We start from the raw sequence: 67,093 nt of genomic DNA, 5'->3' as shown, positions 1-67,093 counted from the left end.
TTAATACACGGGTCCAAAATGACCCGCTAACACTTCAGATGGCAGCAGAAAGCTAACACCAGAGGAAGGTTAAAAATGACAGCTTAACTGAAAGGCAGAGAAGAAAGGCCTTTTGCTTTTGTCTTTTCATGGCTCTGTGCTGGCGATTGATGTGGCCAGAGGCATTACGTTTTAGAGTTGTCCATTTATCTGTCCCATTTTCATGAATGTGATATCTCAGGAACGCCTAAAGATAATTCCTTCTAATTTGACACAAACTTCCACTTGGACTCGTGGATGAACTGCTTCGATTTTGAAGGTCAAAGGTCAAGGTCACTGGGACATTTCACACAAGTGTCTAATAAGACATTGACATCATAATGTTCTTCAAAAATGCTTTTCTGTCCATAATTCAGAAACAGAAGAGGAGATTGTCAGATTCTGAATTGTTAAATGATCGAAATGAAGATGTGTGGGATGCATCCATGTTTTAGAATGCGTTGCTTCTGTAACCGGTAGGTTAAGTACACTGTAACGTGAGACTTCATGTGAGGTACACGGAAATAAATGACTGTCTGGTAAGCTCCGACTTTCCCTTTTTCTACTGTTGTTGCTGCCTGGTGTGCCTCGTGTGCTGTTATCTGTTCCGTGGTTTGACATTAACGCACGGTGGTTTGCGGGTTCACTGGAGGGGACAGCCAAGATACTTTTGCTTTGTTTGATTGTCACTTTTGTTGTATGTTTTAGACATATATTGACCCTTGTTTTTTTTCTGTCTGTGCAGTGCATAGCAGCGCTGCTGTTTTGCATAGCCTGAGTTTTACAATTACTCACTTAGCCTACCTGTTTTGTTATTTTTTAACTTTCTTGCACTGGAACCTTTGCCTGTTTGTTTATTGTTATGATTTGGTTTTATGTTTTTATAGAGGAGAGTTCATTTCTTTTGGATATTATGCATTTGTTTTGGTGACTTTAAATTCGGCCTGATTTTTTAGAAACCCAGTTGTTGCTTGAGTTATTTTCAGAGGTGGTCATATTTATATAACAAAAGTCTCTTCTCCTACTGTGTTTTGTATTTTTGGTTGTTTTGTGTTTATTGCATTGGTTCTATTTTTAACTTATTTTTTACAGTTTTGTTCAAATGAACATTGTTTTCGGGTTTAAAATAAATTATGTTGAGTTGCTCAAACAAACCTTGTCTCTAATCATTTATGTGGACTTGCTTGTGTAGTGGGAGTCCCGGGGACTGGTACTAAGTGATATCAAATACAATTTTAAACTCTATGGGTGAAAGTCCCAAGGTGGCGTTTTCAACTGTGTTGACTTGCTAACTTTTGGCTAAGCCCTGGTTACACTTTGCAGGAACATCTATATTCAATGCATACTTTTTTTGGCCAAGCATCTGACCACATACAAAGAATTTTACTTTGCTTTTGTTTCTCTTAATGACCTTTCGCTAGCCTCACAAGCCAGACCTACATCAAGAGGTTGTGTCTGGGAACTCATCATCGGCAGGGCATAATCCGAGAGACAGGATAAACGGTTGTCTTTCAAATTCCCTGTGCACGCAATAGGATATTGCTACAACCAACCAGAGCAACGCTAATTGATAGGTTTAACCTTTTGCCATATCCGGTCGGCAAAACTCCCAACACATTTTCCTTAATTAAGTCCTTTGTTCTTTTCTCAAAGAAAAGCTCAACTCCAAGTCTTTCAGAGTTACAGCTGAAGCCAATTCGAAAGACTGCTGTTTGCCAGCAGCAGCAGCCATCATCTTTGTTTTCAAGTAGCTGAGAGTTCACGGGAATTCAACAATCGCAACTCCGCCGTCATTATGTGAAGGTGCTGGTCTCCGTAGCAGGCGAAGCTTGCATAGTGTGTTGAGAGTTTTTTTCTGTATTAAAGATTCCTGCATATTCTCCAATCTGTAGTTATGTATCCTGGTGGTACATGTAAGAGCCTGGAAGTGTGAGATAGAAATGAATCCTCAGACAACGATGTTTTCTCTCCGGTAGCTCCACCGAGAATGAGGCTTGGCGCTGAGAGCTCCTCCTCAATACACATACGCGGTAGTTTGATTGAATTGTTGAAAAAGTTGCTGCAAAGAGAGAGCTGTAGCTTATTCCCAAGATGGCTGACACTCAACTTGCTTTGAGTAAAGAGTCTATATAGGTGGGTTGAAAACATGTGGAACTTGTAGTCCACAGCCGCTGGGCAAAAAATGACTCCAATGACGCTGAATGACGTCAACGGAGGCTTTTTTCCAGACACACAACAGGGAGGAATCTAATCCCAGGGGGAAATGAGTAATACTACTGGGATTCCAAGCTTAACGCTAATTGGTGAAGTATCTCTTCAAGGATCCCAGTTAACATTCACTTGTTCTGAATGTGTGCGTTTTGGAGTGTTGGTTAAATCAACATCTAAATGAGAGCAGAGGCAATGGATATCTCTTTCATCATAAAATAATTATAATCTCTGCATATAAAATGCACAAAAACAGCTTTGTTGCAAAAAGAGATTGAGTGTTTTTGGATTTGATTATGACAGTGCAGGAGTGAAACATCAGAACTCTTGTCTCTGAGAGCTAGCGGACAATTACGGCCTGGTTGAAAGCTTGGGGGCAGAGGTTGCAGAGGCTTTGTCATGGTGTTGTGATCCTTATGTTTTAGTGCGTGTGAATGCTTATCAGTTTGTATGATAAGCATGCACACGCAGCTTTTAGCTGCCGTTCTAATCTCTCCTGTTTTCACTGAAACTCACAGCAGAAACACTGAAAGCCAACCTGCACAGACTCCAGCCTCGGGCGAGTATGAAAAATGAAAGATCAATGTTTTTCTGCTCCTCCTCCAACACTGCTGCAGATACACATCCATTTTAAGAACTCCATTAATGTTATGTCATTTCTGGAAAGTCTATGATATTTGATTGCCTTATTGTAAAACATTAAACAACATTATAAATATCAAATTTCTGTAATCCTCTTGAGCTTTAAATGAACAGTCAACAATATATTTTTTTATATAATGTTTACTTGGAACAAAATCCTCCCACAACAGTAAGTGCTGCCATTTGAATTGCCTACTCACACACATGTGTGACTGTACAGACCTGGACACATTCAAATCACTTCTCAAAACCCATCTCTTTAGAATTGCTCTCACCCTATATCTCATTTCATCCACTGTTAGTTGCTGGACTCGCTTGGTTTGTGTTTTAGTTTAGTTTTACTTGTTTTTTATTGTACTTTAAGTACTATGAAAAGCACCATACATACCAGTTTAACCATTATTGGTTGGTAATTGTTCAATTATTTACAATTTAAACTTAAAAATCCTTTTAACTATCACTGCTTGCCAATGTTCATAATGCAGTAAGTGAGCCCAAGGCACATTTGATTATTAAATTAAAGCTCATGTTTTAGAAGCTACTGCTTCACAAATGTATTAGATATTTTCCAGGCTGTCATGCACCTAGGAACCGTTCGTTATTTATAGCATGGACCACCGACATGGACCTTGTTGAGGGAAGGGTCATCAAACTTTTTTTAAGTCTAGTCGGGGGGGTTACCCAACTTTTGTATTCATGAAATCAGCAAAATTTCAAAGTGGCTTGATTGGTGCACATTTCTCAGTCTTGTCCCCCCATTGCTAGCACATGAGTCCCTCCCTGTTTAGTCAGCCAGACAATTTGACCTGTAGCTTTGTAAATTGTAAAAATCCCACCAGCACGTATAAATACTAAACAACTTTGCTAGTTGCATCGTGCGGTAACTAAGACATCTGCTGAAAAAAGAATTGTATTCATTGGCACGATTGCCATTCTGTTTAGATAAAAAACACTCAAGGCAGTTGAGAAGGAAGGAGTGGTAGCATGCAAGCTCCCAAATTAACGCTCGTCTGAGAAATGGAGTTTTGGAAAATGTTCAGCCATTCACTGAAGGTCTCGCAATTGAAAGCTTCAGAAAAAGCACAGGGGCCTTGAGTTGTAAAGTAGTTGGTCAAACTGCCATCTCCAAGGTTAACATGACCCATCAAGCTCAAGTCTTTATTCATGCTTCAATAACGTTTTGAAAAAATCATGTTATATATGTTTATAAGTAATTCTGATATAAGTACAATATGTGTAAAGTGTGTATTTTAGCTATTTAAGGGGGCTCACATTGTCACTTGGGTCGTGGGCCAGTCTGGGGCAAAATGCCAGGGCAGATTTTTGGTCCCAGTCCATCCCTAGCGCAAACCCATTTTAACGGCGTCAATTTTTTTATCGCGAGATTAACGTTCTTTTTGGCCTTTTCACATGCTGAGGCAACAACTAGTAACGTTGGAAAAACTACAACACTACACCGGATCTAGCAAGACTGGAACCAAAACAGCAGGCAAATAATGGGACCAAAAGAAATGAAGGGGCATTTAGAAAATATAAAAACGTGTGATTAATTGCGAGGTAATTATGACATTAATGCGATTAATCACGATTATATTTCGTAATCTTTGACAGCACTAGTTCAAATGGATACCAGCTTCGTCTTTTACACACCTACTGTATTTTCATTATTCGGTCAAGTAATACATTATAGCATAGTATATTATAGTTAGTCAATTAATCAACAGAGCATCCTTTTTTGTCCATCTAATATTAATATAATGAATGTTATATGTACTATGAATAATACATACCTTGATTATAATGCACGACTGAGTGACAAGATTATCACCTTGTCAAATCAAGTCAATTTCCTTCTGTGATATTACAGCCTAACCGGATGCTGGTTTTTTTAACGTGTTTTCAAATGAAGGGGACAGTCAGTCACGAGGGCCTAGCATTGAAAAATGGTGTACTGATTGAGAAGGGAAGGACGCTGGTTTTCCGAGCTAAATAAATAATCTCCGGGCTGCAGAATTGTAGAAGTGTGGGCGGAGGTCTGCAGGGAGCATGGAAACAGTGATTAGTAAAAGCAGATCCACTTATTGAAAATCCACCTTCATTATTTTTCCAACGTTCGGTGATAACTGATCCACATGTTATTGTGCTCCCTTCTTACCACACCTTTCTAATAATATTATGTAAAAGTGACCTTTGCACGTGACAGTTCACCATTATGATGATGGATTAGTATATTTAAAGAGGTGGATACTGACTTAACAGAGATGAACACTTTAAATACAAAACACAACATAAAGTATACATGTTTTATGAGGCTGTTCTTATTCTCCCCATGTACATTTCTATCTCACATAGGGAAATAAACTACAAGTATGATTGCAGAGCATGAAAACTGATACTTTCTCATTCGGAATTCACAATTTAAACTGGTTACATTAATCTGAAAAAGATGTTTTTATGGGTCAATTTTGTTGAGATAATTGGATACTTAAAGCATGCACAGCCATGTACAAATAGTGTACACATTTAATGTGATGTGGTTGTTTTGCCTACCTGCCCTGAGACAACAGATTACTAGAGTTAGCCACTAGCTAACTCTAGTAATCTAGTAGGTAGGCTAATTAAAATTTACTTTTAATTGTGCGCTCCTCGTGCAGAAACAGACAATTCAAGAAATAAATGCAACCACTTTACAGACAATGTGCATTGTTGTTCAAAATAAGATGAAAAACAAAAGAAATTGTGTTGCACTTAGCCCACATGTTCATGTATAACAACACACAGAGATCTGTTAATCAGAGAATCTGCTTCCTAAATGAGCCACTGGATGGAAGAAGCTCAAGGAGCAATTTTATTCAAGCAAAGGCAATGAACACTGAGATGTCATTTTGGCTGAATAAACAAGAGCAACAGCATATGACCTTTTTCATTGAACCTCACTCTCTACTCACACATGCACATCACTTTTATATCAGTCTACAGCAGCCCTGTAACCCATTCATGTATCACAGTAAGGGAAGCACGGGAGCTGTATTCCTTTAATAAGCAGTCTATGTAAGAGGAAGGCTTTCTGCAGCGTTCTTTCTAACAACCTGCTGTTCACATCCAAAATGACCAATTATAGTCCACTGGAACTGTTCTTACATTCTTTGACACAAGGAGGGTCATGCCTTTTTTTTTTCAAAGAGAACTGCAGGCTGAAAAGTATATTGTAGAATTGAGCTTGTACGTATTCTACTGTAAGAGAAGCATTCATTCAAAAAGGTCAAAGGGCTAGTCCACGTCGGGATATTATGTGAACCTATTTTTAATTCCAATAAGCCAGCAATCAGTAAAATTCCCATCAACTCTGAGGGTTATGGGAGGAATTCTCCAAGGTGCTGAAAAGTGTCCCCGAGCGCATCCGGGAGAGAAAACAACGGGACACACCCGCCGGAGCCCATTGGTACAACGTCACGCGCAGAAACTACCCGAGCGAGTAAGGTAGGGTAAATGAATTACAGATGAGAGGAGGAGGAAGAGGAGAGATAGAAAGCTGATGATGCAGGTTTGGTCCACAACACACAACCTCACCACTCGCATCACGCAGCGGCTACACCTCGGTCAAATAAATCCAACTTCCAGTGGTCTCATAAGCTGACGACGTGGATATGCGTCCTCAAAAGCTTTGATTCGACCCCTTTACATCCTCGTCCTCTTCCTTCTCCTCCTCCCATCTTTAGCGAGGAGCATCCCACACACTGATTTCACTTCGACGGGCAGGCAGTCAAACGGAGTGACAAAAGCCAGACACGATGCGTGGATCTGCCCCGCATGGGACAGCCGTGGGATTTATAGTGTTGCTGAACGCGCTGCTGCTTGCCACGCAGGCTGCTGAAGGAGTCTTAACGGACCATCTTCTGGTTCAGTTGCACGAGGACGCAAACGATGAGGCGCACCAACTTGCAACACAACATGGGTTCCAGAGTGCCCGAAAGGTAGGGGTGCTCCGATAAAATTGTCACGTATAGCAGGTACTAAATGTTCATTTATTTGGTCTCTCTCTTCAAGAAAAAAACTTTAATAGCCTAAATGTTTTTGTTTTATTGCAAATCAAAACAACCAGATTAACTGCTACAACACTTCTATCCATTCTCTCTATCAGACAGAGTCAAACACTGTAGTCTATTTAGCAACACGCATTCCGGCGCAGAACCTACCGAGAGGCTTCTCAGGGTTTTAATTTTGGTTTGACTTCATTACACTTTTGCTTATTTGATGACGTAATTCCTACTCAAATGCAGGCACTGGTTTGTAGGTGGCCCAGTGGCCTATGGCCCTGGAGACTCAAATAAACCCAGGCCTAATGCATTTATATTTCCAAACACATCCAATATCAGTGTCCTAAAAGAGGCAACTGTTTTGTTACATTAAATCTCTCACAACATGAAGTTGAGGTGTGATCTAATCCTTAAAAATGTGATAGGCTACATTCCAATCTTTGTATGTTTATACAATCAGTTCAGGATGAGAAAATTGTTCATTTATGCTATGTATGTTATGTATGCAGGGCTACCATTTTAACATGAAAATAATAATCATTTATTAAAAGAAATTTCACATACACATACGTATTTATATTGCATATTTTGACACACATGGCCTTTTGTCCAGACATAGCATTTAACACCTGAGAAACATGTCTTCTTAAACAGTTTGACAAATGCAGCTCGCATAACCAATGGGAATAATTCCCTGACAGTATGCGGGGCTTATCAGATGTCAAAATAAATGTGTGGGTGAAATTGGCCGGAGCCTTATCCAGTGAGGCGTAGCAGTGAACAGAGTGATGTCTGCGCTGCTCTGAATGGGGATTTTCTTTTCTTTTCTTTTTTTTTGTTACCTTAACAATAACAAAAAACCTTGGTTCAATCTGTAACTCATTATGATGTGACACCTGTGTGGTGGTTGTGCAGCATCTCCAGTCCTGTTTGCTAGTTCCTTTCCATTTACTAGATCCCCCCCCCCCCAACAGACACTAACACACACACACACACACACACACACACACACACACACACACATCATCTACTGCCTCCATGCCTCCCAGGTTATGTAATCTGCAGCTATATTTGGGACATGCATCATTAAACAATGTCTATGTCATTTGAATTATCTTCTATTGTCGCTTAATTAACTAGACAGGAACACAGAACGAGACACATATGTGAGCAGAAAGAGAGGAAAGGAGAGGAAGAGATCTGCCAGCAGCCAGATTAAAAAACAACAACAACTGAATTACTATAAGAGCATTCAATGGATGTGCAACGTTTGTAATGGCTGTTTGCTTCACATGCATGAGCTTAATGATCCATTTTGTAGGCAACAACAGTAGAATTAAAGAGAGGTGGGAGACAAGAATAACCCCTGCCCTTCTATGAGTATTTCATTTTCACGTTAGATCTGAAAGGCGCATCGGAAAGCAATTATTTTGAGGATTGACCCGTACTCTGGCTGTTACAAAACCATAAGGGGGTCTTTAATCTGTACACAGTGCCGGAGGGAAAGCTCTGGATGATGCATCTCTTTTCCCTGCCTTTTAATTTATTATGGTTCATTCCAGCACTGTTCTCCAGTGTCTTAAAATAGATAATCGATGGAAGTAAGGGAGTCAGTGCTCTTGTTCCCACCTGGAAGATAACCTGTTTTCCTTCACCTCCATTTATAATTTATTGTATATTTTGTATTTGCAATTCACACACTCTGTGATTGCTGCTTCTGCTCCCGATCCATCGAATGCTCTTTTTTTTTTTTTTTTTTTTACCCAGCTTCCATTTGGAGAAGGGCTCTTTCACTTCTACCCTCAGGACACAACAAAGAGGCGGAGCAAACGCAATGCCCGGAGCAGACAACGTCTGGAGAAAGACCGCAGGGTAAGCATACGCACACGGAGAAAAGCACACTGAGTGTTTAATGCACGTATGTGCCTAGAAGATCATAGCTCCCCGTTCACTTAGCATGACCAGGGTTATTTTGATGCTGTTGTGTCCATGTGCAAAATTTGTGCTTCAACAATACAGACAGAAAGTTTCATGTTCAGCTTGCAAAACTCAAACTATTTATTTCCGCTTCTGATATGCAGAAAACAACAATGGTACACAGAGCAAACAGAGCGCCCCGGGGACAGACCATGACATCAAAAGCCACTAGATGACAGACATATTATTCAATACAGCCAGTGAGATGAAATAAGAACACAGTATGACGGTGATATAATTAACATTCAAAAGCAGGGAGATTCTGTAATGAAGAGATTATGTATTCATCATGCTGATGTTGATGCACATTAATGAAATTTCGAGGATAGAGTGTGAACTGTGTGAGTATTTTCTGTGTTTTGGAAATGTTTTGGTGTACAGATGATGATGATGATGAGGTCATAAAGGACTGTTTTCATTCACCAACCAAACAATTCAAAATAAATATTTGGAGCTAATATGGAATACATTGTGATTGATGTGTTGAAATCATGGAGAGAAGAACGCAATTTGTCATTGCAGATAAATAGATACTCATGGTCTGGTACCTGTAACTACGCTGTGGACATATTGTAATACTATCATAGCTGCAAGATCTTTGGTGCTTTATGACTTTCTTTCTGTCTAGTCTCAAGAAAACAAAGCGACTGTGTTTTTGCCATCAGGGCAACTCAAAACCCTCATGATCCTAAACCAATGCTCAATTTAGAATCAGAATCATCAGAATCAATTTTATTTGCCAGGTAAGAGGACACATACGAGGAATTTTGCTTTGGTGGAATAAAGAGTGCAAAGTCCAACTCTACATCACCTACATCAACACCCTTTGACGTACCTTTTGGTGATAGTTTTGGATTTTCTATTATTGCTTTGAATGTGTGTTCTAGTTCTGCTCCATTTTTGTGTTTTACAATGTGTTGATATGCCGTCCTGTGAAGTGTTTTGAAAACTGTCTTAAATCAATTATCCAAATACTGTACATTTTTAACTTCCTGCTGATGGACTCATTAAAAAATTGACAAATCTACAAAATATAAAACACAGATACATGCTGTGTCTCTCTTAAAACCGTTCGGCTGCGTGCTGAACTCTGTGTGTTTGCTCTGTCCACCGTCGGCGGCGTGAAAGTGAAGGGCCTGCTGCAGACAATCAACTAACCTCTCTAATTGCGGTTGTGAGAGGTGCTAATGAAAATAAATGTGAGCCACTCCAAAAAGCTAATAAGCTAATATAGTTTATATAAGTTAGACAGCATGAACATGGGCAGTTCGACGTTCCAGATGCTGGGTTTTAATCAGATGCTTGACATGCTCATATGCGTATAACACTGCAGTTATTGATTTCTGTTCATCTCTGCAATGAATGATGTCAGCTAGTTTGATTTAATGTTTCCTGTTTATTATTCTGAAGTGTCTTCCTCCCATCTATCAAGGAGAATGGAAGACATATCCCAGTTTAACCCTGGAGCTTTGTCAAAAATAAAAGACCTAGTTTGTTGCATCTGAACATAAATGCACATTTATGCATTAAACACTCATTTAATATACTTGAAACAGGTCTAATTGAGCAGTAGCCCTGGATGTATTGTGGAGTGTATTGGATGGATTTCATAGGGTCTCAAGAGCCCTGTTCTTTGTTGGACTCTGATAATGAAGCATGTTGACCCACTTCTGACTCTCCCTCTAGCTTTACCTTGTATTCCTTTGAATGTGTCTCTATGCTTCCTTGTCCTCTATTGTCCTTTTATGTCTCATTTCTCACATGGATTGTGTGGATCATCCACACATCTGGGCCTTCACCCTGCACATCCATCCATCCATGGTTCCTTCCGCTCACCTTTTTTTTTTTTTCTTGAGACAAATACATTCAGAATCTATTTAAGGCATACTGGGTCAAACAAAGATGCGCATAGAAAACATCTTTATGAATGAGCAGACTCATCTGACTCTAAAAGACCCATTCCTGGTAAAGCTTGGAGCAAAAGGAGGACGATGAGAAAGGGGAGCGGTGGAGCGTTGTGAGTTGTGAACAGGCAGTGGGCAAAGTGGCGCTGGGGCATGGGCTTTATTTTATGTTGTGAGTGGGCAGTATGACATGCTGTCTCAAGGGAAATACCAGCTCTCCTGCCAAGTCATGGAATAAATGGATGATGGATAGAGAAAGAATGTGAATCATATTATGTGACGACAATTGTTACATGAGGCCATTTTCCGAAAAGAAAAACATTGGTGAAGTTATTTGCACCATTCAAAAATCTTCCATAACGGAAAATAAATGTGCAAACATAGTGATTTTTTTTAAAGGACTGACTGACGTGTTTACAGATTTAAAGTGTGTGTGCGTCCTGATTGCTTAGAGTATGCCATAAAAGGATCTGAATAAATAGGCATATGGCATTTTAAAAAGCCATCTTAAGTGCTGCTGTGCTCTCTTATCTGTGTCGGTAAATACACCGGACAATGCCTGTATCTCTCACTCACACTAGAGTGTATTTGCTAAGGGTAAGCACAAGAGAAACGTTTAACCACAGTTTTCAAAATGTAGCATTGACACTGTTGAAAATACATTTTGATTTTTTACTGTTAGCATCACTATTTCAGGTATGAAAATAGGATTAAAGGAATATCTGTCAATGGCATGTTTAAGACATATATTTATTTGTAGTGTGTTATTTTCTGAAAAGAATGTCCACTTTTTGAGTCTTTCCAGTTGACATGCACACAAAAAAGAGACAAAAAAGACCTAAACCTTCAAATGAAATCACTGTCCTTCAGACCTTGGTGAAAAACAGATATTAGTAATGCATTTCAAAGTGAGAGCTTCACTTCCGGCGTGGTTTAGGTATGGCCAGATTCACAGATGAAATGACTCATGCTTCCTTAACCTCTTCAGATTTTCCAAATGTGTGAAGGTGCCTTTTTAATGAAACCTCACAGGAAATAAGAATATAAGAATATATAAGAATAACCCTTTTGATTTACATGATGTTCTGCCTTCATGGTACAGTAGAGCACAGCTGGGTCTGATGATTTCCTGTGAGGAGCACACGCCGACATCTCACCCATCACAACTAATCCTATTTCTAGTTTTACTTATGTGTTCCAGGACAGGCACTGTTGCACACCTGGATTTTATTTAGCTCCTTCTATAAATATGGTTTTGTGAGATATTTTTACCCAGACCCTGATTGCATTTATTTTCCTTTCTTCCCCAGGTAAAGAATGTCTTTGAGCAAGAGGGTTTTAGTCGCCAGAAGCGAGGCTACAGAGATATCAATGATATTGAAGTCAACATGAGTGACCCTTTATTCACCAAACAGTGGTATCTGGTGAGTAATCAGTCAAGCAACTGTCTGCATGCCGCCTAACCTTCAACACCAACCCACATTCTTGAACTTTAATTACTCAAAGGCCAGGCATATTCCCCACTACTTTCTGAATCAACATTGTTATTCATTCTTTAATTAGCCTTGCCAATACTGTTTATGGCATCTGATCTCTGCCGTCATGCAACCTAGTTTCCTCCCCTCTTGTTTGGCAAGCGTGACTTTTAAGCTTGCCGTCACTCGCCTGGCGTGTTGTATCGCTGACATTTACTTCCCCTTCTTCTCACCTTCACTCTCCCGCCCTCAAGCAGTTCTTATCCATAGCCTCCCCTTCCCACACACACACACACATCCTCCACATTGATAAATTTTCTAACGGCGGCTCACCAGGGTGCCATGAGTCATGGTTGTTCTCCATATTGTCTGAGTAATTAGATAAACACAGGCCAGGCAGACGGGACCCCTGGGCTGGATCTTAATGTGGCTGAAGCTTGGCAACTGGGCTACACAGGCAAAGGAGTTACCATCGCAATCATGGACGACGGTGAGTGTAAAGTTCTGTTATTTATTATCCTAGAGCAGTGTCTGATAACAATCAATTATATTCATTTCTCTGATTTAATTAATTACTTTGTTCACACCTGTTCAATTAACACTACAATTAATATTAAGAAAAGGTTGCTCTGCGTGGGTTTTACACACCATTGGAGTCATATTAACGTTTGTTGTATGGTTTTTGCATCATGTGTTTTTGGGTTAAGTGCCCATGACATATTTCCAACCTTGTGAGACAATAAAGTTAATCTTGAACTTGTTCTTTCCAGAAAATGTAGGGTGACCACTGATCATTTGTTTTCAAAACTATGTATTCGTTCAGCTTGACTTGTCATTCCCCGTTAAGGGTGATTCACAGCTTCATGCCACAGTGCAATGAAAACTTTGTATCTACAGAATGCCAAAACCTTCCAACATTTCCTTATGTGTTAAAGTGGAATATTCTTGACACCTAACAAAGCATATTGTCCTTTTTCACCTTATTGACTACATCCTGTCTGCTCTCTTGAGGTCACACTATCCTCTGTAAAGCACTCCCTTTCATGCTTAATCCTATCACTGATTACTGTCGAAATCACGTTCACAGGCATCGACTATCTGCATCCAGACCTGGCATCAAATTATGTGAGTACCCCAGTGTTATTGAAATTAATACTTTTCTTCATTACTTTGAAGTGTTGTTAATAAGTGAAGCAGGATTCAGGTGGTGGATTTCATGGGCTTTGTGTGGTGTGCCATTGGCAGTGACAGGTGATTTCCACGTTGCCTTCATGGCTGCCGAGTCTCCTTGTATTCCTGGAGGACGCAGAGACAGGCAGACGGCCAACCAAGCTGTTTAATGTTAATGCACACTACACTGTGGCAGGCACAATGGCAGGCCGATCTGTCACAAGCACAGATAATGCCAGGGTAGTTGGCACTGCATAATGCGATGCTCTATCTCCAGAATACTGATCATACCTTAAAGGATAGGATGAATTGCTAAATGGAACAAGGAAATGCAGAATGCTTAGGTTGATTGGACAATAACATTTGCAGAGCCATCAGTGTGAGTGCATTGTGCTGTCGTCTTGAATCTGGGATGTTCAAATACAAACCTTCAACAGAAACTACGATGTTGTTAAAGAGTGAGTGCTGTCATGGTCATGGTGTCAGACACATATGACACCAGTGTTCCTTGGGTCCTCTGTTTGGCTTGTCCACCATGTCTCCCATGAAGACTGTGTGATCCTTTTAAACCTTTGTGTAAGGGTTTTTATCCGGTGTGCATGTGTCTGTACACTTGCCGCTATGTTTGCCTGCCTCTTTCTTGCCTGTGAACACTGATGAGCCTTGGCCCAAAAATAACACTTTTAGCCTTAGCTGGCGTGATGCAGGAGCACGCTCCACTGGAGTGATGGATCACGCTGTGCATAGATCTACAGTGTGTGTATGTGTGAGCATGTGCAAGGGAGAGACAGGCAATGTTTTTGGAATACTGTTTTGTTAACCCACCCACAAAGACCTCCTACTATCAGCTGATAAGCTATTTTTTTGATCATGTGGTTGTGGATAGTTGTGTGCGTATATGCGTATGTACTTTGGACGGGCAAATGCTAGTTCAGGCTAGGGCGTTTTTATTTTTCTTGATTTCCCATTTGGTGTGATGATCATACTCTAATAGCTCATAAGATTTATTTTAAAATGGATAGTTAATTCTGAGATTGTGTGTGTCCTGGGATGAGACATTTTTTACGTGGTAGTTCAATTTCATGGCACATTTACCTGCAAATGTCAATAGTTATCGTACTTTAATGACTTTTGCATAAATACATACAGATTCTAGTATTATGCTGCTAAGTATTTAATATTTGATAGGAGTAGCGCTGAACATCACTAATGTAAATAAATAGGACAGAAATAGTTTGTTTATGATAGAAATATGATGTTAAGTTTGACTTAATTCCTGCACCAAAGCTTATCCAGCCACTCTTTTACCTTCAAGCTTGCCAGCACCTGATTAATACTGGTATTGTGTTTGGCTACGACAATGTTTGGAGGAATTCTTAGTAATGGCAGCACCGATGAGTAGATGACAGGGTTTTTTTCTTTCTCAAGGAGAAATGTGCTGAAAGAGCAGATGTATTCTATTGGGCTTTATGTCCTTTCCTTGGAAGTAGTTGTTGCAAGTGTTTCTACACCCTGCTGGGAAGTTACCATGACAACATGTTATGATGTCACATTACCAGGAAATTGATCTCATATGTTGCTTCTGTTTGAATGTGTATGAGAGATGGAGAGAGGGAGTAAAAGAGAGTACAAGCGAGACTGAGAAGATTCTAAAGACATGTATAATGTAAGGGGCTCATCATGTGCTGTGATGCTGTGAAATGGCAATAAATGATGTTCACAACTATTTCTTTCAAGAATAGATAGACGTGCAGCATCAGTCTTCCCTTTAAGCTTGGAGATTGTGAAATATTATTGGCATGTAGTAATAAATCAGGAATACAACACATCCAAAACAAAAAGACAGCCTTTACTGTGGATTAAAAAGTTGTTGCCTTTTACTAATAGAAGAAGTGCTCATATCATTGACTCCAATAAAAATATTGGTACAACAATTTTAAGTAAATGTCCTGATTTCAAGATCCTACTTAAGTTAAATTTCAGAAGTATTATTAGCAAAATGTTCTCATTCTTCAGAAAAGTGGATCGGGTGAAAAATGTATTTTTTACAGTATGTGACATTAGTAGTTAATGCAGATGGCATGAAGCAAGTAGCATGTTAATGTAGCTGGAGCTTGTTTGAACTACTTTATATAGGTAGACTCATAGACATTTTAGACAAGACAAGTAACTTATTTCGCATAAAGGTCACAAGCCAAAAAGGATGGAAACACTGATATAATCTTTAGCAATGTACTACTTTTTTTTTTAACACATCACGTATTTTATGTAAAACCTGTATCTGAAAATGGACCAGTAACTCCAAAAGTCAGTAAATGTAGTGGATTAGTAGTAGAAAGTGGCAGAAACTGGAAATATTCTATTATAACATATTATTAGTAAAGTACAATAATATAAAATGACAGTATACTTAAATACAGCAGTAGCTAATTCCCAAAGATTCCATTCCAAAACTTTTTTACTTCACTTTTTCTATGTTCAGAAAAACATGGCCTACTGGTCTCCACAACAGCGGCTTAGAGTCATTGCTCTCTGCTATCCTTTGCTGCGAGGACGGTGAACAGACGTGGGTTGCCGGGGAAAGGTGACGTGGCTGAGACTGGTCACAATCCATTATTCTGACCCTGGTTGCTCACAGGACACCTGAGGAAGACCAGAGTTTGATTGATGGTAGAAGACATGAGCTTGAGAAGCACAGAAAGTGATTCATGAACATGCCCCTGTGTTATTTATTACCAGGGCTCAGCATTTTTCACTCCATTTAATGAAAACAAAAGAACACACCCCTAACCACAAAGCCTGTTTGGGAGCAACATGTTATTCCTTTGGCAAATATTCTCTCTGTAAATAATAATAACATTGTTAAGCCAATTCTTAAACCTTTCCTATTTCCAGATTCACAACTGGTGTTGTGCCACCTGTTAAAAAAATATGAGTTTTTTTGTTTCTTTGACATTTACACATCTAACAAAAAGTAAAAAAGAGAAAAGAGCAAGTAGTCACAAATAAGATACATTAAGATGGCATTTGCCCTTGTATTCATGACATCTCCTTAAACAATCACAAAGGTATGAACTTCTTTGCATGGCATTGCTACTTTCCTCTAGTCACCTGCTCAACATTGTGATAATTATGGTGTTTCTCCATTGGGTCAGTACGCTTTTGCCGTTTTGCTTCCTCTTTGTCGCTGACTGAGTCATCTTCTCTAAATGTCAGCCAACAGAGCTGACAGGCCCGAGTGTGGAAACAGACCCAAAGATTGATCTGATTTATATAATTCTATGGCTCATGAAAACGACTGTGACTTTCCCATAGTCATGACCACACGAAGCACATATTTCTGGGTTACAGAGCAAAACAGATACTACTCCAAGTGACAGAAGATTGCAATAGCTTGAATGAGCTTTGGAAGAGTGTTAACTTAAAGAGCCATACCTGTATGAGTTTTTCTCGGATGTCTGTTGAATCTTGAATCCAACTCTGTGTGTGTTTGTGTTTGATCTTCAGACACGGATATTCTAGTAATTACGTTGACTACATTAATGTCTCTCTGGTGGATGTGTCTCCTGCATCTTGTTTCTCCTGCTTTTCCGCTGCTGTTCGCTCTGATCCTATTACTTTTGGCCATGTGGAATTAAATGCTGGCTGTGATTGGGCTATTATTTTCTCAGCTTGAAATCCCCGCTGTGACCACACATTATTCTCGTATTGCCAGTCAACTTCTCTAACAGTTTGAACAAACACTTAACATTGCAACTTTCCTTTATCACAGGTCTGTTGTATGAAAGAAATAGTTTGACATTTTGCAAAATACGCTTATTCACTTTCTGTCTCAGAGTTGTAAGAGGAGATTGATACCACTGTTATGTCTGTACGGTAAATAAGAAGCTACCACTAGCAGCCAGTTAGCATAAAAACTGGAAACAAGGGGCCACCACCTCTAAAACTCATGTTATATCTTGTTTGTGTAATTTAAAAAAAGTTGGATTTTTTTAATTGGGGGCCAGACTTTTTCTTGGAAAAAATAGTAAATGCAACAATTTTTCACTTCACCCTTTGAGATCTAAGGGCATTTTGACATATCTTCTTAAATTTGACTCTTTGTATGTGGTTGTATCTGTATTTGCATATAACAGATCCCCATATGTGTCATATAAAAAGGTTTAGAACAAACTCAGCTTTCCGTATATTGGGACCCAAATCTGTCCCAGAGCATTGTGTAGAGATTATTTGGCACAAAAGCTAAAACGTTGATGTTGTTGTTTTTTTAAATTCCTCAAATCTCTTTTGAAAACAAACCTTAATTTATTGTGTTGTACAAATTGTTTCGGTGCTTGAAATGACTTTACCGAAGTCTTTAGGTTTTATATGAGTCAAATAGTAAAAAACTGTCTGAAGTGAAATTTTGTGAGAGTGGGAGTTTTGTCATACACCTATTGCACGCTAAGCTAAGAAATGGGAAACATGCTCACTATAGCTTCATATTTACTGTACAAAAATGAGAGTATTATTGATCTTCCCATTTAACTCTTGGCAACAAACTAAAAAGCCTAAGCAAATTTCACAAAATGCCAAACTATTCCATTGAACTGTGTAAGTTAGTAGCCTGAGTTTACGGAACCAAATTGCAAATGTGACATTGTTCCAAGCAACCAGTGACCAGGTCCGCTCGGTTTAGATGGCCAATTACAACACAGTGGTACCAACCGATCACATTAGGGTGGGACTTGGCGCAAAGTAGGTGGGAAAAACACCTGATGATGGAAAAATATAAACAGACTACAGCCTGCAGAGAAGTGCTGGTATATGAGTTTAGAGTTAGTATATTAAACTTTACTCAAATCCTTTTGGAAGTACAACAAACACATCTTTCTTCTAAGAAAAGCTTTAAGTGCAGTTAATTCTTCTTTAAACGAAAGTATACCATCCAGTTTGTTCAATGATTACGTTTTTTGACACATTGCAAATGGTCCTTGAGTGTTCTGAATGGCACCCTAAAACAAAATGTATAATTATTTGTTTGTTAATTATTTGTATTTATATAAGTAGTATTATTATTAATGATACTGATGACTTCAACAGAAAGTTCCAAATCAGCTGCAGACATGTTGTTTTCTTGTTGTTGTTTTTCTGGTTGTTTTCACGGGTTCAAACCTTTTTTCTCAATAGCAACTTCAAAGTAATTTCACACATGTGGTCCAATGTCATTATAAAACATATCCTGCAAGCTTTGTAACAATTGGACAAACAGTGCACTTTGTTTAAAATGCCTGTAACTGATTTGTTAAAACCTATTATTTTCAAATTGTTATTGTCAATTCAGGTTGAGAAAAGCAGATGATCAACTCGAAAACAATTGCTAATACAGCTGCAAGCTGCAATTCCAAGCTCAAACCCTTATTAAGTCATTCCACGTCCAGTTACTGTGCATTTAAAGCACCATGTAGTGTTCAATTTGAATGAAACTTTCCGGGCGTGGTTCAGGTACTTATGAGGACATATACTGAGAGATGAATATGCGATTTATTGTGAAATGTGTGTAATGCCACTCACCTATCTTGCGCTTGTAGAACCCCTAGTGGCATATGTATATAAAACTATCTGGTTATATCTGGGGCTTTTATCTGAACATATCCTGTGAGTTTTGTGATGATTGGCCTATCTGTTGCGGATTTGTGTTTATCATGTCCAGAGCTACACCCCTTTCAAAGTTCATTGCTCAATAACTTGAAAAGTAATTGAGATTTGGACATGGTTTACACAAATGTTAATAAGATTGATCCATTGATAATTCACTGAAAATAAGGTGGAGCTATGGTGGGGCCGCTGGAACTCTGTCGTCAGAGGAGGGTGACCAGACGCATCTGCCAGAGCAAATAAAACATGAGCTCGCAGATTTGTCTGTTTCCCAGGCAAATCTGTTATAGCTAGGTGTACTTAATAAAGTATAGATATCAGTATTTCACTCTGGGAAGCCATGTTTGGAAAAACCATCCACATGACAAAGCATGCAGTAATAAGGTCAGCACTTCACCATGAAATGCTTTTCTCTGCTTTCTCTCCTTCTGTTTTTCTGTCTCAATGTTGTTTTTGTAAATGCATCCATTTGGTCCTTTCAGAATGCCGATGCCAGCTATGACTTCAGCAGCAATGACCCTTTCCCATTTCCACGGTACACAGACGACTGGTTCAACAGGTAAAGCAGATCCAGGCGGCCGCTGTTTTTATACACCGACTGCCAGACTGTTTTTTGTGCACGTGTGTGCTCTCCCTGTAATCAGCCAGCCCTCCTCTATTGATTTTCTCTTCACATAGTTCCATTAGGACATAATGGTGCAGCATAAACAGAGCTGTTGTTCAACAGAGCACAGTAGAAAACATAATACCTTTTTTTATCTGCTCACTTGGACGTGATAAGGTGTATAAAGGAGGATGTGCACAAGTCTAGTCTCCTCTCAGGACTGCAGTGTTCACAGTGCTGACCTTCCTTCTGATAAAGGCTTATCTGCCTCCCATCTCCCAATCACACGGGGTGATCCACATCCAACACATGTTGAAGAGAGGAACAAAGAGAAATATATTATTTCTCTGCCTCTCCTCCTCCACAATGCCTCCATCCGCTCAGATGTATCAGTTTGGATTTGCCAGTGTAGCAATTGCTGACTGGCAAGCACAACCCGTTGGCTAATCAGCTGGTTGTTATAAATAGCTGCCTGTCTGTAGCAAAGCATGCTGGGTGGGAGGGGTTGAGTCTCTGCAGTGTCCCTTTGGGAAGTGGAGGGAGGGATGGATATATATATATACACACACATCACATGGTGGACACAAAACACTGATTCAGTCGGACTCATATAAATGATGGCTAAATGGATGGATAAATGTTGTTGCCTCTCCACGAGCTAATGATCTACAGGTCAAAGTGTTTATGCTAATTCAAAATAATAATTCATGGCTAAGGAAATGAAAATGCTAAACCTCTTTTATTAACAATTTCCTAATGCTAGTCTGGCCCAAAGTCAACAAAAGAAGAAATTTTATCTAATCTGGGAAATCCTATCTCCCATAACCCATAAAACATCCTTAGTAAATTCATGCAAATCCTCTGAAGTACATTCTCTGCTTTTTGTTATCACCAGTCACGGCACTCGATGTGCCGGAGAGGTGTCTGCGGCAGCCAACAACAACATCTGCGGTGTGGGAGTTGCCTACAACTCCAAGGTGGCAGGTGTGTGTCATATTTAAGATGCATTTTTGACAGCAAAACAATGAGCAGTCAGCAGTGTTTGCAAATAGTGTTTCTGATAATGGTATGATGAGGGTGATTCACTCTCTATGCATCATGTATAAAATATAGGTATATGTTGAAAAACCTTGCATTGTTTTTTTATTGGAGAACGTTTGAAGGGTATAGCTCTACTCATTGAATTACTGCAAATGACCACAGAGGTCAGTTAGAGTCCACATAGCTGCAGGACACCATTTGTCCAGACAGTCCCATGTTTCAGTTTTATATAATTTTTTCTTGAAATGTACTTACTTGAGTAAGACAGGAGAAATATGAAAATGAGTATTGACTGCTTAATTTGTGGGCTGCTATGAACCTGACATCACGTCCTTGCTATTGTTATGGTTTTAATGCTACACATGTATTACGTATAACGTAACCCGCTGACTCGTTTATAGATACCTAACTGTGTTTTGGCAGCAGTACGGTAAAACCGTAAAATAAGATGACAGAATTTTAACGTTAGATTTATACTGAGATCCTGCTCTTACAGGTATAAGGATGCTGGACCAGCCCTTTATGACTGACATCATTGAGGCATCATCCATCAGCCACATGCCCCAGGTCATTGACATCTACAGCGCCAGCTGGGGACCAACCGATGACGGAAAGACTGTAGATGGACCCCGTGAGCTCACGCTGCAGGCTATGGCTGACGGCGTAAACAAGGTAGGGCAACGTTTTACCTGCTGTGCAGAGGGTTTCAGATTAATATGCCAAAAAGTGGTGTAAAGCATAATGATCTTTGCTACATGGATCAAGACCCCCTTTGCAAAGTCTGTTTAATTTGCTTCCGTAGACTCTTAGCCTTGTTTATTCTTTTCGTTTGACGGATGTCTGAAAACCAAATTGGCCCGTGGGGACAGTAGAGCTGTACTCAACTGTACAATACAAATATAAAGATGAAAAGGTTTTCACACTCTGTGTTGTTACTGCTCTTACAAACAACCATTTTAAAGGCAAATGATGCAATTGGGCATCAGCTATGGAACGATCTGAGAAACTCTGGAAATAGGTTTACTTCAATACTTAGGAGACTGTGGACCAGTTTAGAACTGAGTGTTCCGCATAATGCTTGAATGCTACGTTTTGTGTGAATGCTTGATTGTATTGTATGGAGCAGTTTTCTGTTCTTCTTCCTTTCTGGTACCCCTGATTTTTCCAAATCTTTCAATCTTCCACACGAATGAAACCACCCTAAAAAAACAATACACCCTCAAACCACCCAACATGCACACATAAACACAGTAACTTAACCTCAGTATATTGATCTTATTCTATGTGCAACCACCACCTGATGACCTGAGATCTGATTGGCTTGTAGTCAGTGAGCATGTCAGAGATGTACTGAGAAACCCAATTATTAGATAGATAGATTAAATTAAGGCGTCTAATAGCTTATACACAACATACACACAACAGACATATGACATCCACGTACACATACAGTACACAGTACAAAAACACAAAGTAAAATATCAATAGTGTGCCCTTACAGTAAAGTTAGATTGTAGCACGAACGCTTTAAAGATTTTAACTATTATTAATAAGTAACTGAAGCACAGGAATACTATGTTCAGCTTTGCATGTATAGGTAAAGATTTGATCGATTGTTTTTGAAATTACATGTCTTTGAGACCTCAATCTATTTGCTAAAAATTCCCATCTGATCTGAGTTACTTTATCTGTAGCTATATCATTCAATATTTGAATATTGTCATTTTAATCATTCAATTCTAATTCCCAATCCCCCATTTTACACCTTTAAGTCCCACTTTGACAAAGCATACCTCTAAGCATAACTGTGATGACAATATTGTTTTAGGGGCGCGGAGGAAAAGGCAGCATCTACGTGTGGGCATCTGGAGATGGTGGTAGCTATGACGACTGCAACTGCGACGGTTACGCCTCCAGCATGTGGACAATCTCCATCAACTCAGCCATCAATGATGGACGCACCGCCCTGTACGATGAGAGCTGCTCTTCCACCCTGGCTTCCACGTTCAGCAACGGACGCAAAAGGAACCCAGAGGCTGGTGTTGTAAGTGTGTTTAAGCACATATATGTTTCACAGAAGTGTTTTCATAGGAGGAAAAAAAAACAATAGTTTATTTGTCATTGCTTTACAGACAAAGAAAAGCAGTCCAAAACATCCTAAATGTTTCTTGTAACGTTTATAAAGTGTTTTTTTAAACATTTCATGATCCCGGAAGTTGTTTTTTTCAGGTGTGTGCACTTTTTGTCAGGTGGTTCAGAGAATACACGACCCAAGTGCATGGCCAGCAGGCAATAACTGAAGTTGAATATTTTATAACAAAAATCCTTACATCAAAAAAAGTTCTGAACGTAACAAGCAATCAATAAAAACAGAACAGGCAGAATCCCCAAAAAACAGGAACAGCAAACGCAGAAACAGTGGCACGCAAACTCCACTAAACAGCAAACAATAACCCGACAGGAGACAAAGACAGAAGAGAGAGACTAAATACACAGGGTAATGAGATGATAAGGAACAGGTGACACTAGGTTGGGTAAACAGGTGAAACACGTAAGATAATCACAAGGGTGGAAAAACTAGACAAGACAAGGGAGAAAAAAATAGGAATAACACAGGAAACAGAAACTATGACACTTTTAGCATTTAAAGACGACTTAATACTTGTACATTACATTTGATGTCTTTCAAAGATATGTCCTTATTAATAGACTGAAATGTGAATAGCATTTCTTTTCAGTTGCCCAAGCAGGCGATGTATCCCAGGTCCGTCAGGAGATTGGATGAGATCCAGTTAAAGCCTAAGAGGCTGGTATGCTCTATTTGCTTGCTGGTTGTGAAAATGGAGGATCAGTTGGAGGAAATGCTCTTATGTGATTACCTTCCTGGACATCCAGATGCATAATTTTAAATAAACAGGACAGTGTTTTTATGGACTCCTCCTTCTTAGTTGTTATTGTGGGAAACCATCAGCGAAGAGTTCATTTCCACCATGGTGCCTTAATGCAATTGTTTTTTCTTTGTCTCTATAAGTGGAAAGAAAAGTAACAAAGCAAACAATTGAGACGCCAAAGGGGAATCTATTGACTGACCTTAGCATCCACACAAATGGGCTACCACTGTAACAGGATTACTGCTGTTTGAACATTTACGTAGAGAATGGATGAGTCACTAGAATTAGAAAGACACAGAGAGCATGCCCTCTTTGAAAAGATAGACTGCTGAAGCATGACAGGTGATGCTTACTTCCTTTAATTGATGAGCATTTCCCGACCTTGACAGCTAGTGTGAAAGGGAGTGTTTTTTTATCTTAGCATGCAGCGAGACACTCTATACTATGCATGTGTGTCTAAAAATATTTTCCCAATGTACAAAGGCAGCAGTGTTTGTGTTTGTGATTATGCAAATCACCTTTGGCTGTTGACAGAGCCACAGATTTCCCCTAGGGTTTCCCCTCTAATTTCAGTCAATCTGTTATCATTTCTAATTAAGCACCAAATGAAATAATTAAATGTTTATTCACTAAATATAAACACAACTTGTCTGCCAATGTGTGTATATAACAGCTCAGCCAGTGTACACTTTAAACTCTTACTTATCCTTGTCTATCTTTGTTATCGATTGTGAAAATGTCCTTAGACTGTACAAACATTTATATATATTTTTTCTTTTTTGTTGACTAAAGGTAGTGTAAATCTTTGGGGCGGGAAGGGAAGAGTCTTTGGTGACTGAGCGATGCTGTGATTTGCTTATTTCAGGCCACCACAGACCTGTATGGGAACTGCACGCTACGTCACTCCGGAACATCAGCGGCAGCTCCAGAGGCGGCTGGTGTCTTTGCTCTGGCGATAGAGGCAAAGTATGTACTCTACTTCGCCTTTCACACACCTGCAAAACGTGATTAATGATTTAGATGGACTGTCTGTACACATTGTTAAGTCTGCTGGTCAGAAGGTATAATTTCACAATAACGAGCTTTCAGCGTTTCAGCTTTTATTTTATTTTATTTTTTATTGGATAATATGTCATTTGAAAGAACACTGTTTTTATGCTATTTAGTCATGAGTTGATCATAAGACAACCTTGAGCATTTATGTGGCGGTAATGTCTTTGACTTTTTCTGTCAATCTCCATTCTCAGATCCTCTATTCTAATTTTCCCTCTGTGTGTCTGATCTCCTTAAATGCACAAAACATTTCTCCACTTTTCACAGAGCTGCTTATTTATCACAACTGTGAACCAAATGAAAAGCAAAACAGTACTTATTGTGCCACCCACAAAGACAACAGACTCTGTGGGCCTGTGCCAAGGACACAACTAATATTTGGATCAGTGCCCTTTATATCTCACGACAATTCTAGAAAAACACAGTTTATATACTGTTATATACTATACAGTTCATATTTTCTATATTAATGTAGCAGAGAGCCTGTGATGATAAAAAACACTGCAGCACATGAGTATCTCAATCTGAATATTGTATTTAGGCTAATGGTGATAATAAAGCTACTATTATTGTATGTTTACAGGAAAGTGTTAATCATGTCATGGTAACACTGTGGTACGAGTTGGAGTTTATTTAAAAATCCTTTCGGAGCAGAATGTTCCTTGTGGATCAGAAAATAATTAAAAAACATGCCACTTAAAGTAAACCTGCCCACACATAATTAAACAAGTATAAGAAATCTAAAACCTGGAGAATTACTGCTTCTTAAATCCCAGAGGAGAGCCTTTTCCTTCTCTCAGACGCTTCGTTTCTCACATTAAAGGCTGACAAGTTTCTGTCATTAACTGACACCAGTTAGTGGAGTTGAGTAAAGAACACTGTTTGCTCTGTACACACAATAATGATGTTGCTGTTGGTAGGAGCGGATGCTCACCCTGTCCGGCAGCAAATAACGCATGGGGCTGTTGGCACAACTGCACAGCCTTTTTACTGCCCAGCACACTTGAACCAACAGCAGGAGTCAGCCAGAACAAAGCTGTGACACACAGTCAAGATAGTGAAGGGAGAGACAGACAAAGGCAACCATCCGCCTCGCAGAACAAGCACTACAATGTTTAGATAATTGAAAGCAAGTCATTAATGCAAAACCATGAATCAGTAACGTTTTAATATTTGATACTCAACATTACACTTTTTTGCTCGAAGGCCTACTTTTAATTTACAATATTGTCTCTCCCCTACTCTTTTCTTCCATTATCCCCCTGCCTCTGTCCTATGCCTGCTGGTGACTGTTTGTCCACCCCAGCCCTAACCTGACATGGAGAGACATGCAGCACCTGTCAGTCCTGACCTCCAAGAGGAACCAGCTCCATGACGAAGTCCACCAGTGGAGAAGGAATGGCGTGGGTCTCGAGTTCAACCACCTATTTGGTTATGGTGTTCTGGATGCTGGGGGCATGGTGAAAATGGCCAAGGAATGGAAAACTGTGCCTGAGCGTTTTCACTGTGTAGCCGGATCCATTCAGGATGCTCAGTGAGTCACATTAGTATTTTTAGTCTCTTTTATGCCATACGTGCTGCATGCTACATGTGCACACTACATGTTCAAACTGTGCTCACCAAGATCCAAGAAAAACACTGATGAGCACAAGAGACACACTCATCTAATTACTGACTAATGCCAATGAGTTGTAATTCAATTAAACATCTGCGATGGGAGTGTCCACTTCATAACCCTGTAATATTTAGATTAGTTGCTCAGTCTGTTTGATGGTCCTGTGGATTTAAAAGGACATAGACTTATGTCCTGATGGTAATTAATCTGAATTGGATTTCTGTATAGATTATGGTAAAAATCCCTTACATAATTGTTAAAAAGATGTTGAAAAGACATCTAGTGTTGTCTTGTTTCAGTTTGATAATAATGAAGATAAAATTCCCTCCACTTAAAAATAATTTTTAGATTTAACTTGGATGTTTCACCTTCAATGCAGAATGATGTACTCCATGTGCAAAGTTCTTAGCTTAAAGAAAGACAATGTAACTTTTATATTACACATTCATTCTATGGTTTAACTTTTTAGCCAAATGTTAAACCATAGGTGAGCATTTAGCTTTATACCATAGTTGTCACTATATATTTGTTGTTCGGGTTTGGGATATTGGATTACTTTACAATTTACAATTACTAGATTTTAAACATTTGATATTTATCACATGCTTTAATGTTTGCTTCTGCTGTCAGGCCTCTAGGTAGACTGGTGTTTTTATAACATTCCATCTGACCTCTGCTTTGGAGAAGATTCTCAGGCTCTGCCCCCATCTTTCTTTCTTTCTTTCTTTCTTTCTTTCTTCCTTTCTTTCTTGCACTCACATTAACTCATATCTCCCCTTCTGTCACCCATCTTCCTTCCCACATTCCTCCATCCACAACCTAGCTTTCTCTTTCTCCTCTGTGCCCTGTTATCCTTTTTTTCCACTGTCACTTCCTATTCCTCTCTTGCACAAGGTTTCTGCTATCCATCCATTTATCACATCCTGGTCTTTGAGTTCCCGTGTGTGATGCCTAAAGGTTTCCTGTGGCTAGCCCTCTTATTCACTCTAATTAGAGCAACACCACCGCCATGGCATGCCCGAAAACACTGTCAATTAGACTGAGTGACAGCCAGGAAGGGATTCCAGGTGGAGGTGTTCATGTGTGTAGATGTGTGTGACCGAACACTGAGCTTTCACATGCATTGTGAAAATGTCAATGTGTGGGTGAAGATAAAAACGCACACCTGATATGGTACGTCTGTGTATTTTTTGCCTCCATCAACACCTCCGATTCCTTATTTTAGTCTCTAATCAGTGCTCTGCAGACGATGCAGTCACAACAACATTGTGTGAAAATGTGCCTGGGTGTGTGTGTGCCTCCCTTGAGTGCAGTGCCAGATAGAAAGGGAGCATCCCTTAAGATTCATATGGGTTTTATTGCATCCCTGAAGCAGAAAGCCTTAGATATCTGAAATAATAACTGTTTGTAAAAGCAGTATAGGGTAAGGAGAAGTACTGTCTGTCTTTTTTAACAGTTTCCACAGCAGCACACAACTGGGCTTCTACTGCCTCAATTGTGGTAGAGATATAATTATAACAAGGCCACCTCTGATGATAGTGTATCACCAGAGAAAAGCAATAAACACAAACAGCCATGCTTGCAAACTGCTTAGCATTCATCTGATAGCTGCTTTGGCTGGCTGCAGCTTACTTAGCTGGAGGTAAACTTCTCATTGTGAGTGGAGCTGTACACAGTGCCACACTGTGGGGTGAGGTTGTTTTTAATCTACACTGGTCCTGCCCATTAGAGGCATCCCTCTCCCCACTTTAAGGTCGACTTCTGTAATTACTCTTGCACATAATCTGATGGGGACTGTGCACCTGCTCACAAACTCATGTTGGGGTCAAAAGTGAGATCTGAACATGTTTACACCCATATTTGGTTATACGCACAGTCATTCAATCTAATACACTAATAACAGTAATGAAAACAAAACAGTAATGACTTTAATGGTATTGAAGATAGAAAAAAAAAACGAAAGTTGTGGTAAATTGCAAGTTTGTAAAAAAGCCCATACATATAGAGTCTTATGATTAGAACATCTGTTTAATATTTGGTTATTTCAATCATCATGCGTTGTAGGGTGTAACTTTTTGTGAAACACCCCACTGTGAATTGATCCGTTTTTCTGGGAATAGTAATTTGCTTCATCAGCCGTTAGCACATCACTGCTGCACTCACCTCTCTGTGCTCAGCATAGTGTTCTGTTAATCATTTTTCAAAGTGAAACTCCACACATCTCTCTCACTCAGTTTCTGTTCCTTGTCCTTCTTGCCTTCTCTCCACTCCCATTTCCCACCGCCTGCGATGCAGCCCCAGCCTCTAATAATGTTATTAAGTCTTCTCTTCGCCTTGGGCCACCACCCCTGTCCTGCTGTGTTCTCATTCTTTCTTTCCATCACCCAACAAGATGGGAACCGCAGTATGTCCCTCCCTACCACAAAGCAGCAACAATACCAAAACCTGCCTGCTTTAACACTTTGCTCTGAACATACAGTATACATGGTGAAAAAAGGAAAAATCATCTCTGCATGCAGAGAAAAGGAGATACAATTCAGAGGTTGTCCAGTATATGATATGCTACAAATATAGGGCCTCAGATTTACAGTTGACTAAATTATAAGCACTATTCTGCAGTACACTTGTAGAAATCCACCTAATAGACAGTGATGTAATAATGAACATTCTTCAAATTGTTACTCGTGGTAAAATATGGTGAAATTCTAATTGACAATATATGAAACAGAGGTGTCAAACATTTGCAGTTTCCAGCTACTCACATGTGTCACAACTTTCAGTTTTTCTCTGTTTCATATTCATTTTGACAAGATATTTTATAGTCAATCAAATTTGTTAATGTTCAAAATGTATAGTGGTTTAAGTAAATGAGAATGTACATTATAATGTAGATTTAAACATATAATATCCATTTTAAATTAAACTAAGTTTAACTGAGTTTAAGACTTTTTTGACAGCAAGCAATAAAAATCACCTTAGCTGGAAGAAGCTAAAACATTATTTGACAAACATGTGGCACCATGTGTAAAAGGTGGTTGTATATGCAGATCAAATAGTAGAGTAATTTTCCCCCCACTAAAGTTAAATTATTTAAGCAGACATGAAAGTCATCTCTGTGAGCAGGTTTAAAAAGAGGCTTGATTCTCTGTCATCGATGGATGGTTCAATAGGAAAACAAGGTCAAGTACGTTTGTTGCTGTTTCATTCATTCCAAGGCATGCAGGATGGGGGTGTAAGTAGACAGAGTTAATTCTTTCACCTGCTCTCTCAGTCTGAGCTACAGGGCTGCAAAGCCATCTAATCATGGTGATCTTCTGCTCATGTTGTTATTTCATATTCACATCCCTCTGTCACACAGTATTAACTTTCTCAACCTATTTTTTCTTCCCCAGCAAAATCCAGTCTGGCAACAAACTGGTGCTGGCCATCACTGCTGACGCCTGTCAGGGGAAGGACAACTTCGTCCGCTACTTAGAGCACGTTCAGGCCGTGGTTACTGTCAACGCCAGCCGCCGCGGCGACCTCAACATCAATATGACCTCGCCCATGGGCACAAAGTCAATCCTGCTGAGCAGAAGGCCCCGTGATGATAACTCCAAGGTGGGCTTTGACAAATGGCCCTTCATGACCACCCACACCTGGGGCGAGGACCCCCGCGGGACCTGGGTCCTGGAGGTGGGCTTTCAGGGCGAAGAACCACAGCATGGAGCCCTGAAGGAGTGGACCCTCATGCTGCATGGAACACAAAGTGCCCCTTATATAGACCAGATAGTACGTGATTATCAGTCCAAACTTGCTATGTCCAAAAAGGAGGAGCTGGAGGAGGAGCTGGATGAGGCTGTAGAGAGAAGTCTGAAGAGTTTGCTGAGTAAAAACAATTGAAGTCCCATCTGCATGTTGCCAAATCTTTCACTTTCTCTGATCTGTCTCCCTCTCGGCAATCTCGCTTTATCCTTCTCTAAATCTCTTCAGTTCTTCCCACTCTCTTGTCATTCTCCCTTCTGTCTACCTCTCTTCCCCTCTTCACTCTGCTTTTTGTTATTAAGTGTTTCAATTAGCACCCAACCTTAAATGAATGTTTCTTGTAATCCAATCCTGATAAAAACAGTGTAAACTTTAATATGTTCAACATAGAGAAAGCAAATTATATGACCTGACTTTTTACACTCTACAGAATTGTACATAAATCAAATATAATCCACTCTTTCATGCTCTTGCTTTAACTGGCCTGCACCTCTCTTCTGCCAACAGTTTTTTCTGTGTCATTCTACTTAAAGTTTAATATCTTGCAAACAGTGACACTTATTTCTGTTCATATTTTTATGTGACATGCACTGTTTATATAAAACAGATGTGTAATTCATTTAGCAGCCTGTGGTCCTCAGTTCCTATTTCATAATCTTTGACGTATGCTATAATAAATCTGTTCAGCTGTTTATTAAAGCACTTGAGTTATTTGCAACACACTACTGGACCGGACATATAGAGTAAAAGTAGCATTCTCTATCATTTTATTGGGCAAACTATAATAGGGTAAAACAAAGAATTTGATAGACAAAGAATGTGGAGTAAAAATATATTCTAAACATTGAAGAACAAGTGGGCACTACATTACCATACTTTAGTTTAAATCTTTCCCCGTGTTTATTTCATTCTGTCCTGAGCTTTCTAATGAAGGGAAACCTGAGCTACATGCTACATATGCCAAGGTACTCTTCCCTTTATAATGAAAAAGGTGTTACATGGAGCAACAATAAATCACTGTCATAATGGATGGAATATAAATCTGTGAAACATGTAGAGGAGACTCAGTCTCACTGCAGTTAAATAATGTCTGCTGCTGTCTGACTGGATTTTGTAACAGCAGAGAAGGAAAAGGATTACTGTATGAAAAAAAAATCTCTGTGAAAAGGAAGGCAACATGTTTTAAGAGAAATTTTAGAAACTTTGTCGCAATATCATAGGCATGTGATGCTACTAATAATCCCAACCGTGATCTTATTTGTTTAAAGCAGCTATGATCAATATGTCTCTTTAATCAATGATGGATAACATAATTAAATGTAATGTGAACCGTGTCGCTTGTAGTGATGAACCCACAGAGAATTATCAGCCAATTCTGCAGTTTCCCTCAGCTCAGCTTCCAGCTCATTGCTTTGGTTTTACGACCCACAACTTCACAGGTGAATTAACTCAAAACTCCAAAAATCCAATATACAAAATTAGCAGATACCTGCCTAAGAGAGTGTAGCATTTTTTATATTCAAACTATGTTCCTCATCCAAACAAATGCTTACGTTGTTTTAATGTGGGTGAATGTGTAAATACGCGACCATAGAAGCTCCATTTTTATAGACGGCCCTTTGCAGTCTGTGCCTTAAAGTGATTTAATGCATAGCTTCACTAGAATTAACCAAAAATGAGCTCAGACAATTAAACAAAAAGGACGGGCAATAAATAAAACAGCTATGGATACTGTTGTGAGAGCAAGCGTATTTAAGCCACATGTAGGCCGATCCTTTTTATAGAATGAAGAATAATAAAACATCATTAAGGCAAACAACACATCACATTATAAACCGCACAGCATATGCAGGCCACAGTCACACATATCTAAGCAGAGGAGAAACTGTAGTTTATACACACTGCGTAGCACACACACAATGCTATGTTGCAAGACAATGAAGTGGTTGCTGACGTCGTAATCTGTACAGTGAGTTGTGTTAATGTCTGTGTTGTTGTACCTGTCTAAACGGCATTCACACTGCAAAGTCCATTTTCTCTAGATTCAACTTCTCTGCAAGTTCATTTTAATTTAGAGCCGAAAGATTCTCTGCAGTCACATCAGGGATCATTGTCACAGAGAGCAGAAAGGCCTCACACAGGCCTGGATGTAAAGGTTCCTCAGTGAAAACAGAATCCACCATGGAGCATCCATGTAGCACTAACATTTGTTAGTTAGACCCATAATTCACCTGTTGGTGATGCAATATCACAGGTCTGTTTGATTGGGGTAACTTATAGTAGCGTGCTCACCATAGACTTTAAAGTAGTGGATGTAGCAAACAGGACATCACCCACTGGTTTGTGAACTGACGTTTCGAAGCCTTGAGTTTTACACAGGGTCATGGTAATACATTGCCAAGCCTCAGTCATGACTGACAGGTCAGCGTGTAGCCACACTCTAAAGCGTCCCCTGCTTTATCAGCAATTTTAGAATAAATGGCTACATCATTTACAAAATGAACATAATGCTGCATTGAAGAAAAATTGAAAGGAGCTTTTGAGGCCATAAACTCGTGAAAATTTCCATTGGGCTAAGAAATTCAGTGAGAAGTAAGGTTATTTTCCCACAGACTTCAATAAACTGACTTCTTTTTGAAACCAGTAGAGTCGCCCCGTGCAGGAAATCAGATAGAATGAAGGTTTAAGGCACTTCCGCATTGGGTGGCACTTTTGGGTGGTGCATTAAAACAGTGATTCATCGAGGTAGATCCTTTTTAACTATGCTAAGGTACAATACTGTTTACAACAACCATAACCCATTATGACGTGCAATGTTACACATTCTTTTTCTGTTCGCTGAATGCAAGCCCTGATGCGACCCATTGCACAATGTTTTTTTCTGTCCAGTGAAAGAACACATTCAACATGCATATTTTTCAGAGTCTCAGCTGAGTGCAGAATGTCACTTCTGCAATTATGTGGCCTCAGACACACCCGCAGCTTCTGCTGATTTTTTTATTCTCACTTTTCAATGTCATCTTTGGTGTTCATTTTGGATGTGACTTCAAATGTAGCAAAGGAAATTAGTTACATAAATAGTTAGTTACAGTAAGGAGAGTAACCACTCCTGTTGTTTTTGTCTTTTCATTCATTATTTCAATTTTCTTTGGACTTTCAAGCGTATTTTGCTTTGAGCAGCTTATCTAATTCAGGTTGTTTTTCTCACAAATCATCTCAGATGCCTTTTGCTTATTCCCTCTTCAATATCTGAGATCATTTTTGTGTTTTTCTTTTCCTATTACTATTCTATCCTTTCGGGAGATGGACTGGGTCATATTAAATGCTGAGGACATTGTGAACTACTCAAAGTCACATAAAAAATGAATGGCTTACCTGTGGATGCTGCAGCACTAACAGTAGGACTCAACCCTTAAGGAAGGGCATGAAGGATTCTGTGACCACCATCCGCAAAGTGTTAGGTACACCAAAGTATAGGGGCATTTTTCAATGCCAAGGATTAATTATTATACCATAACATAACATAACATGTCTGTGTCCACACATAAACATGCACAAGTGGAGTATTTGAGTGCAGTGCTTGGTGCATATAGTCTAAGAACAGGAGTATAAAAAGTATCTAAAAGCAGAACAACAAATCCACTGATGTTTGAATCTTTTTAATTATTCAATATATCAAAGCAAATTAATACACAGCAAAATTGTGCTGAGGGCAGGCAGTGGTATCCAATTGAACAAATGAGCTCAAAGGGGAAAGTTGGATTCCTAAGACAGAGTTCAGAGGGGTGGTGCAACCTTTCAGTTTTCTCAGTTTTTTATTTATTTTCTCGTAAAATTTGTATTGGTGGCATGGAGCTTTATTTTGTATTGTCCCAAGTTTTCAGACAGTAAAGGACTCATAGCATGAGCATGGGTGTTAAGTCGAACAACAGCAGCAGTACTTATGGAACCAGCAAAACATGTTCTGGACTCAAGACCAGAGACTGCAAGCAAATGGAAGAGCGTTTAATATCAGTCCAGGAATGTGTAGTTGGTCTTTTAAGCATGGTTGGTTTTCCTCAGAGACAGAAATATTGGTCTTATTACATCAGTTTGGGGAACAGTGGTGTTTATCAGTATCGTCTTCTTGTCAGAAGACCTGAACCATGTAGGACCCTGTTGGAGTTGACTGATTCTTCATGTCAAGAGATGTGGTTGAAATGTTTTTTTAATGTTTCTTCTTGCTGGACTTCTCGATCATGGTCTCCACCACCATGGAAGTCTCCTCATAACCTTTAACCCTGCGGCCATCGGAGAACTTCTCCACAGACTCCACCACCTCCAACTTCTCGTAACTCATTGCGTCTGGGGTGTAGCTTCCAGAGCTGGTGCTTGTGCTGGTGTTGGTACTGGAACTGGAGCTGGAGCTGGTGCTGGCACCACGAGGCGCAGGCTTTGGAGTGGGCCCGCTCTGCTTGTTGTCATCTCGGCTTTTCTTGTGATGGTCATTAGTTGGGGTAGGGTCTTTGGGGCCAGAAGGTGAAGGGACTGGACTTGGATTTTTAGAGTGAGGGTCAGGCTCTCCGCCCTTATGCTTACCTTTCCCTCCATTGTCCTTACCTTTTCCACCCTTATTATCGTCCTTTCCACCTCCTCCATTAGAGGGCAGAGTGGGATCGAGAGGCCTGGGGTCTACTATGGCTGGAGGTGGTGGGGGAGAAGGTGTGGCGGGTCTGTAAGGCTCATAGGGAGGCATCACGTCATCTCTGATAGTGACGAAGATGCGGCCGGCTGATGGTGTAGAGGTGTAGAAGCATGGATCCGAGTAGCTGCCTTCGCCGGTGACAAGGACATAACGACCCTTGGTGTAGAAGTCAGCGATTGGCTCAGGCTTCTTGTACTTTCTCATTCTGTCTCTGACAATGTTACAAAGAGTGTCAAAGGCTTTGCTGATTTGAGCTCCATCCGGGACATCCTGTGGAGACACTCCAGTGAGAACAGGGCTCTGCTCTTTTCTCTTCGACCTCTTTTCCTGCACGTTCACAGATGGGATCCCCTTCGTTTCTTCATCTGGACCCTCTCCAGTGGCTCCCCCATTTCTTTCCTCCTGGCCACTGTCCATCACATCTTTAGGTTTCAATTCTTTTTTCTTTTGAACCTTCTTGGCTAGGATTTTCTGGCGGGGCTTGATGCTGGTAATGTCTTGGATTGCCTGGGTGATATCTGGAGACAAGTGAGGTCATAAATCAACTAGCTGGAATTGGTGAACTAAGAAAAGACCAGAATTGTGCATGCACCAACACACCCATATGTTCTGGGATGCTAACAATAATTAAGACAACTAACTAACATTATCTTATCTCTAAGATAATGTAAAGTTGTCTCTCCCAATGGCAGCTGATTGTGTGTGAATTGTGATTCTCATTGTAAACCAGCTGTGATGTGCTCACGTTGCCCTTACCTCTCCCCCTGCTTGATGCGATGGGTGTGTGAGTGTAGCGGTAATTAGTGGTAAACAGGGTAATGGGAGTGCCAATTATTGCTGAATTCAACCTGCAGGGGGAAGAAAGCAATGTAATGTCAGCCATGCAACAGCCATGCACTTCACAGCTTTATTACGCGGTGGGATCTGGTAAGGACAACTGTGATTTAAACTTTCAAAAAAAGGGAAACAGGTAACTCACACCAATGTAGCCAATCTGACATTAAAAACACTCTGCTTGTTGTTATGTTGTGCAGTAGAGGAAAACATGATGTTGTCACTCAGTGCCATCTGCTGGCTGATTTTGCACATTACATAGTTACAACCGCATTTTACACTCTACAATTACACTCAAGTTACCCATGTGTTTTTTTTTCAAATCATGACTATCAAGACACAATTTAATCTCATGATAGTCTATAGATTTAAACCATACTGTTTTTTTTCATGGATCAAGTGTTGGTCAAAAGGTACAAAATGATTATCTGGTACTTCTGGATGCGTAGACAAGGTCAGCATTTAGAGATTACATTTACATAACTGTATTTGAAATAAATGTTTTTGTTGGCTAGTCAAACATTTGCACTTTTCAGAAATAAAGTTCTGTGTTCATTTAAACCCAGCCCTCTGTCCATTTAAACTCACGTCCATGGTCCTTATTTGGCCATGTTAAAGCATTATGTATTGTCCTTACATCTACATTTAGACATTGGAGTACTAATTTCAGCATTCAGTGAGTGACTCTTTAATGTTTTCAGTCAGGCCTTGCATGCCTTTGTAAGCATGTTTCTGTGTGTTTCAGCAAGCTGGGGGCAGTCTACCTGTTATCTTCGTTCTCGATTATCCTCTTGTACCTCTCCAGCTCATTCTCAAGTGATGTCTGGTACATGGCCAGGTGGCGACATTCACTGGTGAACTTCTCAAGGGACCTCTCAGCTTCCTCAATCTCCTTCCGCAGTGATTCGATTTGCTCGTTGTACAACTGGATCTCATTGTCATAACTCTCCTGTGTGTTTTTAATGCTTTGCTCCAACACTCCAGTCTGAAAAAAGAGACAGAGGCAAACATTTATTAAGAAATTATGATTTAAAAACATTACAAAGACCCTTGAAATGTAATGTCATTAATAGCAACACTATTTAAGTATGTGTTGCTGATGAAAAGTAGGAGGTCAAGAAAATTGCTAAACAAATAAAAGCAGAATTTAATATGTTTCCAGCACAGGGGTTGATTCTGCAGTATATCAAACCAGTGTTTTCAGACAAATTAAACAAAAATGTATTGATGTAAAACAATGTGACCACCCTGTACAGGCTTACACTGTGACCATTGAAGGCTTCTACATGGTCCAAAGAGATATGTGATGCATAATAGAAGAAGAGTGTAGAGCATAATTTAAGCAGATAACAGAGGTACACTAAGTTGTTAATCAAACCCTGTAGGAACAAAGCAGCCAAGCAAAGAAACACCCAAGCTGAAGATCAATGAAGGCACTAAATTTGATTGTGTGATATTTCATTTTATTTCACTAAAGCTGTCCTGTGTTTTTCTTTTCCTGTAAGAAACACTGCCTTCACTTAAACTACAACTACACTGATAAATACAGTGATGAGATGGCTATGGCTGACATCTGGAACTTCTGCAGCATTTATTAGCATGTGTTTCTATGTTAGAACCAATAAATCCCTAACAGTTATCTTCTCAACAGTTTTTTTGATAATAAGACACACCACAGTCCATGTGTTATCCTCAAATGTTTAGTGCTGTCATGATTAGTTGATTAATCTATTAGTCGAGTGACAGAAAATTAATTGGCAATTTTAATAACAGCTTAATTGTTTAAGTAATTTTTCCACCGGGTCCAGCAGCTCAATCTAAATATTTTCTTTTCTTTTTTTTCTGAAAATCATGTAATGTATTCAAGTTAAACCTCCTGTTGTCATGGTGAGTGTGTGACCCACCTCAGCTTGTAGACGTTGTTTCTGACCCTGCAGCTGACAGAGGGCGCTCTTATATTCCTCCAGCTGACTTTGCAGCCCTGGTACTTTCCTTTGGGCCAGGAGCTTCTCCTGTTCCTTTACACAAAAATCAATGATAACATGGAGACAAGCAGAGTGTGATATTACAGCATAAAGTTCACACCACACGCACACATGCACGTTTGCACACACACACACACACACACTCACACACAAAGTGTCTTCCTGCAGTCTCACTATCTTAAAAGCTTCACTTATTGATTTATAATCTAAAGGCACTTTAACAATTGTGTTGCAAATAACAGAGATGTTTTCTGTCCATCTACTCTTGAAAATTAACCTTTTTTTTGGAGTGCAGTGTCCACTACCCAGAAACGGAATTACTACATCAAAAACTGTTGTGGCTGTCATTACAGCTTTGCTTGTTACATCTTGTAGATCAAGTGTAGTGTAGTATGGGTTTATATTGTTCAAACATTTATTGGCAGCAGGGGTGTTCTTGTATGAAGCGGCATTATAGGGTTTTGGACCAAAATCCAATAATGACAATAGTAACTGCTAATTTCATTTTAAATTGTCATCTCCAAATCTCCAAAGTCTAAGCTTGTCTTGTTGAGAAATAAATAATTAAAATAACCTTACTCTATTTATTTGATTAATAATTATAACTTATATAATAACTTAATTTATAATAAATAATAAAAATAAATAATTTATAAGTATAAATAATTAGTTTGTAACATCTAAATGGGCAGTCTGTTGATATTATACTAACCTTCTCATGAGAATTTGTTGAAATGGGCCAATTTGCTAAAATCTTTGCATAAATAAAAAAAAAAGACTGAATAAAGTGGCTCAGTTGGGTAGGGCCAGAAACACTTTTTTGAAACTTTACAGTTAACAGCAATTTTTCCACAATAATACCACCATCAGGTGTTATAATTACATTATTGGAGGGCATTGTCCAAACAAAATCTCCCCTATTGGTTTAAATGTGTTGTTATCTGACTAACAAGGCAGCACTATAGGATTAAGTTGATTTCCATACTCTTCGTTATGTTTATGTTATTTTTTCATCTCCGCCAACTGAGATTAAACTCAACCAATTGATTTCTGCAGCCAGAGCAGCTCTGCCTCTGAGAAATATTGGTATAAAGAAACAAAACTTAAAATAGCTTGCACAGTGGTTCTTCCTGGCATTTGCTTCCTTATGTGTCCTGACACAATCAAAACGCTGGCCTGTCCATCTGTCCGGTGGACTGTTTGATTTTCTGTGCTTTTTGCGCATGCACACTCATGTATACACAGTAAAAAACAAACAAATGCAGGCACAGACGACCAGCTGGACTGGGAAGCCAGTAACCTCATCAACCCCAGACACGTAGCAAGAGCTGACACACATGCAAACACCATCTTCTCCCCCCCAGGGACTGCAGCACACACACAGTGACAACATTAATGACCTTACCTCAGAGAGACCCGCTGACACATTGGGAGCAAGGGGAAGTGTCTGGTTGATTTGCTGTAAAATGTTTACATAGGTCTGGATCTCTGCAAGGTTCTAGAGAAAAATAAAATGAAAGGAAAACATTAAATATACTACTAAGCAAAAGGAAGAACATCCTAAGCTACACCATTTCGCAAAGTTTAACCACTTTATCTGCTCTGCTCACAAACCTCTTGTTTATTTAACTAGCCCTCAGGTGGGAAAATTAGTATCCAATAAAAGGCTTTAATTTAGCTGAAATATATTTATGAATGTTGCCTGTATTTTCTTTTTCTTTTTTTACAGCGAAAGGAGGTCTTTTTAATAAGTGTGAACTTCAACTCAGTAATAAAAAAGAGATATATTTCCTCTTTCCAGGAGGTTACTTCATATCTAAGGACCAGAAGCCCAATATTCATGAGAGAAAGATCCCTATTCTTTCCCACATAATATAGTAACAGCATTGCCCTTTGATATGCTATCTCAATATTGCAGCGTCACGGATTAATTCATCACCAAAAGCAGTATGGGGTGAAAATAAAAGAAGGGAGAAATTGTCCAGGCAAGAAAATCTATGGAAAGTACGTCCGATGCATTATGTAACAGCTTTCTTTTGTCTCAGTATTGTTGTGCCTGCTGTGTTGTACCTTCAAGCCATTTCCACCGCACAGTGGGTAATATTTCAGTTTTAGTCTTTCCTCTGTGCTTTACTGCCATTATGTCCTTCTAGGACGGACTTACAAGACAGTGGAGTTAATATGTCAATCATCTTTTCAAACCCACCACATATTATATAAATACTTGTGATTGGTCCACCCAGGGCCTGGTCAGCTGAAAATCTCTCTAAACGGGAGTGGGGGTCAGACATAGTAAATTGAGTAAATGAAACATGAGCTGGCAGATTCATCTGGTTTCCAGGCTACACAACATCCACTCTTGCAATACAGTCTCCACTCATAGGTTATCCTATGTTTATTTTTTACACTGGATGCAAAATCCAGTGTCCAGTGTCCAGTGTCCAGTGTTATGTCATTAAACAAAACCCTATTCTTTTCTCAAAATGTGTTTACCAAAACAATTAGTGATATATGAGCCTAACGTCTAGGATGCAGGGTTTCTCTGTGGACTTTTATATTATATTATAATAATTGTTAAAAAGCATACTGTACTGTGGAATAGAAATGCATAAACACTTGTAAAACACAAACAATAAACAAAAAATACAAAATAAGTGCCAAAAAAGGAGATTGAATCCTAAGGAAAGGCACACAACAATCCATAACCATGTGTCTAATAACTCTTAACGAACTAAGTTGTCGAGACCATAGAGTTGCACAGTAATTCAGTTTCCGTTTTTGTTTTTTCTAATTTGGATCATTTACCATTAAAGTCACTGACCTTCTTGTGTCTGTCTCTGGTGGAGTTGATGTCATCCTGCAGAAACTGTGACTGGATCTGGTACTCCAGGTTTCTCAGCAGTGAACTGTCAGCCTCCTGCAGGAGAAGAGATGAACAAGCAACACTAGGGGACCCAAGAGGGAAAACTGGGAATAATAATAATAATAATAAATAATAATAATAATAATAATAATGTATACTTTATTAATCCTGCAAGGAAAAATTCTACTTTAGGCCTGAATTACACACACATGCTCAGTACCTATACATGCACTAAATGGAGAGATGTCAGAGTGGGGGGGCTGCCCATGGAAAGGCCCCCCGAGCGGTTGGTGAGAATGGCAGAATGGTTCAGTGTGAAGTGTGTGAAGTTCATCAAGAGTCAAAGAACACGGATTGACGTACTACAGTCGTACACAACTCTTCACCCCTCTACTGTATGTGTAATCCTAATTAATTGTGTTATTAATTAATTATTTTCCAATTAAATTGCATATTAAATCTCTGTATTTCTTTAATTAATGTCTGAAATATGACAAAACCAATATAGTGAAATCTTATTTGATTTAGTCGTTACTTTGTTTAAAGTACCATGATTTGTACATCAAATTATGCAGTCTCTTGTTTCACATACACACATCTTACCGTGCTCAAACTGAAATTGAAATTAAATCCATACAGTACCTTGTTTAATTGTTCCAATGTGCCCCGTAGCTGTTCTTGATAATCACATTCATTTCTATATCTGGAACATAAAACATGTTGATTATGTGTTAATATAAAGCAGGAGATGGAGATACGTTACTTTATCATAATACGCTGCAGTATTCTGTAGGAGCACTTACCTTCATAACCTGGATGTTAATAAACTCTTGATGCATGTTTGTGATATGTGCTCACAGTGAGACAAGACAGATGAAAAAACTCATCTCCATTATAGTGGAGCCATGAATAGTGGTGTTTTTTTTATCAGTGATTTGGGTGAACTAAACGTAAATTACCATAAATTGAATGTGATGTTCATTCACTGTCTTGTTTTTATGATGACCACTAATCAGAATAAAATGATTTTTTTCAGATTCAGTATGATTACCTTGTTTTAAGACTTTGACTTTGCATCCATTCTGAAATTGATTAATTATTCATGTCCAGTTTCCCTGCTGATTTGCCCAGTTGCATCAATTATCTATTTTTTTACCAGCGCCTTCACTTGTTTAGCATTAAGATTCTTTATCACACACCCCTTAATTATGAGAACATTTCTATATATTTCCAATCACTCCATCTCTATAGAAGAAAGGAGCAATTCACCACTCTCTTACTTGCTGGTAAATTCATCCATCATGTTGCAAGTATCTTTTAGCTCTCGCTGCAGCTTGGCATGGTCGGAGGACAGCTCTCGGATGCGCTGCCTGTTGACTTCAGTCTGCTCTGCAAAGGCTTCCTCTAGGCCGCTGGCCTCTTCCATCCGCTGCAGTGTCTCCAGTTGCTTGCGGAAGACGGCGTTGCGCTGCTCCAGGACTCGTGCTCTGTTGATGTACCGGGCAAAGCGGCTGTTGAGCTCCTGAAGGCTCTCCCAGCCCTGGATGGCTGAGATACCTGCAGAGGATTCAGAGTCCACAGGTTCCTCATCGAAGACATCTGAACGCTCATACTTTTCCTTGCGCACCTCGTGCAGGTAGCTGGTCTTGTACATGGTGGTACAGTACGCTTCCCTCCCGTGGGTTGGTGGTATCCCAGGAGTGCTTGTCCCCTTCAGCACCTTTATTGTGTGAAAACTCAGGTGCACACCCTTGGCTGTCTCATGCTATACTAAACCCTGCACAGCATTGGTTGGTGGCGAAATAGCCCCCAAAACCTCCCCCTAGCTGTGGCCGCGCATGCTACGAGCCTGGGGCCTTCCAGAGTTTATTGTTGCCTTTGTGGCAGAGATTAGAAAAGCCATGCTGTTGATGACAAAGCAGAAACAAAAAAACAAACAGTTGGCTGGCCCGCGAAAGCACTGGGTTGTCACACACCATTATTTTGGTTCTTAGTCAGCTGATTTCTAGATCCCTGATTGATATGGTAGATTCGATGGTAGCCCACTACAGGACAGAGGCGAAATTTCGTGCAGTGCAATTTGTGTGGACTGTTAATAGCTATTCCTGCCAAAAGTGTTGACCCACTTTGTGTGCTGAAAACAAAAAAAATTATTTTATAACAAGTGGGTAGTTGTTTACAGTGAGTTTGAGGTTCATGGTCTCTGATTGTTGCTCATTGTAGTTCTGTCTTTAGCAAATAAAGCCAGAAGAAAACAGTGGAAACAATCACATAGAAGTATACAAGTCTGGGTTTTGCTGGGAAGATGGCTCTGAAGCCAAAATATCTCAGCACTTTATCTGTTAATAACAAGAACGACTGTTTTTCCTCATGGTGCTTTTAGCCAACATCTCTATGTTGCTTTATTTCACCTTTAATATTTTCATTTTGTCTTACCCTATACTTACAATAACATTTAGCCAACATCAGAGTAAGGGAGAGTTATTGCAAAATGAGGAAGAGACAGAAGAGTTTCTGATTTGGCTCGCTCTCTGCAGGCTGTGCTACAAGGTCAGTCAAAATGTCCCTCTCAACAGATCTAGTAAGCTGTCTGTAAACGGCTGAATGAAACACTTGTCATATGGCGTTACATCAGCCTTTTAGTGTATTTTGGCACCAGCAATGCCCACGGCTCAAGAGCAGACTTCAGTTTGAGAAATAAGCTACTAAACAAAAACATTGTGGACATAATGGATTTAAACTATGCTAAGGTCTAATTGAATAAAACACATGTATACGTTACTTTTCAATTATTTGATTAAATACATACAACCAGAGATAATGCGATGACCTTTACCCGCTGTACTTTTATCTAGTACACAAAATAAACTTTGTAAATGAGCTAATTTGTCAAGTGCACAAAGAAATGTAGAAGAATTTGTAGAATATGATTCTCTGGGAAACGTTGATTATGGTAACGTTGATTAACAACGTTCAATGCACTCAAAAAGTTGAAATTGCAACATGACGTTACCTACAGTAGCTATTCAACTCAAATTCAACTCAAAAGGGAAGGTTGCGTTAGCTAACGTTGCATGTTAGCGTGAACAAAAGTGAATTAATCTGAAAAAAGTTTAATGCATTAATTTGTCCGTGAACAATATTTCTACCTGAGTCACATCTGGTTGATTTCAATGGCAATGGTGGTTGTTTAAAAATGAAGACAACAAGTCCCATGAGGCTACTTAACATCAAAATTCATCTTTTGTTATTGTTTTGATTGAGGACTCTAGCTGTCCATTTGGTTGCCCTTTAGGCATAAAGGCCCTCAAATGGTCCTGAGACATGGTGCTTAGCAAACTGAGACCTGATGTCTTTTGCCACTCTGACCAGAATTAAATTTTGGACTTGTACCTCATACTTACAGAAATGGTCTGATGGACTCTCATCCAATTCCAATTCACCTGCTATAGCTTTCTTCTTTCTCACACTTTTTTTGGCAAGCCACCCTGGACCTCGGCCTTACAGTAGTGTAGTTCTGCAGTTTCTCATGTGCCCACAATACCAAGTGCTCTGCTGCCTTCTGAACATATTTGAAGTCACTTGCATACTTCCTTATGCTTTATTGAGTCCCCTTAACCAACTGTTGACCTTAACGTCTTTGCCCCATCATCACGTTTCCCCTATTGAAGATGGTTGCCTAAGGCGTGGGACTTTATTTCTCTTTACTTTCTCATTTGCTTCTGTGATTCCCGTATGAGCCCTGCACTGTCATTTAACACGGGTAGAAGTGTTGTACGTTGCATGAGAAACTGTGTAAAGTGTGCCAACACCAGCTGATGTTTCCATTTCATCAGTTCAGTCAGACAACTCAGGTTTTAAATGTTTATTATAACAGCAGAACATTAGCCCTACCTTATAGGTACAGGCTTAATATGAGTTTAACATACATTTTAAAATATTTAAAATATTTAATCTTCATTTAAATGTTTATCTATTTGTAAATAAAAAAAATAATACTTGGAAAAAGCTATTACGGTTCAGTGCCCGATCATGCCCGTATGTTAGCAGCAGTGATATGCTGGCAGCTTTTTGATGTGCAATGCAAAAAAAGATAAATCAAGAGGAAGAGGACCAAGAAGAAAACCACAAAGACATGATTTATCCAAGTAAGCAAGCAAGTCTCAATTACGAGCTGCAACTACAAGACCCTCCGTTGTGGAGAAAAAGAGGATCCACACCCAAAGACTTGGTGGTAGAGATAGATAGATAGATAGATAGATAGATAGATAGATAGATAGATAGATAGATAGATAGATAGATAGATAGATAGATAGATAGATAGATAGATAGATAGATAGATAGATAGATAGATAGATATTTAGATAGATAGATACTTTATTCATTGCAAAGGAAATTTTAGAATTCTTGAGTTCAGTGATTTAAGCCTCAATGTTTCATTAGCAGGAGGGCAGCAGTGTGGCATAACGTTGACATATGCTGAGTATGATTGCCCTACAATGACATGGTATGGTGTGTCACTGACATTTTATTGTGAAATTGGTCTGAAATCCTTTTCTGTCTGGTACCGTGTCGTGAATTGTAGGAGGAACTAGCAGGAGGAAACGTTCAGTGGCACCTAACCCAAAGTCAGTTAAAAAGTTGGTGTGGAAGTGAGTCACAAACAACGTGTGTTTTTTCTGTGATTTGGATAGTAAGAAGAGATCCCACAAGCATATTTACCCACTTTTGTGTCTCACAGAAGCAAGTAAACCTAGCCAAAAATTCAGTAACTTCCTTCAACACAAATGCATTCACCTAAAGATAGAGGATGCAATGCAGAGGGGAGGGGGGAGGGGGTGAACACCAGTTAGAATGGTTAGTAACGAATGTATGGTCAAGAGAATGGTTGAATACAGCAGAGTTTGGACAATATTCCTAAAGTCAGTTCCTCCAGCAGAACCGACATTTAGTAAAACAGACTGTGTTCAGATTTAAACCCTATTTAGCATGTATGTTCATATGGATCATGTTTCAGTGCTGCTTATTCCCCTGTAACATTGTAACTAATAAACTACGTCATATCTGTCCCACCTCAAGCAGCGACCATAGATTATAGGTCGTGTGCCTGTTCTTCATGGCTGAGGAGAGAACCCCAAGATCACACTGCCATCTTTTTTTCCATCTATATTCATTGGTTACGAGTGGCAGTAAATCCGAGGGCCGGTTGAGATTAGAGGCTGTCCAGAGTTGGAAATGAAAGCCTAGTGTTTATCCTGCTGGTCAGGCCTCCTGGGCTTCAGTGACAGACACTAGCAAGGCCGAGCAAGTAGCCTATAATATTTAGAGGGTAATAAAAAATAATAGGAGCACCCAAAAGCAGTTCTCCCATCTATTATGAGCTGAGGGGTAGATATGTTAAAGTTCTAGAAAGGAAACAAGTGTTTGTATCCTCCTGTGCCGATTGTAGATTACAAAAGGAATTGTCTGCGGGTTCAATAGTGTCTCTCGTTATCCGTTATTATGTTTAAGCTGTGCTGACTATATCTGCCAGCACTCTGCACTCAATATGAGAGGACAGAAAAAATCATCCACCTCTACTGACAGAGGATTGTCAGCTTTTCATCATAATAAAGAATTGATCCTATAAAAGTCATCAGTGCTGCTGCCAGAGCCTTTTCATCTGCTGTTCAGGATGGTTAACCACAGAGATACGGTGGTGACAGCTGTACAGATGTGTTATACATTGACCCCCAACCAGTAATAAGATAAAAAAGTAACTTCTGTAAACTCAATTCACAGTCTTACCAATTATTCTCAGTGATTCAAGGAATGGCATTTTTAAGGAATATTGTAATGCATTATCACCACACTCAAACTGAATGGCTGATTACATTTTTTATTGAATTTCTAAAGCAGAGCACATTTTTCCCAGCAGAAAATGGTTTCTCATGAGTAAAGATATTCATCAGTTTGAAATCAGTTTGAAAGTATTGACATGCCCACAGTGACAAAACCACTAGGTCTTTACCATCATAATGGAATTCCCCTGAGTGCACGTCTTAGGTCAATATTGGGGTCAAAATTCAATTTGGTTGAACTTTGAAAATCAGTAGCCGTCCAGGAGAGCCCATCTACTCTCTCCATTAAAAATAACGACAATGCCCCCAAAATGTTGCCCATCAGGCAGCTGTTTTCAGCAAAAAAGCTCAGATAGACCTAATGTACTGTAAGTTACCCAGCACCTAACAGCAGAATGTATTGGAGTATTTATCAGTTGAAGAGCTAGGTTGTTCCCCAACAAGAGCTAAAGGAAGATTATTATTAGGTTACATAAGGTTATTATTCTTGCATTCACCAGATAGCTTAATAGATAGTTTAAATGTTGTCGTTCCATACTGTATATCTGCTGGAAGTGTAAGTAAGCCAAATTTTGCTGAAAGTTCCCCATATCAGCTCAAAAGGTGAACATATGTTGTGCGATGTGTTACAGCTTGTTTCTGCTGCCCCCAAGTGGCCAAGTAACTTTTTACAGGTTTAATTTAATGTAATGTTTAAAACCAAGTTTTTTTTCTAAGCTCAGTTTTAGCATGTACAGTACAGTTATAAACTTCATTACTGGATTTAGATGTACACAAATGGCAAAGATTAACGTAGCCTTTAATGTAAAGAACACAGGCACAGTGGACATCCATTTAGCTGGTGAAAGGGTGCACCCGCACAAACGTCCAAATCTCCTGCCCCCCCCCTCCCATTTCTTCCGAGCTCCTTTCTTCCGAGCGCAGAGGACTGGCAGCAGAGAAAAAACTATGAGCGTGGGGGCTGATAGAGGGTCCTTCTCTCCGCACTGGTGGGATTGTCCGATAATACACACTTCTGCTCGTTTCTTGCCTGACACAGCGTGGGCAATTACTTCTTTTTTAATTATTCAGCTGAGATAAGTCGTGGGACTTCTGCAAGGTTTGCTGGTAAGTGTCTTTTAAAAAGATTCGTTTTAATCCACTGGGTTTTATCCCGGGTAAGTTATTAGAGATTCATATGTCTTTTAAAAAAGAAAGAGAAATCGTCTCTCTCGTCTACATTTTAGTGTTTTTTTCAATCTATTTAAAATTCACACTGTGATCCCCCACAAGGATGGTCTCGAGCAGCTTAATACTCTATATTGAGACCTTCTGCAGCTTAATAGAGCCAAATAAGCCAAAATAATAGAGTTTTGTTTTATAAACTACTACTAAGTTCAGAGCCCCACAATGTACATTTTCCTTCTAGTTCTGTAGTTTTTGAATTTATTTTGCATGGTATTGCTTTACAAATAAACCCCTGATCTCCTAAGGCAATACCTTCTTTCATGTATTAAGATGGAGCACTACCTCACTAAAGAGCCCAGAAATCAGCAATCTATTTGAGAACATAATCATATTAGCTATATCTACATTAAACAAGTGTGCTACTTGAATCCGGTAAAATATATATTTTTCTATTTCTTCTATTTGGTTTTATATTATATTTTTGCTTTTAGAATATAATAACCACTCTGGCTCTTGTTGAGGAAATATCTAGTTCTTCCCCAGCTGATCATGTGCTTGCATGGGGATTTAAGGGACCACTTTTGCAGCAAAATCAAATGCCACGCCATCCCATTGAGCTTGGTCTGTGATGTTGGCTTGCTTTCAAGTCATACTGTCCTAATAAATTACAGGAAGATCTTTGCAAAATATAATGACCTCACCAAAAGAACAGTTTTCATTAGAAATTATCGTAGACATGTCACACATGCCAGCATGATCATGCCGGAAGCATTGAGGTCATGTAATAAGTTTTGATCATATTGTTACCATGAATCCTGACCCTGCATGAGTAATGCTGAGATAGAAACTTTCTGTTTCAGGTGAAGATGTGCTGTTTCCAAAGAAGATTAAGCTTGTTTAAAGTCACACAGACAACTTAATATCAAAACTGCTTTCAAGGCACTATGTACCAAAAAGCATAATCATTGTTCATCTAATTTGTTGGATCAAATTGTTCTCAAATAAAAAGAATTGTCTTTGCAAAGACATGGGGGACTCCAACATTAGCCATATGGTAGCAGCTTACACAGAGACGCAGGAGAGTCTTCCAGCAGGCAAGTTGGATCATTACATGGACAGCTATGATTTGGACTATGGGATCCCCCCTGATGAGATCCCAGACACGACGCAAGGCCAGGCTTTCTTTGTGGCCACCATTGTTATTGGATTGGTGCTTGTCTGCATCATGCTTGTCTGTGGGTTCGGAAACTTGATATTCATTGCCACGTTGACACGTTACAAAAAGCTCCGCAACCTCACCAATCTGCTGATTGCCAATCTGGCCATCTCAGACTTCATTGTGGCAGTGGTGTGTTGCCCGTTCCTGGTAGACTACTATGTGGTAAAACAGCTTTCCTGGGATCATGGATTAGTGTTGTGTGCCTCTGTCAACTATCTCCGTACAGTGTCCCTCTACGTGTCCACCAATGCATTGCTTGCGATTGCAGTTGACAGGTCAGTGTGTTATTTCTTTCATATTTTAGTGTGGGTGTTTGTGTTCAATTTAAAAAATTTCAAAAACATTTCAGCATTGTCTACAGAGATTTGAATCAACAAACCTTTCATGTGTTTTAACTGGCAAAATAATCTCCTCTGCTTAAAGAAGACGTTGAAATACTGTACATTCCAGTCATTCATTGTCTTTGAGACATATAAACACACTTCTGTTGTTGTTTTTCATTGGCTGATTTTTAGATTTCTCTAAGCAACAAATGTAATCATTCTCGCTCTTTTGAACACAAACGGCTGTATTGTGACATACATTTTAAACATCTTAGCTTTATTGGACACAGGCACTATACTACAGCAACTGAGATTTACCTCTTTACAGCCTTTAAAAAAATAAGATTTGTCTGTCTGCACTCACCACTAGTGCTTCAAAGGCTGTGTACAACATGCTTTGATTAATGCTTGATTACGTCTAAAAACAGTTCCCTTGCAACTATGTTCAGCATGCAGCAAGTAGATATCCTCTTATGATAAATCTGGACATCCTATCTGTTATATTATCTGTTTATTCCCCCTCTAGCACAGGCTGAAATATACTTTGAAGTATACAGCATGATTTCCTGCTTCAACCACCGACAGGTTGAGCAGGAAATCATGCTGTTTGCATACATTATAAATCATATCATAATATTCACCAGTGCTCAATAAGACATAAAAGACCTCATGACTAAAGGACAAAACAGGAGCTTTTCAGATTCCAAAATAACTTATACATTATAACCTCCAATCTGCTTTTTTTATCACAGAAGACATGTTGACATGTATGTATTGTAAAAGCACAGACAGGTGTAAATGATTAAAATAATTACGGCTCACTGTCACACTGTGATGGCTTACTGGGACACTTGAATTGAACAGAGCCATCATTAATGTTATTAGTAACACCTGTGTGTTTGCTACTGTACACTGATATTCTGCTGTGATAAAAAGTCCAAGGCCATATTCATATAAACCAAAAAGGCCCCTGGAAGAAACAACTTGATAAACAATGCTTAAAGCCGTTGTTTCTTTGTTGAGGGGTTGATCCTTAGCACTATATTGCTGACTATGTTACCTACGTAGTAACAAAATATAGTCAACAGTAGCAGTTCTTCTCTCTAATAGATTGAACTGAGTGGCTCATGGCCTGCACCTTTGTCTAGGATACTTAAATCCCTACACTCAAGGCTGTGTAAGAATTGATGAATGTTTTACTGATTTAAATGGTTGCTATTGATTTTTGCCTTCCATATGTAAGTTACTTTTGCACAATGCAATAATGCTATGGCTGTTTATTTAATGTTCTTCTATGGTTTGTGGGTAAAAAGTTCAGTTTTCTAAACTTCACAAATGGAAACACTGACTTGACTAAGGTGAAGGGTGGATAATGAATGTTTAGAGTGCCAAAGAGTAAAAGTATCAGTCAATAATCCATCTTTGAGTTTACTTAATGAGTTGAGTTTACAATAATTTGATTAAATTGGTAATTTAGACAGTTTAATGAAATAAAACAATTAACTGACACATTTTAACAGCATTTATTTCGTTATTAAGAAATTAACCACTGCACTGCACTGCATCTATTTGTTAGTTGACATGTAGCTTCAGATCATCCATTGTCAAAACAATACTAGTATATATCAAGTAGAACCTAATTAAGAGTATGCTGTGTCATTTTGTTGCTGATCAACTTAAGTGAAGGGTCTGTGAACAAGTGGTGCAGATAGACATCAGTATACAGAGAAACATTGAACAGTGAGAGTTCAAAATAGTTTTTACAAATAAGTACAGGCAAACATATCAGATACAGCTTGAAATACAACAGTTTTACAGTCACTGATATTTTTTTTGGTGTTTTCAAAAAAAAAAGAATTGCTTTAACTTTAGAACAAAAATAATTTCCACACTACATGACAGTATCAAATATTTATTATTATTATTATTATTATTATTATTATTATTATTATTATTATTATTATTATTATTATTATTATTATTATTATTATTATTATTAATATTATATCTACATGGAAATATTATAGAAGTCTTACATGCAATTGTATACACATTTCTCTCCAGACTTTTGGCCATGTGTTAAAAGACTTTGTCAATTTTGTGTTTGACTGCATGAAATACCTAAGACATGAAGTGTATATTCACATTGAAAATGTTGACCCATCCATATATTCTTCTTTACTGTATAAACATGCAGTGATTGAAAATATAAGACTATTTAAAAAAAATACAGTATATATAGATATTAAATAAACATGTATAAAGTCAACATTTCCAACAAATATTACTAACTCACATTTTTAGTTAGTTCATACATTTGCCAAGACATTAATAGAAAAATATACTTTTTAACTCAATATGAAAAGTTGGCTGAACAATGGAGCACTGTGTGTTGAGACTGAGACTGAGAGCATTTTGTCAAATCTATGGACTACTCACAGCATTTCAACTACTTTAAAAAGGGCAGTTTGAGTATATTATATTACGTGTTTATTTTCCTCCCCTTCAATGCAACAATATGTCTTGTCTACCTTCTTTCAGGTACATGGCTATAGTCCATCCTCTGAGGCCACGTATGAAGTTCCAAACTGCCTACTGCCTTATTACAGGAGTCTGGATTGTTCCCATTCTGATATCAATTCCCACTGCCTACTTTGCTTCTGAGACCATGTACCCTCATGGCAGCACCACCCCAACCACTCACAAAGTCTTCTGTGCCCAGATATGGCCTGTGGACCAGCAGGCCTACTACCGGTCCTACTTCATGTTTGTTTTTGCTGTGGAGTTCGTTGGGCCCGTGATTGTCATGACAATTTGTTACACCCAAATTTCCCGCGAACTCTGGTTCAAGAATGTCCCAGGTTTTCAGACGGAGCAGATTAGGAAGAGGTTGCGTTGTCGGCGCAAGACAGTGATGGTCCTGATCGGGATTTTGACAGCGTACATAATGTGCTGGGCGCCATACTATGGCTTCACCATCCTACGAGATTTCCACCCAACGCTCATCTCTCGCCAGAAGAACTCTTTGGTGGCCTTCTACATCATCGAGTGCATTGCCATGAGCAACAGCATGATTAATACCATATGTTTTGTCAGTGTTAAGAACAACACAGTAAAGTACTTAAGGAAGATGGTACTGCTGCGCTGGAGGACAACATATGCACCCAGTAAAACTGATGAGATGGATGTTAGGGACTCCTCCATGCCTGGAACAGAGGAGGTTGAATGCATTCACTTGAGGTGAAAAAAATACATCTTTAATATAAAAGTTATTTAGATTTAGGCTGTTGATATACAGAAACTACACTGTTGAGATGAACATTTTTGCCACGTTTAAATAACACTTTGGAAAGATATCGAGCATAATGAAGCACAAGGAAAGATCAAACCCTAACAGCACATCAGATGGGACCACATAGCTCAAACATTGTTAGTCAGCAGCAGTATATATGGAACGTAATTGTTGTGCACACTGTGACTATTCACTGTGTTATTGTAAAATGTTGTAGCATGTGAAAATTATATATTACATCTGAGACTTATAAATACAGCTGCTTCTGCCCTCAGTGATCTATTATGTTGACTACAGGTTAATATTTGTATCACCTGTACCTGTTTCATTTTATATCATTTTTGTAAGGTCAAATAACTGTAGATACTAAATAAATCCTTTCATTGACCATTGCTTTTGTATTTTAAATTTTCAGTTTTTCCTTTTTGTAAATATTCAGGACTAGTGGAGATGTCATTTTGTTGAATGAAAAGCATTGAGAAGTTTCGTGAGACGTCTTGAATGTTTTTTCTTGAAAAATAATCAATACATTGCATGCTTTCTTTGTAGATTAATGGACTTCATTTGTGTTTATTATAATAAAGAACAAACACTGAAGAAAAGTTCCTTTTATTTATTGAGCTGTTCTGTTATTTGCTTTTTTTTTGTAAACTTTGTTTTGTATAGACATGCAAATGAAGACTGAAGAACAGTCCATTTATTGGCTTTTCTCAAACATATTGCACATTATTTGTGCCATTTTTTGTTTTTAATAATTAAGAGAATCAGGATTGGGAGGATGTATCTGTCAGTCATGTTGGCAAACACTGGATACTGGAACACAAGTACAGACTCAGTAAGATTAATGTATACTCGTGCTGTTCCTGCACCTTTGGGGCATACCTGGGTCCTTAAATAAATGGTGTATATAAATATGTTTATCTTTGGATACATTGAAATCCACAGGGGATGATAAAAAGTGTTGAAAGTTTTCACCTTTTCAAACACCAAGAGAAAGCTTCAGGTGTTGGTGTACAACATGCAAATGTTTCTTTACAGGTTTACTCTGAGCACTAAACTTTAACTCTTTTTTAATTTGAAATCCTGAACCCCATTGTTAAACATTTGTTAACAACCTGCCAGCTCATGTATGTTACATTTCAGTATGCATCTGCTGATGACTAACACCAGCCTCCTGCCAGCTTCTTTTCGTTATAGAATACTTTGGGAATGACTCACTGCCAAAATGCATAGAAAGTCACAAATAGAAGTAGGTAAATGTATTAAAGTATCACAAGGAATTATTTAGAGTATCACATCTGAAAGAGGACCATGTTTTAGCTCCTAAATATATTCTAGAGTCAAATGGAGACCTACAAAGGCAGGGTTGGTAATGTTAAAAAGCTAGGGGATAGATTTGAAAGTCCAACCCCTCCCCACGGAGGTGGTTGTTTTTGGAGCAAAAGAGGAACAATTAAAAGTCTGTGCTCAGCTTCAAACAACAATGTTAAAGACAACAGACAAAGCCAGAAATCTGGGTGTAGTCATGGACTCTGACCAGAATTTTTACAGCCACATTAAGACAATTACAAATTCAGCCTATTGTCACCTTGAGAATAAATCAAGGGTTAAGGCACTTGTGTGTCAACAGGATTTAGAAACGATGTCTTTACAGGTCTCCCTAAAAAGTCAAACAGACAGCTGCAGCTGATTCAGAACTTTGCTGCTTGAGTCTTCACCAAGAGACCAAGAGAGTGGAGCACATCACTCCAGTTCTGAAGTCCTCACACTGGCTTCCTGTGCCTCAAAGATTTGATTTCACAGTTCTTTTGATAGTTTATAAATCACTAAAACGGTTTAGGGCCAAAATACATTTCTGATCTGCTGCTACACTCTGACCTACAGACTTCTCACCTCATCTGGGACCGGTCTGCTTTCTGTCCCCAGAGTCAGAACTAGACAGGGGGAAGCAGCGTTCGGTTTTTATGCTCCTCGTATCTGGAACAAACTTCCAGAAAACTGCAGATCCGCTTCTACTCTCAGTTCTTTTAAATCAAGGCTGAAGACCTTTCTTTTTGATGTTGCCTTTCTTTAAATGGTTGTTCTTTTCTTTAATGTTTAATTTATTATACTGCACTGTAACTTTTATTCTTGTGTTTTATCTGTTTTTATTTTTTTAACTGTTTAACTGTTTTTGTGTAAGTCACTTTGAACTGCCCTATTGCTGAATTGTCCTATACAAATAAAGCTGCCTTGCCTTGCCTTGCCCTCAGGGCTCCGACCCACACAGAAGTGCAGGACCAGCGCTTCTTTGCTGATCCGAGCAGATCGGAGAAAGGACTACAACTTTAAATGTCTCATTCATCGGTAAGGAAACACCAAATATTACAATATTGAATGAAAAAAGAAATGTCACACCTTAGACATTTAGGTCCTTTAAATCCCCAGTTGAACACACGTGGTTAAATATCAACAACCAAGCAGCAGCTAGCACAGCTAGTACACAGCCCCCAAGTATGATGGGGCCACGGTATATGAGGGTTCCCTTGGCCCAAAATTTGACAGTAAAATACAATGCAATGCAATTTTGAAAATAGGATAAAAAAAACTTTTCAGGGCTCAAAGATTTGCAGAAGAGAAGAAAATGACATTCTATTTAGTGTTATAGAGGGACAAAGAGACACTGTTGAGAAAGTATTTTACATCATTCATGGTTTATATGGAGGCCGGACCACAACTGTTGATCTCAGAGGGATATTTTTTGATCTCACACAAGGTGTGGGGGACACACTAGGAGAATAGCCTCTGTTAAAGGGGGGGGGGGGGGGGGGGGGGGGGGGGGGTCTGCTGAGCCAGACAGTTCAGGTCAACTGCAACACACACTGAGGGGCCAGATCATTCTCGGCCTGCAGGCTGGGGAAGGGAACTCCAGAGGCAGGTGCGTAGATACCCTAACTTCCCATTTTCTGAGTTGTTGCATGAGGTTAAAGAGATGGGGAAAGAAGGCTGGGTGGACGAAGATGGACTGTCATAAAGTGTAGACCAAACCCCCCGCTGATCCACTCACCCAGGGGGAAGATCCAATCTGCACAAGCTGCTCAACATGGCTGCTGGTTTGAAGCAAGCATTAAAAGAGGAAATGCTGCACCATGGTGTGGGACAATTTTTGACACCCCTGCCTCATGTGACCCTAGATGCACAGGTTCCAGGGACAGAGACTGGAGAGGAACTAACAGAAATTTTGGGGGCCCAGCTCAGCCAGGTCAGACCAATGTTGACCTGTCTTGTGGGTCAGCAAGAGAGAATTTAAGAGTTAAACCAGATTGTCACAGATAGTGAGATGATTGTCAGGACAACAATCCTTAAAGGTGGGAGGAGTGTCACAAAGTGTGGCCAGACAGCAAGTGTTTTTTGCGTTTATTATAAATAATCTTTACTGTGCCGAGCAGCACCGAAAAAGTTGTTGAAGAGTTGGAGATTGGATGTAACTATGCAGCCGCTCGAGTCTAATGTGTCAAGTGGTGTCTTGTTTTTCAGCAAGTTTGAGTTATTAGCTAAACCTTGTTTCTAGTACACTTTAGAGGATTTTGTTCATGGCAATTCACACATCATCGATGGGGAATACAGCACATACAAATACATGTCATGTTATCTAGGGTAGTAATGTTAAGTTAAATGTTAGATGTTAAAGAAGGTAATGTTGCTGGCTGCATGGTAGGTAGGTGGTCACGAGGAGATCACTACTTACCTGAATACTGATACTGAGACAAAATGGAACCGTGCAACCACTTGAGTCTCTATGATCAAACGGGTGTCATTCTGCTCGCGCATCTTAGATGATTGTGTACATAGAAATTTGTAGGCTACACTACTAATGGATATTACATACAAATAAATGTCATGTTATCTTGGTAGTTATGCTAAGTGAAATGCTTGTTACATGGTAGGCTGTCACAAGGAGACCGCGCACCAGGCCACTGAACGAGACTAAGTGCCTAATGCATGAGTCCATGTAATCAAACGGTTGTCTTGGTTTTCCCCTCTTCCCAGGGGCACGTGAACCGGTGACCGAACCTATTGACTTGCTAGTCTAACCAACAACAGTCAGGTTGAACCAACGACTGTCCGTTGAACCGACTCGCGTAAAAGAGCTGGTTGTTCCATCACTAGAACATTAGCAATTAGATAATTGTCTCTGGAACACATTTACTTTATATAGTCGCCAATTATGCAAATTTTCTTAAAGGCTGATGTTTGAAGCCAGGAAATGTTTATTTTGCCATTATCAGGGTCCTTGCTTATTGTCCACATTAGTCTCTGTGCTTGGCCCGCTGTGGGTGAAGTGTCAATTAGTGCAGGTTTGTTTTTCTCTTTCCCTGTTCCTTTTTTCCTGGAAGACCTACAATAAAAGGTTGCACAACATTTTGAAAGAGACAGCTCATATTTTCATTGTCTGGCTCCAATGGGCTCATTTATCAATAAGTGTTTACTCACCACTGTTACTCATCAAGAAGTCACATATTTTCCTATACTTTACAGTCATTTGCAATGACATTGAACATGTTCACATACTGTTATTTTTTGTTGTTTTGTTTAAACATCTTAAAAAGTGGTCATCAATACACTTTCTTATATTTCTCTTACCTGAAAAAAGGTAATTACACAAGAGGCTGCATTAATGGCAAGTCCTATTGCTGTGTAAACTTTGTATAGAATAGACAGTCCCTTCAAATAAAAGACCACTCATGTCACAACTCAATAAAAACACAACGTAGTTTCTGTAACAAATATTTTTTAACAAGATTGAAATAGCATTCTTAGCGTACGAGGAATAAATCTTTTATTAAACATTTGTTTCCACTGTATGATGCAGGCATGAACTCACAGTTTTCCCTCCATTCTTTATTCCTTTTCCATCAGTGTAAACAGCAGGAATCTGTTCTGACTTCCACAGACCATAAAATGGTTTTATTGTCTGACAGTGTCCAGCAAATATCTTCCTAAAGTGTCTTGTCTTTTTTGTGTTCACATCACACACATGGACATTGTATGTGTGTTACTTCACAACCGTTCAGAACAAATGAGTCACCAATGATGGGGTTGAAAGAGCTTGAGGCACCCCTTTGCCATCACTCAGTCAGTTACCTATTTTCTATTGGTCAATAGTATCCTCCCACCCACCTGAATACAGTGTGTGTGTGTTATGTTCTGACTTTCAGTTTGACCAGCCATTGGGAACAACTTACTCTCTCCAGAGAACTGCCACGACGAACTAATGAAACGTTCCCTTTCCCCCTTCCCGAATGTACTTGGCTTGTACTTCACTAGACTCCATATTAACCTCGTCCTTAAAGAGCGATCAGGCTGTTTATTGTAGAAAACGTTTCCCTTAAATGGATGACCAGTTTGACGGTCATCAGAAGCAGATCCAGCAGGATGACTCTATCCAGGAAGTCATATTTGACATTAACAGGAAATTGCCTCTTTCTTTCTTTCTTTTTTTTCCTTTCTTCTATTCCTTGCTGAATGTGCCTGGATTTTACTGCATATGACTTCATGTTGATCCATTCCTTGTAACACAGAGATCCTTATTTTTTCTAAACGGATATTAAATTTCACCTTTCAAAAAAAATGGTAAAATGGAATTTGCATTTAGCATTGCTCTCAGAATTATAACAATATTGGAAACTAGTTTACCATTGCCAGACCTATCTCCACAGTGCTGTGGAGAAAGGCCTGGGAAGTCTACACAACCCTGGACTCCTCCTGGATAGGAGAACAACATGTCATTTCCTTAAACCAATCACAATCGTCTCAGGTCTCGCTAGGCGCTGGGCACAGCAATGGTGTCTCTGCAAAATAGCCTAGAGAAGGAACCTTTGGTGGAACTTATGCACATACGAGACAAAAAAGACACAAATATAAAGAAAGAAGAAGATGGACATTCTGCCGAAAATGAGGGACATCTGGCAGAACCTCCAGTGGCACCGGAACTGTCCCGTAAACTAAACGTTGTTGACTAATCGGTACCCTGTAATCTTTAAATTTATTTGGATAAAGCAGAAGCTAGGATGCTACAGGTTGAGACCGCTAATGAGCCGCAAGCTAATCGAATAGTAGCTTTGGAGAGAAAAGTAGAATTCCTCCTCGACCATATAGATAAACTGGTTAAACAGAGGGCGGTGGAAAAGCATCTTCATCTTCAACCTGCCTGAGAATATGGAGGGAAGTAATGCTTGGGACTATTTTTAACACAGGCTACCTCATTTTCTAGACATGGATGCAAAGGAGGGCCTGGTTAAGCTAGAACGGGCTTACCTCTCTCTAATGCCCAGGCCCGGGTCTGACCAGCAATCACACCATGTCATCATTCTGTTCCACGCGTTCCCAGACAAGCATACAGTAATGGCAGCAGTACGGCGAAAAGCAGCAGACGGGGATAAGACTCTGGAGGAAAGGAAAACATCCCTCTGCCATGACCTGTACGCCGCAGTACTTCATAAACGGAAGAAGTTTAATGAAGTGTCACTGAATGGCACCAAGCAAACCTTCCTCTCTCCGACAGAGGCTCTGACCTTCGCAGCCAGTGTGGCAAGTCGAGAATGAAGGACTCTCTTTATCATATAAAAGCTAAGTTTGGACAGTCGGTCATGTATACTGGTGACTATTCTCTTTTATGATACATCTTACATTCATGTGAATGATTATTCATTGTCATAATATGCATTATATGTTATCATACGATAACATATGCTATAGCTATATCATATAGCATTAATGAATAATCATCACAATATCAGGAGGCCTCTACATATTATCAGTATTTTTGAGACATAGCATTTCATTGCAAGCAGAAAAAGGTATTTGACCGTGTTGAATGGTCCTACCTGTTTAATGTCTTACATTAATTTAATTTGAGAAAGAATTTTATTAGATGTGTGAAATTATTATATAAAAATCCCACGGCAGAAGTCATCACCAATGGCTATAGATCTGACAGCTTTGCACTTCATTGCTCAACACATCAGGGCTGCCCCCTTAGCCCCGCCCCTTTTGCCCTTGCAACACAGCCTCTTGCTGAGGCGATAAGGCAATACTCTGACATAGTTGGCATAACTGTGGGTGGGATCCAACATAAAATTTCTCTTCACGCAGATGATGGTGGAGCCTGAAACTTCTGTGTCACGCCTTGTTGATGTAATCATTCTGTTTGGATGTTTTTCGGGTTACAAAATCAAATCTTTGGCTATGCCAATGGGAAGCCTTAGAGCTCGAACTGACACAATACCCTCATCTCGATTCAAATGGTCCATAACAGGTTTTCTATACCTGGGCATTCACATTACACCTTTGTTTCATGAAATGTTTAAGGCTAATTCTAACCCCCTCCTAGACTCCATGAGACCTGGACAGATGGACTTCACTCCCTTTGTCATTGCTTGGTTGAGTTTCTATTATTAAAATTAATATTTTGCCAAAATATTAATATATGGCTGAGTGACTTCATTTGGAATAAGAGAAAGCCCAGGCTAAATGTAGCAAAACTACAACTCCCTGAAGGGGAATGAAGGAATGGACAGATCTTCCCAACATCAGAGTTTATCAGCTAGCATTCCATTTAAGATTTGTAGCAAATTGGGTCAAGGTGGATCCCACTTCTGATTTGATGAGTTTAGAAAAATCATAGACCTCAGGCTCTTTTTCAAACACCTGCAGTTTTGGGACTTCATAAACAGGGCAACTACACTCAATATTGATGCCACTACATCTGCAGTTGAACAGCCAGACTGATAGCAATGATTACAAAAATAGAAGGTGAACTTGGTACAGATGTTGATGGGGATAAATGGACTGAGATATGGACTCAAACAAAGAGAACATCTGTGTGTAACCGTGACAGATTGTGCACCATTTACAAATCTCTCCTAACAAAAGACGCTCAACTCTCACCTGCATGTTTAAAATGTAAAATCTCAGTGGGCACCCATGCTCATTGTATCTGGTCTTGTCCTAAAATTCAAACATACTGGCTGGGTGTTGCGAGATCTGGAACATGTTTTTGGTGTTATGTTGCACATGGACCCTCTTTCTTTATTCCTGGGTTACCCCAGTCAAGATACAGGGATGCTAACTCTACCAGACTCTATAATATCCTCAAATGTGCAACAAGAAAGAACATCTTTCTGCCTTGGATAAGTGACAAACCCCCAACTAAATCAAACAGAGGCAAGAATCTCCTTTTAGAGCAACATGTGTGTAGGTCTTGCCAGGAGCTAGTATGTCAAGTGGACTAATGAATTTTGAACATCTCTCCAGGGCCGTTTGGCAGTTTAATGTGATGTTTGTGCACTTCCCTATCCCTACATGGCCCACAGCTTTGCAGGAAAGACACATCCTGTGACAGCAAATCATTGGCTGGTCATGAATAATGATTCAGAGATCCACATTGTTCCTTTAACAGCTTAAGTGAAGAACTGTATGTCTGTCTGCTGCCCTTTGTTATCTAGTGTAGCAGGTCTTTAAAGAGCAGTATGTGAACTAAGAGGATGTTGATTTTTTTTCATGTTTTTATTAAAGAACAATCCTTATAAAATGAATTGGCTGTAACCTCAATTCAACTTCAATAGATTATTTTTTTTACTTTGAGTTTTCATTAGTTAAATAAAAGTATTTTTACATACACAAACTTGTATGTTTTTTAAAATGTACATGTACATGCTCCAAAACTAAACTAATTAAGTACTGGCTGTTTTCTAATAGGCTGCTCAGCTTTGATACCATGAAGGTAGTAACCGTTGGATGTTTTGCCTTTGACACAACTCCTGTAAAGCAACTGCAGTTGCAATTCAAAAACATGTTTATCATGAAATAGAGTGAACCTTGTGTCATGGCTCTAATTTACAAACCGAGCAGTACGCAAGCTGCTTTGCTTTAAATGCTTCAGTAATGTGGTTCTTTGGGTGCAATGCGACAAAGTAGCCTGTTAACTACATAGGAAATTTCAGTATGATAATATTACAGTATGTACATAATTAAGTATGATGCATTTCAATCTTTAAGGTCAACGAATCATCATACCTACTTCCCCCTTAGCTGAGAGATGATAGTCATTATTGAAAGAGGTTGCTTGTCAAAACCATTTATCTAAGGAGCGCAGTCTCCGTCTGCAGTAATCTACTTTTTCTGCTGTCATGTTTCATTGTATGACGAACCAGAAGGTGGACAAAAGATCAGAGGATGTTTGAAATAATTCACACAATTGGTCATTTCGAAGATCATGCTGACAGGCATTTCAGACTGGAGTATTTACTTTCCATACAGGATGAACTTACCACATTTTATGCCAGTTTTTCCTGAGTTTAATTCAGCAAAACATGATACTGTGTAGGGGAAATGACAGTGTCTCTCACATGCAATGTTTACAGTATTGATTAAGCATTTTACGCATACTGTAGTAACACATCAAAATTGAACAATCAATATCAGACAACTAGATTAAGGCAACGTCGACCATGTAGAATTTTGAAAGGAAACAAAGACAAAGTGGCTCTGTACAAACTTCATAGGAACATTGTGTCTGTAAACTGGTTTCTGTTCCTCAAAGTAAGTACATGTTCTGTATGTCACTTGTTTTATATCATCATATATAATTTCTTATATATTGTAACATCCAGATTCAGAGACAGACATATATAACCTATTCAAATGTACCACTAATGCATGTGTATGTTCATAGCAATGTTTCTAGTGAGTAGTATTCGTTTAAGTTGTTTGGATTTAAACAATTTATGGTGTCACTGCAGTGTGCCTTCTCACCAAAGCACACACTGTAACACAAAAAAACAGGTTAGGACCTTTCTCCTTATTTTCCTTTCATCCCTGGGGTGAAGAAGAAGCCATTTCTGAAGCAAACCAGAACACTTAATTGTCTTTGCTCTCCTCTCTATCGCACTGGAGAGGCTCATTGGATTTGTACAGGTCACAATAAACAACCAGTGCAAGAAACAAGGTTTGCAAAAGAGACAGGCATGAGAGAGTACTTGTTAAATAATTTGAAGTGTCATGAAATTACTATTTATGGTTATCATGTCTTAAAGAAACCTATTGTTTTATTTAATTACAAATGTGTTCTATTTGTATTTATATAGCTGTATAAATTAGACCACAATGGTCAAAGTTAACTTTTAAGTAGAACACTTTCAAGCAAAAATACCAAAGTAAAAATGTTTTTGTCTGGTAATACTTTATAACAATCATCATTAACAGATGGCAAATTGATTAATTATTCTTTAGTTAGTTGTCATTTATCTCTTAACTAATTTTACTGTTAACAAGCAATAAAATTATACTTAATAAAATATTAGTACTGCTCTTAATTAACAGTTTATTGTTACACAAATTATATCAGGAACAGTAAGCTATGACAGAAAATGTTAGTGGTTTGAAATTGTGACAGGCTGGGGTGCCTGTTGCATTTGTGGGCGAGGGTGGGATAAAGGCCAGCGGCTCAGCTGGCAGAGACAAAACATATTAAATGCGTGTGGATTCTGTTTTGTTGTGCCATGCTGTTCTTGCCTTTTTGGATTAGTGTCCTCAGGAAGGTATCTTGCATCCTGAGGATACTAATGAGGAAACTTCTTGAGGACATAAACTGTTTTCTTGTTTATTAAATCACCTGTTAACTGCATTTGGGTCCAACTCTTGCTGTTCCTGACAAATCGTGACAGAATGACCAAACAGTCAAAGCAAGATACATGTCATCAGGAAGGTAGCCAGGAAACGTTTTTATAGATCTTTTAAAAATAGTTTCTTAAAGGATTACAAACATTTTTTCAATCAGAACTTGATACCTAATGTAGTATATAAGGGATATGATGTGTGCAACAATAAACTTTCATTATAAAGTGTTAACAGTCTTTGATTACTACCCCCTGCCCAAAGTAATTGTTCTGTAAACATGTTCTGTATCATCACTGAGCCTTCATGTTTGACAAGAGCCTTCGGCACAAACAGACAGCAACTGAAATTTGTGATTGACAAACTGGTCCCAAGCCTGCTGGTACTTGAGCTGGTGAGTGTGTCATTGATGGAAGGTCTTGGCAGGGAGTTGATAGGTGATGGGAACTTGTACACACGACCAGCTGTGTTTACTTCTCTCTTCTCCTCCTCTTACTCTCTGATATTCCGGAGAGGGTAAAATCTGGACCTTGACAGCCTGCTGTCATCACTACACCATCCCCATGATGAGAGCGTTGAGCCACTCTAACAACTAATGACACAGTTGCATGGATGGTTTCCTGTTCAATATGATGCCCGGTGGGGATGAAGTCAAAAATAATTTACATACAGGATGTGATGCTGCCTTAACCCAGTAGTTTACCTACCCCTTTAGAGCTGGCAGATCATAAAACACTGATGACCAATTATTTCTTCATATCAGTCACATTAGAAATCACTGACAAGCTATTTTGTATTATAGATTAACTGTCTTGAAATGGTGGATAGAATAATTATTATTATTATATTCATTGTTACATGCATCCAATTGAAGGCGTATACTGCTTAAGGAAGTTATAGAGTGAATTATGTAGAGAGTATCATACTTAGTGTCAAGTATGCTGTGAGCTTTGATAAAGCTGTCATGCTACTTACATTCCAATTTAATGGATCCAGCCTTCAGGGAAATCCAGTCATCCATATCGCTGAAGAAGACCAGTCTTTCAAAATAATCTGTTCTTATCTGACTATTCTACTGTACAGCTATTGTTACACAAAAGCTTATCTCATTTTAGAAAATTGTAACTCCAATCACGCTGGCCTGGTATGCCTAATACCTTAAACATTCTTAAAATATGTTGATTTGGGATAGATTGACATTGTCTGTTATAGTTAGGAGCCAGTAGTCATGACCAACATTTAAAAAATTCACATGTGTGTGCCAAAGATTTATTTGAATGTAGACAAGACACACAACGCATCAACAATGGTAGTCTCAGCTTTGATACATCTATGCTTTTTTGTGATGTATTGAGTTTGTAATATTGACCAAGCCTGCGTCACACCCACACCAGCAGGGCAAAGTGGACTGTCAATAATCTGAACTTGTTTCCTTTTAAGAAATACTTCTTCCCCTCATTACATCAACCTCTACCTCTGCTGCGGGTGTCTGCAACCAGCTGGCCTTGTTTCACCCCGTTTTCATCTAAAATAAAAAAGGTGGTTCACAATGCTGAAGCCACCGCATTAGGATGCTTCTCTGCAGCTCTATAGGTGGATTAAGGCCACTTCCATAAAGCCCATAAAGCCCACAGATTAAGTCAACTGTAACCTCCTACAGCTGTTTAATTAGATTGCGATCTTATACATGTGAAGTCCATAGCATATTATTTACATCCTTTACATACTCTTTAAAATATCTCCTGCTGAAGAGTTAGACCTCTGTATCCAACAAAATATTTTTTTTCCTTTTTCCTTTATGGATTGTGTTTCATCAAAAGAAAGGTTGTGCATGTATATCACATACTCTTCACATATAATATTACAATGTAGTCACAGGTAGGAAGCTCCTATCATGTAAAATTGGAAGAAAAACCAAACAAGAATTGAATATATATAGTGTATATATATGTATATATATATATATTTAATTTTGTGTGTAACAGCCATTTTTGTCACTTAATATATCATGAAGTTTATGGAATCTTTCCATGAAGAAGAAAACGTTTTTACCTTCAGTGGCATCTAGCAGTTGATTGGCTTTTAGTCTGAAGAGTTTTGAAGTACTCCGCCTTGGCAAGACGGCAATCTGACAGCACGGCATATATCCAATTGAAAAATTTGAATTTGACTGTTTGGAAAATTATGGTTATGGTTTTTTGTCTTTGTGTCAGCAGAGTAAAACTCCATTCTGGCAGCTTCAGCTGTGTTTCTTTGTTTGGTGTTCCCACAAGAGTGTTGTCTTTGACATGTGTATCTGCTTGTGTTCACAAACAACAACCTGAAAACGATGCCGTGAAGATATTGACAGGATATAAGTCAATGCTGCATCGAGACAAACGGTAGACTTGTTGCAGAGGTCCAGGGTTTGAATGTGACCTGTGACAATTTCCCACATGCCTTTCTCACCTAACTGTTCTGTCAAAACTTAAAGGTGGAGAAGTCCCAAAAAAAAATCTTTAAAAAAACAGTTTTGTGTGGTCAGCTACATTAAGGTCACAGTTGGGGGCAACACAAATGGAAGTAGGCAACCTCGCCAACTTGAAAAGTTAATTTCCTACATTGCAATATCAAATTGGTTCCGTTTAAGATTCTGAGAAAAAGAAGCCTTTTTTTAAATGCATTCACCAAAGTGTTGAAATGATTTGAGAAAAGATTGCTTCTCGTTTCTGTTGATTTATTTCTCCAATTTTCTTTAGTTTCTGCTCTTGTTCCTTCTGTCTTTTTATACTCTGTCTCTTAGCAGAGATGGGGGCTATGAATTGCAGTAAATACATGTTTCACAAACATCAACCTGCACGCACACACTCTTCAGAGAGACATACTAAGTATCTTCATATTTTTATCAACTTAGATTGCAGAAGTTCCTAATCAATGCCCATATCAGGTTGTTGGACATTAAAATGAAGAGCACTACATTCTTATATTTAAATAAAAGAAATACAGTAAAAGAATATTTCAGAAATAAACGGTCACTTTTATATTCATTATAGTATCTGTTGTTGGTACCTTTACGTTAGAGTAGTAACTCCCTGTCCACTTCATCTGTGCTCTCAGGATGTTGATTGAATGGCAAATGTTAGTTGTTGTTTTTTTCCTCCTGTGTTCCTTAAGTGTTTTGCTCAGTGATTGAAAGAGCTACTTTGTCTTGGTGCTCTGCTTTGATCTACCACCACCACTGCTGGTGACTATTCTCAGATGAAGTTGCTATACTTGTTTGATGTCTTTCCAGTTTGGAGGGACTTCATCCCTGTTTGTGTCTATTTGACTGGAAGGGGAGGTTTTGCACAGGGAGAAAAATATGTAACTGAATCTAACTTATTGGATGTGTATGCAAAGTGCTGCAACAAAGCCAAGAATATGATATGATATTTTATTAATGCATGTTGCTCATCCCTCACAGAATTGCTTTACACCAATACAAAAGACATGTCATCCACAGCTTCCAGTACAGTGTCAACACACGACATACTTTGCGTAAACTAAGGAATAAAGAAAAACATATAACACAGCAGCCACAAGGTGGGCGTGTGCAACAGACACTCTGAGGTGATGTGGATGATTGACCTTAGTAGGCTGACATTAATCTATAAACACTGTATGTAGCTACCCCTCTTAATTTATTGTTTGCGGTCAAATTTGACCAGACAGTTTGAACTGCTCTTACTTTAACATAAATACCAATAAAAAGGACATCGTAGTTTTAATAGAACATATACTGTAAAAAGAATCTTGTTAGAACATTAACATTTACAACATGTGTGTGTGTGTGTGTGTGTGTGTGTGTGTGTGTGTGTGTGTGTGTGTTTCTGTGTGTGCGTGCATGCATGTGTGTGCGAACATTGGTGGCAACATGACAACATGAACTGACAATATGAACTGTGTATGTGTGTGTGTGCGTGTGTGTGTGTGTGGGCGTGTGAAAGAGTGAGTGGGTGTACGTGTGTGTGTCTGTGTGTGTGGGTCTGTCTGTTTCTGTGTGCGTTGCATGCATGCAAACTGCTTTTATAGTGTCAGTCAGTAGGGAGGGGCACATGAGAAAGAAATATATATTGGTACATTGTTTGATTTGGAATATTCTACGCGTGGGGGGAGGGGCACATGAACACGGGCAAGAAGTGGGTTCCCACAACTTACAATAAAATGTTTTGGGAAAGATGTGTTCCATGTAAGGC

General features: G+C 39.1%; 3 protein-coding genes across 4 annotated transcripts; 2 read left to right on the top strand and 1 right to left on the bottom strand.

Annotated features, from left to right (window-relative positions):
- Nucleotides 1-6,363: 6,363 nt before the first annotated feature.
- On the top strand, nucleotides 6,364-30,715 carry pcsk2 (proprotein convertase subtilisin/kexin type 2). The gene is made up of 12 exons (XM_034898329.1): nucleotides 6,364-6,842; nucleotides 8,673-8,777; nucleotides 12,097-12,210; nucleotides 12,643-12,751; nucleotides 13,349-13,386; nucleotides 19,551-19,627; nucleotides 20,568-20,656; nucleotides 21,210-21,385; nucleotides 22,542-22,757; nucleotides 24,470-24,570; nucleotides 25,964-26,191; nucleotides 29,665-30,715. The coding sequence occupies exons 1-12, from the start codon at nucleotides 6,660-6,662 to the stop codon at nucleotides 30,152-30,154; spliced, it is 1,926 nt and encodes a 641-aa protein (XP_034754220.1). The 5' UTR covers nucleotides 6,364-6,659; the 3' UTR covers nucleotides 30,155-30,715.
- A 3,131-nt stretch (nucleotides 30,716-33,846) lies between these two features.
- LOC117960429 (filensin) lies at nucleotides 33,847-42,207 on the bottom strand. Of its 2 annotated transcripts, none has more exons than XM_034898327.1 (8): nucleotides 41,663-42,207; nucleotides 41,025-41,085; nucleotides 40,341-40,436; nucleotides 38,925-39,017; nucleotides 37,439-37,552; nucleotides 36,299-36,519; nucleotides 35,457-35,548; nucleotides 33,847-35,218 (listed from the first exon to the last, which is right to left on the bottom strand). In XM_034898327.1, exons 1-8 carry the CDS (start codon nucleotides 42,034-42,036, stop codon nucleotides 34,224-34,226), a joined length of 2,046 nt encoding a protein of 681 aa, XP_034754218.1. In that variant the 5' UTR covers nucleotides 42,037-42,207; the 3' UTR covers nucleotides 33,847-34,223. The 2 variants fall into 2 exon arrangements, with proteins under 2 accessions (XP_034754218.1, XP_034754219.1); XM_034898328.1 differs by having other exon boundaries at nucleotides 41,025-41,101; nucleotides 41,663-41,937.
- Nucleotides 42,208-47,116: 4,909 nt separating this feature from the next.
- On the top strand, nucleotides 47,117-52,704 carry prokr1b (prokineticin receptor 1b). Its single transcript, XM_034898987.1, has 3 exons — nucleotides 47,117-47,329; nucleotides 48,250-48,883; nucleotides 51,473-52,704. The coding sequence occupies exons 2-3, from the start codon at nucleotides 48,417-48,419 to the stop codon at nucleotides 52,173-52,175; spliced, it is 1,170 nt and encodes a 389-aa protein (XP_034754878.1). The 5' UTR covers nucleotides 47,117-47,329; nucleotides 48,250-48,416; the 3' UTR covers nucleotides 52,176-52,704.
- The last annotated feature ends 14,389 nt before the right edge of the window (nucleotides 52,705-67,093 follow it).

Source organism: Etheostoma cragini, chromosome 17, assembly GCF_013103735.1.
Source record: "Etheostoma cragini isolate CJK2018 chromosome 17, CSU_Ecrag_1.0, whole genome shotgun sequence".
NCBI classification, from domain to species: Eukaryota; Metazoa; Chordata; class Actinopteri; order Perciformes; family Percidae; genus Etheostoma; species Etheostoma cragini.
Note: the sequence above shows the minus strand (reverse complement) of the source record. Positions and strands in the feature narration are given on the sequence as shown.

Bases quoted from the DNA above. Each gene is read 5' to 3' on its own strand.
- LOC117960429 (XM_034898327.1), bottom strand. From the start codon at position 42,036: ATGTACAAGACCAGCTACCTGCACGAGGTGCGCAAGGAAAAGTATGAG. The intron at 41,086-41,662 runs GTAAGAGAGTGG...TTTATGTTCCAG, and splicing joins ATGGATGAATTTACCAGCAA to ATATAGAAATGAATGTGATT. The intron at 39,018-40,340 runs GTCAGTGACTTT...ATTTTTCTCTAG, and splicing joins CCAGAGACAGACACAAGAAG to AACCTTGCAGAGATCCAGAC.
- pcsk2 (XM_034898329.1), top strand. From the start codon at position 6,660: ATGCGTGGATCTGCCCCGCATGGGACAGCCGTGGGATTTATAGTGTTG. The intron at 22,758-24,469 runs GTAAGTGTGTTT...TGCTTATTTCAG, and splicing joins GGAACCCAGAGGCTGGTGTT to GCCACCACAGACCTGTATGG. The intron at 26,192-29,664 runs GTGAGTCACATT...TTTCTTCCCCAG, and splicing joins GGATCCATTCAGGATGCTCA to CAAAATCCAGTCTGGCAACA.
- prokr1b (XM_034898987.1), top strand. From the start codon at position 48,417: ATGGGGGACTCCAACATTAGCCATATGGTAGCAGCTTACACAGAGACG. The intron at 48,884-51,472 runs GTCAGTGTGTTA...ACCTTCTTTCAG, and splicing joins CTTGCGATTGCAGTTGACAG to GTACATGGCTATAGTCCATC.